Genomic DNA, 72,089 nt, shown 5'->3' with positions numbered 1-72,089 from the left:
TACAAGTTAATCTAAAGTACTGTAAGACTCTTCTTTAGTACATTATTGATTTCTGATTTTTCTGCTTAACTGTTTTCTTTTTTTCTTTCTGGTCAGATATTGTCCCAAGTTTCTATGAATGTAACATTCTGAATGTGATGGTGAATAAAAGCATATCTAGTTCTAAGAGATATCTTGCCATTTTTTTCCCCTTTATGCTTTCTATCAGTGTTTCTGACTTCCTCTAATTGTGTTCCCACAGCAAGTTATTTTTCCATATATCTAGGCTGATAGATCTTTCACGTCCAATCACATTTTTCTTATATCCAAAGTGACAGATTTTCAAAACTTCTGTAGCTTTGTAGTTTCAAAACTTCTGTAGTTTCTGAGCTAGTCCAGGGCTTATCTCCTTGGTTTCTTTTTTCATTTTCGTAAATACATGGGCCAATGTAATGGGAAATTCAGGATCTAATTCATTTAGTTCTTATTTTATTTTTGTTGCTTTTTGTGTTCAAAGAATCTTCTTCCAGTGTCCTCTTTCCCAGGCCAGTGGCATACTTGAGTTAGGTCTCTCCTTCCAGCAGAGAAGCTGAGCATCCTTCCTTATTGTTGAGACACTTCACGTAAGCAGAGATTTAAGTCTAATTTTACTCACATTTTCTTGTATAAATGCCAATCTGGAGAGTATCCTTCCTGACAGTGATTGTGTAATGTCATTTTTGGTTGTATTGCCTACACTATTGTCCACATTTTTGGCTTTGTCTGTGTGAAACGGTAGCTGAGAAGGCCCTACTACACACTGTACTTCATTAGTGTGTAGTGCCTAGTAGTGTGTAGTTGAGAATGACTGATTCTAGGATAACAAAAACACAGGCATCTGTTGAACTCATAGATTCTCAAGAAAATGTAATTCCACAAGTAAAATGACAGAAAATACCACACAGAGAAAATATCCTTGATGGAAAAGGAGATTTGTTAAAACTCCACTCATTACAAATTCTCTGAAGATATGTAGGGCACCAGAATAAGACTTAAATAGCACTTTCAGTAAGCAACTGCAAAAAATAGAAATCTTAGAATAAATACGTTAAGTGGTGGTGTTACTTCTTTTGGTAGGATGACAGTCACGATGTTTTCAGTTCTCACTTAAATCTGCTAAGAAAACTTGCTGTATTAGAGAAATTCAATGAGCATTCAATTCCATATAGATATAAGCCACATGCTTTTGCTGAGCATTTTCTAATCAAAGATGTAAGTCTAAAAGTGTTTGGGAGTTATTTAAAAACAAGCTTAAATATTGCATGCTTGGGGAGCTAATTGAGTGCTTTCCCTGGGACCCTAATAGGTCTGGGACCTTGGACAGAAGACTTTGGAAAGTTGCAGACTAATCCAAATTTTAATTCTTTAAATTTTATTTTCCTAAGTAAAACCAGGAAGATGCTCAGAGGAATGTAGGCAGTACCTTGATGCTGTGGGTACAGTAGAGAGTCTGCAGTGCTTCATAAAATACATTAGCAGAGCAGCATTTGCAGACAGAAGGAAGCACCACAATTGTAACATTCATAAAGATAAAAAGTACAGGAAAAGTCTCTGCTTTTTGAGAAAAAAATTGCATGAATGGAACTGCATAGATTTCAAGTTTGTAAATTTCAATATATTCAGGCTCTCACAGGACATCACAACCTGAGTGCTACCTCTGAGAACACCCTTCAGAGAATCAGTAGGGGGAAATGCAGTCAAAGATGACTAACTGTCAGCTGGGAAGAAGCAGGACATAGAGTGATTTATGTCTGAGCAAAAGCAGTAATGAGATTCTGTAACATTAACACTACAGGAAAAACTGAAATAGTAGAGAAGAGAGGCTGTGCTTTTTCATTCAAAGTGTATGCTGAATGTGTATTGTTCAATATAAAAAAATCTTTAATGTAATCTGGGAAGAAATCCCATGATAAATTCAGAGATTTCCCATGGGAAGAATTCCCATGATAAAGTCAGAGATTAATTTAAATAATTGCCAAAATTAAAATTTTGGCAATTATTTAAATTAATCTCTGACTTCAGTCTAGTCCTTGTAGAGGTAGGGATGTGATAGGAGAGACTTTGGAAACAATTGCTGGGAAGTAGTGAGATCTTCACAAACTCAGAGCACACTAACCTAACTTGATTTTTCAGTAGCCTTGCCTAGAGTGAAATATGGACTGAAATTGTTAGTCATGCACACTTTTTTGTAGAGACTAATGAAAATCAATACTATTGAGTACATTGACCCCATTCCTTGTACTCTCTGCTGTTGTTGAGGTGTCAGACCTGAATGGAACTATGTTTGTAGGCACTAGGATAGACCTGCTCAAATTATGAAAAAATCTGGTGATAAGAAGACAGAGATTAGAAGCAGAAAGTCCAAGGGAAAAATATAATATCATGGGTATCATGCAAAAAACCATGCTAGAGATATCTCTTTCATCCTGTTGCATATGTCAGAGATGTTGAAGATCAAGTTGAAAGAAAGATTCTTGTTGATACAACTTGTAAAGATTCTTCTGTGGGACCAAAGCTGGAATAGATTTGAAGCTAGTTCTGGGCTAAGACTCCCATTTCTGATAGTGCCCTTTGGAAGCTATTCTAGGTAAAACCCAGTCATAAATGTACATTTATTTTCTCTTAGCACAGTAAATTTAACATTGATAATCACCTATATTGTAGCAGGCATAGATTCAAACATATTTTTAGATTTAATGTTCTGATTATCACCTTGAAATACACACACTGATCTTATGTAGGGGTTTAACAAAGGGAACTAACTGTAATACACAGAGGATGCAAATCACAAAGGACCAGCTCTGTCACCTTTGTTTGCCCCTGAAGTGTTGAACTACCTGAGTATTTTATGCTTAGATGTGCTTCATGCTCAGATCTGGAGAACTACTATGTTCTATACTAACAGTAATTTTCAAAAGAAATGTGTTTACATGTAACAGTTCTGGATTAGATCTCTTTAATTTTCTCAAGAAATTATCATGTTTGACGAACATGCCTCAGCAGACACACTGAAGTATGGAAATGGAAAAATCCCCCAGTCCCCAAACCAAAAGCCACAGACTAGAAGGAAATATTTGTCAGAAGGGAGAAATTATCAGAAGTACTTAATTTCTTAGATTTTTGGTGAATCCTACAGAGTCATTTACAATTAAAATGAAGAAACGCTTAGAAGCTTTATCTTATGTTTGGTTGTGGGGAAAAAAAATTTCTTCATTTCTAAATGCTTAGAATCCATTTTTGATTGCCTAAACCAACAACTTTTCCAGCCTCAGATTGCTCAATAAAAAAATGCACAATCATTTTGATAATTATTTTAATTAAATATGGAAAATGAACTTTGAAATATCATAGCAAGTGAGGGCTTTATTGCAGGGATTTTATAAGTTTCACCTGTAAGAGCTGGGGCCAGGATTTGGAGGTGGGGCTGTGCACTGACAGTGTCGTGACCGCAGTGACAGCCAACCATACGTGCCCACTGTTTTGCATCATTAGCACTTTAGTGAATCTCAGGGAAAAAAAAAAAAAGAAAATGTCCAGTCTTTTTTATTACTTCACTTTTTTTTTTCTCTTTTTTATTTTTTCTTTATAAAGCACCTAATTTAGGCCACAGACAAAAAGAAAATGTATCTTGAATATGCATCACAGGTTCCAAAAATGAAAAGAAATTGGATTTGGATAGCACTTACTCAATAGACAGATATGATACATGGTAAGAAGGTGCACTGTCTGCCCTGTGATAGATTAAACTACTTTGTAGGAAAATTACTGTGAGCCAGTCACCACCACCACCGTGGCTAAATCTTTAATAAAATTCTCTTCCATATTCAAGAGCGAGGTATGAAGTACACAATAAGCAGAGAGGAGTAGAGTGCCATTTATCAAACCACAGCTAGGTCTGTAATCTCCTGCTTTATCCTTTTTTAGTACTTTATTTGTCTTTATTGTTGCAAGGAAGCACATTTACCCAGGGCAGTGGGCTTCTGGTGCTGATAAACCTTTTGCTTTAAATTCTACCTGTGGGGTTTTTTTCTTTTTTCATTTTTTTTGTCTTCTTTTTTTCCCCCTTTTTTGTTTTTTTCTTCTTGATCAGATATCCATCCGGTCACTCTATGGGAGTAATTAGTCTGTTTTGGTGGTCCCTGACTTGTTACATATTCTTTCACCCTTCCTTGCCTGACCTGACCCTACCTCTCTTGTCTCTATGCTACAAAAAGAAAGGGGGAAAAAAAGGTATTATAACATCTAAGACATTTTAAAAAGAATACTCATGCCTGTGCAGAAGAGGGTCTGGGGTGTATTGCATAATGCTTTTTTGAGGCTGTTTGGCAAGATGGCAGTGTTGAAGCATGTTGCAGTTGGCCCCTGGGTGGCACTACGTGGCAAGATCTGGGACCAACAAAAACAGTTTTGGATAAAGGCAGAAAACATAACTGAAGCACTTTACTTCTTAAAAATTAAAGACTTTAACTAAATTTGTTGTTATTTGCTAAATTCAACACAAACTCACAGTATTAATAAATTGTGTTCCTCTAATTGAATGACATTCCAAAATGTTCTCTGTATCTTGACTACCTGGTAATATCTGGATCATTTCTGGGAACACCCTGATATTAAGTACAGATTCAGTGGAAGGGTTCCTATGGGTAGAAGTATGTGACTAGAACTGCTTTGTGCTGCCTGAATATGCATACTACCAGTCTGTGCTGCAGCCCTGGGGGTGATTTTTTTAGTACTATTATAACCCTTTTTATTGTTTGAATAGCAGTTTTATGACAAAACATTTATATTCAGCCTGCCTTTGTACTTGACTGAAAGAGAGCAATCACTGAGAGTGATAAGGCAACAATGGTAATGATAACTGCATTTATGGAGGCTTACAGAATTTAAACGGGCATGCAAAAATAGACTTACAATAGTGCTCTACCTGTATTTGAACAGGCTTGGGTATATTTCTTGTGCCTGGCCCATGTTTGATTGTTGATGGATATGTTGCATTTTCTCCTGCTTTTCTCTCTCATGGCTTTTCTTCTGTGTGAGTCTTACCTGTGTGAACATCAGGTTTATCTTAGCAATGAAAGATGTCCTAGTAAGATGGGGGAACATAACCATTTTTCAAGATCCACATCCCTGAAATTATTGCTTAACTTACATATGAAGATTTCGGAGTTTGTAGGATTGTGATCTTGCATCAGAATGGTCATTACCTGTGTTTCAAGGTTCTACCTCTCAAGAAAATAGGCAATTCTTTCACTCTCCCTTGACAAAAAGAGAGAAATAATACTGGACATTGGAAAGCAATCCAAGAGTTTAAGATCAGTCCTTCTATTCCCAGATATTGTTAAGCCAAATAAATTCTACTTTTTTTCTTCCTTTGCTGAGAAGCTTTCTTTCCTTTAAGGTTCACTCAAACACATCCAGAAGGACACACATGCACATTTGTGCATTTCCTTAAAATTTCTTGCTTGTACAAGAACATAAGACAGCTATGAGAAGGTTCATTTTGTTCTGGGAGGAAACAAATAGTTCCTGGATCTCCAAATTTTGTGTGAGGGGAACAGAATTACCCCAAAGTCTACATATATTTTACTGTGGGTTAGGAAGAAAGGAAGTGTGTACTATACATTGTCCTAAAGATATTTTAAGGCTGCATCCAGCCATACTGCTCATGGTCTGCCAAGTAGACTTCTTGGTGCTAGAGGGTTTCTTAGCAAGGAAGAGACTGCTCTCATGGAGTTAGAACGACATGTTCAGCCTACTCACCTAGATTTATTTTTTTTCAATATTTTGAAATAATTTTTGGACGGAGCTATTTTATTTAAGGACCCCTTTCTGTAAACAAACCAATGTATATTTTTATAGAAGTGAATGACAGTTTTAAAGACCATTAAAATTTTGAGCCATACATTTAGGTTTTATTGTTTTTGAGAGATGGGAACCTCAGTACAGCCCAATTTCTTCCATACTGCTACTTTTCCTATTATATTATTTCTTTCTTCACCTGTAATTTAATTTTTCTGTACCTACCCATCCATTTGAAGTTTAAGGTATATAATATCTGGGTGGAAAAACATTGTGAAAAAAACAATTGTGAAAATTAAGTGAATAAAAATGTAAGAAAAAAAAATTAGTTGGTAAAACCAAAGATATATTTTATTTGTGTGTTATTTTTCTATTTCAGAAGCTCACTAACTACTCTCCATTTTTTAATGTCTGTATATGATCGTTGTATGTTAACCTCTTCATGTGCTTGTCTGCACTAGTTAGGCTTTAAATGTGCTTAAATTAATAATTCAAATTGTCTTTTGCAAACAAAATATAAGTAATGCAAACATTAATTCACTTTGCCTTATAATATTCTGGAATGCTGCATTCAAAGATATGTCATTTTCTACTAAATGTCTTTCTAATACTTCTGTGCAAATGATACCTTTTCCCCAGGCCCAGCTACTTAGTGGATATTATTGAACAAATGTCTTTTATAGGATCGAAAAAAGTGAGGCATTATGTGAAAGAAATTTTTGAAAATGTGCATGGACTATTTCAGAATATGCTTAGTGAATATTAAGCAAACACCTGAAGTTCCTGTGCTGCTGCCTAGAACCAGCACTTCATTACCTATTACGTGCAGTGACTTTGAATTTTTTATTAGGTACTGGTCTCTTAGCCTGTAAGGCTTGTGCATGATGTCTATGAGAGCAATTTCCAGCAGAGCAAAGCCTTATCACAGATTCACCAAAAAGGTAAGGATATTTTTTAATTTTTAGTTCACATGCTGAACAGCTGCCTGCTGAACACCTGCCCACGGAGCAGGAAAGAAATTTGGTTTAAGGGTTGATTATGCATGTCTTACTCATATACAGTAAGTCCAGAAATAGGCATGATGAACTTCAGATAAACCCAGAATATGCAAATGGAGAGTACAATACCAGAATATCTACCCTCTAATTTTGTGCTCCACTACATTTTTAGTGCTTTTTTTTTTTTTTTTTCAGGTTGGTGAGGACATAGGAGAAAGGCTTATATATAATTCTGATTTATTTAGTTTCTCCCAAACCTGCAGTGTTAATATTTTAAAAAAGCAAAGGTGAACTATGAATCTGGCAGGTAATGTAAAAGAATCATTGTGCTTGGCATTCCTCTTATTTGCTAAGGATGTTAACAAATATGAATAAGTATTAGGAAAAAAACAGCAAAGCTGGAGGAAATGATGAAAAATCAAGAAAGGTAACTAATAAGAATGAGAGGAGAAAAGACTCAACAGTAAACCTAGAGATCTTGAAGGAATGCTTTGGTTACTTTTTCACTGAAAATGGCTTAAATGAACTTTTGAGAACGAGGGACCTTATTACAACGGATCGTGAGTGATAAGTTTTAGACTATTAGTTTGAGGAATTCAAATCAAGTAACTTAGGGGTAAAAAAGTCTTAAGAAAGCAAGGGCTACATTCAGAATGTGGGGATAAACTCGTGGTTAAAAGTACAGACTTTGGTAAAAGAATAGAAGAAGTGACAAACTTTGAAACCCAAGACCAATAGGGACCTTCTTGGTCTCCAATTTTCTCATATTAGCATCATAAGTTTAGCAAAAATAACTTCCATAGCAGAAGTTTTTGCTTTTTCTGATAGAATTCTTCTCTTAGACTTTTTTTAGAAACTGATTTACTTTTCCAATTTTTTTTTTTTTCATTTCCAATTTATAGATAACTCTTGTGCCAAAAATTGCATCTGGATTGGTAACTGTCTTTCAGCCTGATGTTCTACGTTTCAGAGCAACTTATTGCTATTTCTTCTTTAGCCAATCCTTATCCACCTTTCAATTTCACTGCTTGACTAAGTGTTCTCAACTTGAACTAACCTTTTTACATGTGTTGTTTCATGAAATACCTTGCTGAAATCCAGATGGATATTTCCTCAAGCACATCAGTTATCTTAATAAAAGAAAGCTATTGCTTTAGTCTTCCTGCAATTAGTATATGCTATATCCTAAAGCTGGAAATGTCTCCTTTTCTTCATCGTATGAAAACAGAGATGTTACTGATAGTGCAATGAAACCATTGCTTGTGCAAAAGGAGAGCCTTGTCATCCACACTTTCTGAACAGAGAATTTGGGTCATGCCATTTAAAAAAAGGTTTTATTGGAAGCAGTCTCTTTTTGATACTAGGGCCTTAATCCATTCCCCAGTCAGACTGAGCATGCATATCATGACAAATCCTTCCTCCATTAAAATCGTTTGCTATCCTAAAATGAGTTAGCTGGATCAATACACTCTTCCCAAGGTTTCCCTGAGGAGACAGGAGCAGCTGCTGGAGCAGCAAGTGCTGCCTGACCAGTCAGATGCCAAGGCAATGGGGCCACCACTGGTGTCACCAGGGAGCAAGGAGCAGACCCTTGTAGGGACCTGGGGGAGAAGGTTACTCATGGGTACCATAGTTTTGCTGAGGCAAATCCAAGAACCAGCTATGACTGTCAGAACTGGCAAAGCTGTGCATTCCTGGAAATGTATTATAGTAACACGAACTCCAGGACAGCAAGGTAAGAAAGAATGCTGCTCTTTCTGATGTGTTACGCTCTTCTAACTGCTTGAACTTCTTGAACAGTTTGAGGTAAAGGCTAGTTTGAGGTAAAATTTCTTACTATTTTATTTCTTATGCTTGATACATATCACAATATGTAATAATGAATGTATTTAATAATGAGCATAAATATGCTCATTATTAAATACATTCATTATTACATATTGTGTAATAATACACAACATGTAATAATTACATATTGTAATTATTAAAATAATTAAAATATGTAATTATTGTAATATTGTAATTATTGTAGTATTTTCTGAAGGCTGTTTTCTTCTAAAGATCCGCAATGCTGCAGAGAATGGGAAGAAGCAAGGTAAAAAATGAAAGTCTGACATAAATATGTTGAAAAATTTGAGCTGGATGCTTTCAATTGGCTTAGTTTGCACAAATTTCTACAGAGATGGTAAATATACTGATTTTTTGGAATTTTTTTTTCCAAATTGAAGTAGGAAAAACCCAATGCCATGGAACAAGTATTTTTTCAATTGAAAAATATTGGTAGATTTTTATGGCTTAGTATTTTTATTCTTATTCTCTCAAAATGAATAATTTTCAAGGAAAGACTGTGTAAACACATTGAGCTTTACAATTAAAATTTGTTGTCAGCCTCAGAAGAGCCAATGGTAGAATTTGATTTGGAATTCTCCGTCAAAATTATTTTTCAATAGAAATAATTCATGCTTTGAAATTAAAAGTGGCACTAGTATGAGTTGACAGTAGAAGTTCCTTAATTTAGCTTGAAAATAAATTCTTGACATTTTTGCAATTGGATAGCCGAAAGTTTGAAAAGTGAATTTTTTTTTGAAATGTAGCTTTAAAAAAACCCTCTGGTCATAATAATTTTCTAATTTGTACTAAAAATTGCTAATCAATATAAGAATATTTTTGTGTTTTCAAATTACTGACTATATGTATATAAAATTTTCATAGGTTATAATTTTTTTTCTGATTATCGGATGGTATTTTGAAATTTAAAATTATGTTTTCCTGTCTACCCCATTTCCTTGCCATGTTTGCTTGATGTACACTACCAACTGGTCTTTCAACATGTCTCCTCAAGCAGTGTATTTTAGTGTTTACATGAGACTTTAGTTCAGTAAGCAGCTGAAGTAGTTTATGTTTGTATGGCACACACTTGTACAAGCTGCAGATTTGTGTCTGGTGAAATGACTGAATATGATTATGAAAATCTTGGTTATTTGACTTATGATGGTTACTTTCATCAGCAAATAATATAATTTTCAGTATATGACACTGATTCCTTATGCATTTTTTTCTCATTATTAAATTGACGGTGCATTTAAATATCAAGGCTCTATTTCCTTTCTTGGTAGTCATTTGAGCTGTTAGGATTGTTCTTTTTATAAGAATTGGGTCTTTTCTTAAAACCTCTTTCTTTGTTCAGCACAACTTTAATGTGTGGGATGTAGCTCCTTTCATCACAGCAGGGGACACTGTGTATTTGTGGGATAAACTCGTTCCATATTAGCAATGTGGGATTGTTTGAGCTTGTTTGCATATGTTGATAGTACCTTTTGTGATGGTAAGCGTTGGGGAATTCTGTCAGCAATAATATTTTTTTTTCTCAATAGTTAATTCATAGCTTGTAAATATACTGTTCCCATTAAGTCTAAATGCTATTTTTATTGTCTATGAATATAGGATATGTTGATAACAGCACAAAAATAAACTAATCTGAAATCATTGTTTAGTACTGATGACTGAATGCCAACACTATAACTCACATTTTGCTTCTTAAAAGACAATCTCCCATAGTTGCTGTGTTGAAAGCTTTTAGGGTTGTTTGGAATATGCGGGTGTAAGAGCTTATTCAGGGATCTGGAGCTGTGAAAGCACTGAGACCATGTGAGTCTCCACATTGCACACTAAAACCTGGATACATGGAGAACTTTGGTGGGAATCTCTCACAACAGGTCAGGTGCCAGGGTTCCTTGTGAAATGTCTACAAGGGAACTTGTGTGCTCCGGTGAAGAGGAGAACTTTTTAGTCTGGGAATTTAAGTCAGGTTTAGGTAACCAAGCACTCACCTTGGTTGGTCTGGTGTAGATTTAGACATGCATGGAAAAAGGAAACTGGGCAATTTAGGGGTTTTAGTGATAAAAGCATATGTATTTATGTATATATTTTTATGTCTTCACATTACACACCACTGTTTGATCCAAGTCTCACTTCAGATGCCTCACTTGACTTGTAAATCTTACTCTTTTCTTCTTATTTTATTTAAAGATGCATGTTGATATAAATGATCACTTTAAGTTACTTTTTTATGTATCATAAGAGCAATCTTGACTACTTTACTTGTGAGTTCTCTGCTGTGTCCATTAGAGGCTATAAAGAGGAGAGTGAACATTTTTTTATTTCTGTAGAAAAATTAATTTTCTAATTTGATTTTTTAAGTCTGCCTAAAGAAAGTTAAACTTCAATGTAGCTACACTATCAAATCCTCTTGATGGTATTTTTAAGGTTGATATTATTCTTATCTATTAAAAAAAAAATTATTTTGGACTTTATTTTGTCTGGGAAGGACAGGAGAGAATATGCAGTGAGGCTGTTTGGAGCCTACACTATTCTACATAAAATACCAGCAAAGAAATAATTTACCTAGGAAGGTCTTTATTTAAGAAGCCTGCCAGCGAGTTTTTTCCTTCCTGTAAGGTTCACATTTAAGCAGTTTCTAATGTTGACTTTTGGCCAACAATGTCTTTTTCTCCTTCTATGATGGAAAGAAACAGCTCAGTAATAAAAACTAATTTCTATGTCTTTCACACTCATGTCTGAGAAGACATGCAATTTATAGAAGAAAATTACAAATCACATTATGAACTGCTTAAGAATTTCAAGAAAAACAACAGCTTCTGGAAGAAACCATGAGAAAAGTATATAGGGACTAATATCTTTTCAGAAGCTTAGACATGATATTTCCTTTTTTTGAATATCTGTGATATCTCATAGAAGAAGTTTTAAAATTGAATTATCATTTCCATCATGAAAACAGAAGGAAGTTTTTGGTAAGGTTAAAAGAAAAAGTGAATATTTCTTACTTGGACTATTTGAAGGAAAGTATGTGACTGCATCCAAACTATTACTAACCTAAATACAAATTCACCTACACATTTGTCTCAAAAAGCATGTGATTTAATCCCATTAATAAAGTGTACTGGTGAGGAATTCTGAGGGAGTGGATATGAACTGGTCTTCCTTAAAGCAGTGACCATGTTGCAGACACCAGGCTTTAAAGTGGCAGTGCCTGATCTTTCTAAAGTATAGTTGGGAAATGCTAATTCAAAGCACCAAGTTCATAGAAAGGGAAAAATATTCAAGAGGTCAATTATTACTCCTGACTCACAGTGTGTTCAAGCTGTCTTTATGTCTTGTCTCTGAGACAATAATTTGATTTGACAGGCAGATTGGATGTTATTAAAAGTAAAGGATTTCAGTTACCTTAATGCACATGCAAGGTGTTACCAAGATCTTCTTGAAGAGAGCCAAGAGGACTGTGGCACTAGTGTGGTCTGCAGGTGAAGCAGCTGGAAAATTTCCCAGTTTTGTAATTGGGTGGTGAATTAATTGTATATAGTTGTCCACAGAGGGCATTAACTAACAAAATGCATCTCTCACATTAAACATTAAAGTTGATACGAGCACCTTTTTCAAGGAAAAGAGGAATTAACAGTTTAGACTGAGGGCTCTGTCGTGCTACTGGTGTTATTATATTATTTTTTATTATCTAGTATGAAAAATTCATTACCATCTGGATCCCATTTTACTAGATACTGTATACTCATATAAAATAAAAGAAACTTATATTGAATTATGAAAACAAAAGAGGAAAATATTGAAAACTAGATAGATGTAGGAGACTAAAAGAAGCAAATCGTGTGATTCCAGCATGCATTATAAACCCTTTATGAATGAGTAAAGCATAAGAAAATCTTATCTGGGATTCTCTGGAAATGTTCCTTGGGGAAAAAAAAAAAAACAAAACCAAAAAAAACACTTCATTATTATTTCACCAAAAAAGGCAAGTACTGATTTGATCATGAAAACAGTTAGAATTTAGTGATCCTCAACTGTACTCTGTTACTTCTGTTTCATTATTTTGCAACTGGTGAAATTGGTACAAACACATGATCTCTTTTTTAGGAAAGGTTGCTTCTTTTATATAAATCCCAATGAATTTAGGCATATCTAAAGAGGTTTTTTTCAAACTTTTGGTGAATTATGTATTATTTCTTACAACATAAATTTTTGAGGGACCATACACTCCACTAAGGGCCTGTGTGCTGGGAATTTTACAGCAGTCCAATTTTAAAATACTTATTTTCAGACATTTAAGAGCAAGAGTTTAGAAAATGTGTGACTCATGAAAGCCTTTCCATAAACATCCACTACCAGCTGGTAAACCATTTAAGCCTTTTAGGCTGCTCCTTTGAATTTTTAGAAATATTCATAATAGTAACAAGTACCCATTATTAGGGGGTTTTAATATGTTTTCTCTTTTCAAAGAATGTATTTCTATTGTGCTCTAATTCTAACCCTTACTGTGTTGATTTTTTTTAAGAAGAGCAAATATTAGTAAATGCATAGGTAAACTTCCCAATTAAGTCTTCTTGTAATTAAGTAAATGTAAATTGCCATATGCTCAGTAAATTTCATAACCATGAAGATAATTATTACCATACCTGTCTTATAATGGTCTGACTTTCAAAACAGGTGGGATATTCTATGTCTTTTTGTTTTTTATTAGTGGTTTTGGGATGAATACTAAAAGCAGTTACAAAATGTTATGAAGAGCAAAACTGTTCAAATTTACCAATGCAGACTTTAAAAACGATAAATTCCTATCATTGCAGGTGAGGGTAAACAAATAAATAATCTTCAATCTGTCACATGCAGCTACAAATCTAAAGGTGAGGCAATTTAAAAAAGTTTCTTCAACTTTTGAATTGCACTTATATGAATCTTTACCAAAAAAGGAAGAAAAATATTTAAGATATTGACACTGAAACTTCACTTTCTGAAATATGCCATTTTAGTCTGATTCCTTTAGACAATCCTACCATGTCTGAAGGGCAAGTATATAAAAATGTGGATGTCCTTAAATAATAGTATAAAAAGGAGAGCGAAAGGAATTTTTTTAGAATTTAACCAGTCATAAAGATGACTCATCAGACTGTGCATCCTAAAATACTTTCATCTATGTCTCTGACATGCCCTTAGTCATTCTATGATTTCCCTCAGTCTCTTCATCATTATTAAATACTGAGATATTGTCAAATATAGTGTATACTCTATATGTGTATTGATATTATTTTTTATTCTGTGTTATGGATACTGGGAATAGTCAGTTGTTTTGCTTGCTAAATTGGCACACACTAGTCCATAAGTAGTTACCCTCTCTGAGAAGTAAAAATACAAATGCATTAAGTACTGTCAAATATGAAAGGGCTTTCCAAACTGCATACCATTAGTGACACCAAAGTCCTTTCAAAATTCCATGAAACCTTCTACAGACCTCCTTCTGTTAATGGTAACTACTATGGTTCTTATCAATGCAATTGGTGGCACCAAGCAATTGGATTTTCCAAAAACTTGATCAAGGGAGAATTATGGATATGCAGTATGCATTTAAGACTATGGCAATTAAGCCTGAAGAAGAGCTGCCTTCCTTGGATTAGAAGCAGAGAGGAGGAAGCTGGAGCTGGTGATGTAGTTTTGTTTTATTTCACTTCTGAAGTGAAATGAAATAAAGAATAGCAGTTAAAAGGAATCGATTAGGGAAATTATTGAGATTTTCATTTCCACTAAAAATAATTTGGTAACTTCTGTAAAAATCTGCTTTAGAATATATTCTACAAACATTTTTTAAAAAGATGGAATATTCATGTGAAAGACATTTAATTCTTTGCCTTCATCCTTCCTTATTCTCTTCACTTACTCTTTCCCCAGTTTTTGGATGACAGTTTCTGCCAGTGTTGGTAATACAAAAACTAAACCAAACAAAAAACCCCAAAACACAACAACAAACCCAACGAGACAAACAAAAAAAAAACCAAACCCACAACAAACCCTGAATGTCAACAGAAGATTTACAGAGGAATGCAATCAAGAAGATGCTGCAAATCAAGCCTAGAATCAGACTATCAAGAATTCAAAAACTTTCAGCTGTTTGCAATTATGGTGGTAATTGCTATTTTAAAATGTTTTCCTTTTCCCAAAGAAATGCCGTGTTGTTAGCTGAAATTTTAGGGATTTTAAATCACAGCAAATCTCTGTGCAGCTGATGAAGGCTAAATATTATAGGCAATCAAAACAACATATTATCTACATATTTCAGCTGATTAAAAAAAATGTAGTTTTTGGAACTTCTTTAAGAAGTTATTTTACTATGTAGTTCTAGCTAATTACAGCATATTTTTCAGACCAAAACATTAGCATTAGATATTTTAAAGCAAAATGTGATGGTTTTTTAAGGAAATTGCACCTGAGGTCTTTGCTGTGTTATTTTACTCTAAAAAACGATTCCTTTTCTTTCTGTTGTGAATCAGTTTTGCAGTGAAATCTTGGTTGTAAACAACGTGTAATACACAAAATTAAAATTTCCCTAAAAATATTGTAATTTAAAGATTGATGTATCAACATTACCTAATATGAGTGGAAGGTGTCCCTGCCCATGGCATAGGGGTTGCAATTGGATGATCTTTAGAGTCCTCTCAAACCCAGGCCATTCAATGAATCTGTGATTCTGCTGGGTGTCTTCTTTTAGCAACACTTCATTAGGTAATGTCTTAGGAACAGATATAAAGGTAAAATTGTGAAATGTCTGTTTGATCAATGCTCAGCAAATTTACAGAACTTGTTTTGTGTTTGGGAAAAAAAGCAAATGAGCATTTTTATAACAGTTATTATACACCCTGTAAGTCTGCATGAAGCAAATGCAAAGGATTGGCAGGGCAGTGATGACACAGCACTGATGCCACTGCAGTAGGATCAATGTTGCTGGCAGAGCCCTGTGTGGAATTTTTTTGAAGCTGGAGGCAAATTTTTAGTGCAGGATGCTGACTTCCAGACCTTATTTACATAACAGTCAGAATGAGCAACTGTACTAAAGTAGTCAAGTTAAACTGTGTAAGTTTTGTGTTGTGATTGGGGTTTTGTTTGGTTGTTTGGTTTTGTTTGTTTGTTTTTTCCTTGAAGTGGGGCTGGAAGGTGTCTGTAAGTATAGGATAAAGGAAAGTTTTAGACACCAAAATAACTGCAACTAACTGTTGGTATAAAATTGAGACTTTGGTTAATCTGTTAAGTACCTAAGTTTGTACTCACTCATTCATACCATTGAGGCCAAGAGCTTCATAAATATATAGCATCTTTAGTAAGCTTGTGTGATACTTTCAGACAAAATAAAGCAGATAACCTTAAAAACAAAGCAAAAAGAGTTCACAGGTTGAAACCACATGAAACCACATAGTGTTGTTTAATCTGTAGTACTAAATTATTTAATCTTTCAAGGTAGAGAAATCTCATATAATTGAAAGAGTATTTGGGAAAATGACTTTTCAACATTAGAGTAAACCTGTTAAGTGTGAAAATATGATTTTAATCAGGGCATGTATATTGGGCGTTTTTGTACAAGTAAGTTAGTCTTGTGAATCATTGAAGAAAGTCACTTGAAACTTATTTCTATGATCTGCAAGATATAGGAAAGTTAGGGAGGAAAAAACCTATCATGACCTTTTGAGTTTTAAGTATATGTTGCTTTTCTGAGTTCATAAGTAGCTTACTTTTTTATAACTAAAAAGTGGGCTAGAAAAAAGCCAAAAATACATTTGCATCACATTTATATTATGGTTACATATTTAGAAACAGATCTCTCATACATTATCTTATGCATTAGCAATAAAGGGATTTCAGCAGAGGTCTTTGGTTTGTAGGACCTATAAACCTGAAATTAATAATGAAAGAGATACCATGGAGGTTTTTCCCTCTTATAAGGTGTCTCTAAGTCTGATATGACATGATACTATATGAATGAGAAAACAGTCATTATTTCAGATATAAAAAGCCTGAAAGAAAATCTGTAGTATTGCAACTGTGCTTGGGACAACACCACTCATTTTATTTTATGGAATTCCTGAGCCAGCTGATAGATTAATCACTTCTGACAGTAGCTCACTTTTTGACCTGTGTGGCAAGGAGAATGTCACAGCAGTAGGAGAGGTTCTGTGATAATTGGAAAGTGAAGGGGACTTGGTGGTGCAGTAGCTTAGTGCATTAGCCTTTCCCCTCTGGAGACCTGGGTTCACATTCTGCCTTAGGGTCACTAGTGAAAATTCATGCTTTGGTATCCTACCTCTATTTGTATATATGACACAAAAAGGCCCCTATTTGGAAAAATGTTGTCTTTCTTCACTATAAAATGCTGCATTGGCCAGGATCTTAGGGCCAATGTGCATTGGTAGAAAACTTAAAAAGCTTTTATTCTTTTATTTCTACAATATGTGTCTGCCAAAATCATCTCCCTAGAAGAGCATTCATTCAATATATTACTAAAAAGAAAAAAAAAAAAAAAGAAAATCTTCTAAGCTGATATGCATGAAAATAATGCAAATAATGAAGGAAACTCATCTGCAATATAAAAGCTGCAGTGATATTTTCCCCATTTCCATTTTGAATTAACTCCTGTGAATCTTTCTTGCACTGAAGTTATATTTATCTTAAACTGTTTTACTTGAAGCTCCTTCTGACTAAGATTTTCAAGTGCCAGAGAAGTGCTATTTCATATGCAGTGGAGTGGAGCAGTGATGACATGCAGTGATTAATTCAAAAAGTACATGTTCCCTAAAGGTATCCTGGGAACCACTTTCCAAGCCTCTTTAAAAGAAACATATTGCCTGCATTTACAGGTGGTAGTAAGCTGAGTATAGATTGGTTATCAGTGATGTACTGCCTTTTATTACATCTGAAGTGCTTACTCTTATTGCCTTGTAACAAGGGTGCTGCAACTAATTGTGCTTAATGATCCAATGCAAAGAGCCTGAATTTTGTATTATTAACTCCTCCTATGTTTATCTTTTCATCTCCTTCAAAATGTACAAGTTCCAAGTTACGTTAGGGATTTGAAGCAATGCGTGAACACCTTAACTTGAAAATCCCCACAAAAATGTTAGCTGTGTTTACAATTGTGTGAGAGATTCCCTCTCTAAGCATGAATTAAAGGTTCAGGATGGGTCCAGCCTGAGAACCTTGGTGACTAAAGCAGACTGTTTAAGGATGCAAGAAACATCAGGGAGGATCCACAATTTTATACCTTTCTTCCAGGCAAGAAGCAATAACAATTATGGCTCCATCTCTGGAGCAAATCAAGGGACTTTTCAGCTAACCACAGTATCCAGGCTCTATTCCATTTTGACAATAGTTTCCCAATTACTTTAGGGAAACATGGATTAGAGATTAAAATCCATTTTGGTTTTTTTCCTTCAATAATTACAAAAAATATAGAGAGACTTACAGAATAAGCAAAGGATTAAAGGAAAAAGACCAGACAGAGGATATTTGAACAGAAAGCAGAAGACAAAAACAGAGCTGTTTGACTGATAAATCTTTCTTTTCAACTGTGCTAGCCAAAGAAACCTGAATAAGCATCGACAAATTAAGAAACTTTAATTTAAATTTATACTTTTAAGGACAACCTTTTAAGTCACTTTTTAATCAGGTAATAGGAAACTTCATTTGAGATCTTTGCTTGCAGGAAATTCTTCCAGACTTTGAAAGCCTTTAAGTGGTTTCTATAGTAAGTAGACCCTAGATCTCTTTTAACTGTCCTAGATTTCTTTGAATAGTTAGGTTTCTTCAGTGGTTAGGTTTTTTTGCTGCTGGAGTTTTTCTGTGTGTTTTTTGATAATTTTGGGGTTTGAGTGGTTTTTTTTCCTAAACCAGATGGAGTTGATTGGAAGTCCTGAACAAGAAGGAGAAGCAAGAAAGGATTGAAGGGTGATCTTTCTATATATTGTAAAGTTCACATAAAGGAGTAAACTAAGATAGGCTTTCTTTTGGTACACCTGCATCTTGCCAGATCAGCAAATGAAGATCGATGAGTTGCAGGATGTTGGTAAATAAAAATCCCGAAATAGTCCTTTAACAGCTTAACAAAGTTGGTCCAGAACATTATTTTTAATTTTTTAATGTAACTGTATGGTTGATGCCTTAAACTAAAAAACTTATGAATAATTCTCCTCCTAAATCAAAATACTGCCTTGTATATAGCACATTTTCATCATTTGTTCAAAAATGAGGCTCTGAATGAAGTGAAAGATGTCTAGATTGATGAAGCCCTGCTTATGTTAAGGTTGTAGAAAAAGGAATAGGACTGTGTGCTTCTTCTGGAAGCCTGCATGAACATCCCAATGAATTTTTTAGGACTGTTGGTTTTGCTAAGCCCTCTCTTCTCAGAAGCCATAGTATTTTTACTCAAATTTAAGTCTTCAGTGGTCAACAGTGCTTCTCACTAAAAAGTGGCTATTCATCCTGAGACAGCTGAAATTCGTCTCTATTTTTTCCTATGGTCTCACAGATGTCTAGAATTTAAACATGCTCATTTTTAGAGGTTCTTTTAGCTTTTGTTTTTAATTATGAAAAATAGAAGGTAAAGGTAATGTAGCAGTTGCAATGAAGTGTTCAGATTTCTAGCTGTTAACAGAAGCGTGTATAGTTCTGGTTTTGATATTGAGTTGAGAAAATAATCTGACAACTTATTTTTACACCACTTAAATATTGGTGTGGGGTTTTTTAAGTTTCAGTGTTGTTAGGTATGATGCACAGAAGCAGGGTGAGAAAGTGATTTCATGCTCTATTTCTCCAGATGAAGTTTAGTGCTTTGTTGACGAATACTGACATGTAAACCCAAATTGCAACTTCCCAGGTCTAACAATGGTATATTAAAAAATTGTTTACAGAAGCCAGAGGCAGACTTTAATGGGCCACACAAAACTTTTGAAATGAGTTGATACCTTATCCTGAAACAGGTTACCTTAAAAAAAAATAGCTTTTATTGGTTTTAGTACTTCTAAGATGATGTCTGGTTTAATTGTTTTTTAAATAGGTTGTTTGGTGCCAAATTGTTAATAATATTAAACCAAAGAAAAGTTACAAAAATGGTGAACATGTTGGAATTTTATTTTCTTGATTGTCTATTGTCTATCAAATAAACTTACAGTACTTGGCAGGATATAAAACGACTAAGTTATCTAATCCATGAGTATCAGAATTCATCTGTAGGTTTACTTTTGAAATCTCTAGAGTAACTCTGTCTTTGCTATTACTTAACCCTGAATTTTACCACGTGACTATTTTTGGTTTTGTTTTATTGTTGGTGTGTTTATTGTAGTATTCATGGCTCTATCCATGGCTCATGATGTCTCTGAGAACAGAGAAGATAGGAATGAAAACTTCTCCAGCCAGCCATCAGTCAGTGGTAGCCCTGCCTCAGTCTTTAATCATTAGCTTACTGCAACTGGGCTCCTTATTGGCTTGATACATTTTCTACATGCAATTGAAGAAAACACAGTTTTAATTTGAAGCAAAATAAAGAAATAAATGCTGTATGTTTTTACTGGGAAAAGGCTTCTTTAAAAAAGTTTTATCCACCTCTACTCAAAGTCATTTATGGCTGTGATTCTTTTTCCTACTTCATAATCTCAAAAAAGATTGTCACCTAATATTATAGCAAAGTATTGTATTAGGCTGGTTATCTGGCCAGATATATATTTCTGAGCTATTTCTAGTGTTTTATATTTATCTTTTTTTCCTGAGGTGGCTCTATGAAGATAGAATTTGATTCCATTAGAAAAGTGAATACTGTGGGTTGTATATTGTTAACCCACAACTTTGGAGTATGAAAAAAAAATGGTGAAGAATGAGAAAAATTAGGTTATTGGTTTGATAATAGCAGCAAAACATTTAATAATGTATCTGATAACATTATCAAAAGGTTTATGCAGTTGCCTACATTCCTAATGAGAATGTCTGAATAACAGTCTGGAAACCACTAGTTTAGGATAATGTATCTGAGGCTTCAGATGGACAACAAGCACTTATATCATAATAGTGTGTAGGTAGGTTTACTAAATAGCTATAAATGTAATTATGCCACTCTGATATAAAATTGTTTCAGAGGCAAAGTTGTTTCAGTCCAAAATAATGGAGTACTTCTGGAGGAAGTAAAATGATGGCACTCTGTGTTCATTATAGAAACCAGCATACTGCTAATAAGAGTGTTATTTAACATGAAAATTAGTTTTATAGCCCCTTCTTCAGTCTCTGTTCTTTGTTGCTTGGCATGTGGAAATTAGGTAGCTGTGGGTGGGTAAGGCTTTGAGCTGACTTTTTCATCCTGCACCCTCGATAGACTTTGCTGCAGAAGGTTCCCAGTCATAACTCTACATGACATTAAGGTTTATACCCTGATTATGTGACTACAGCCAGGTGCTGCGCCTGGCTGTAGTCAGATTTCAAAACCTGACAGATTTCAAGAGATATAGAAATGGTGTTAAAGAAATGTTTCTGTTTTCCAAAGTCCATATCAGGGAGGAATTGGCTACCTCTGCAAGTATTTCTAACTCTGTTTTGCTCAAAACAAATCTTGAGTTTTGTCTTTCATGTACTTAGAACTCTTTAAAGGAATGATTCCTTCAAAATGACAGTGACTCCTGAAAGGATAAAAGCTTAAGAAAACACATAATATACTGAAATATGCACACATATTGTACCTCGTCCTGCCTAGTTCTCCATGAAATGTCAAAAGAACCTCCTACTGTGATATGTCTGTGAGCTCTGCAAGACTGATTAAATTTCTATATAATGTCAATCGTTGCATCCTGTGAACCATAAATTATAAAATTTGTTTCTATTTTATCACTCCATAAAATGCTTTAAAACTTTTTCTTTATCTGATATAAAGAATAAATGGTGACTCATTTTATTTGTGGCAATTTTATGCACATGGAGAAACAGAATGTAAGTGTAGAGTATACTCTTTATACGTGTGTGTGAAAGGAATAGATCAGGAAAGCATTTACTACAATAAAATACATAATATGATGATTTATTTCTCAATTTTGCAACATCCCAAAATAAGGGAGGAAAATTGGGGGCCCAAAGCCAGATATGTCAAGGTCCCTTGAGAGCAGAACAGAGAATATTCGGGCTGTAAGAGAATGCAGTTTCCTCCCTTACACTTTTAACTAGTGGAATAGAGAAGTATAATCAGGAGATTGGTGTTAGAGAAGATTTGCTTTGTGACAGAAACTAGTGTTAAAAGGGCTCGTGGTCATTTCTCACACCACTTCAGAATGTGTGGTTTCTCTTCAGAGTCTCAACTTACACATTTAAATCATATTCAACGTTTTTGACCTTTTGGCACCACACACCAAGAGGCTCATGTGAGGAATCTGTTCCTCTTGAATTGCTGACTGTAGTTTAAGACCATTGTTCAGAGAATTTCAGGATTAGGAATTTCAAACTGAGATGAATGTAATAAAAATGCCTTTATTCTCATTCTCATCTCTGTCTCACACTCTGTCACTCTCTCTCACAGGGTTTTGTACTGCAGCTCATCACCATTGCATCTGAGTGCATTCCAAATAAAATAAATAACAGTAGCAAAGCCTCTAGTGAACATCATGGGGAACATCAACATTGAGAGGCAGGGCTTATAAATCTGCATGCAACACTGTAGGAACGTGCTTAGATTGCTTCCAGACTGGAGCTGGCTTACATCCAACTCCTGAGTAAAGTGTACTTGAGTGACTCCAGGTCTATATTCTCTTTATGGATTTTTGTTTGTGTCGATGTCTCTTTCAGGGCAAGGATACAGTGGAAGAAAGGTGAAAGAGAGAGGACTGTTTGTAACAACTTTGTGTTCATGATAACTGTGCACAAAATTTTTATTCAGATTGTTAGTCTCACAGTTATGAATATCCCTGTTATGTCTTATGTTATTCTTCAATGAGAATAAGCATAATTTAAATAACTTTTTTAATTAAAAAAATTGCAATGGAATGAATTTGATTTTTTTCGTGTAAAAACACATGCTTCTATATTTTTTTATTTTTATAGTTTCTCTTATTTTTAGTATTGTAGTTATCCTTAACAATATGCCTTTCAACCAAGAGCAAATGTAACTTGAGTGGCTTTCAAAAATGTAATATTATTTTTGAGAATGAATCGTATAGCCTCTAGTAGAGTTTAGTAAGATATTGTCTGTGGTAAAAAGTATGAATGAAAGTGGCAATTGCAAGAATTTTGACATTTTAAGTGACCAGTATTCTAATAGGAAAATGTAAAGTAAACAGTTACAAAATTCCTAAAATCTGAGTCACATTAAACCAAGTGCAAGGGAAAAAAAGAGGAATTACACACCTTCTCTCAGTGAAAGCACAGTTAGATTTTAAGCATCATAGGGGAGATATTGTGGGTGATTTTCTGTATCACCTAGATGCTGCTAGCCTAGATTCCTAGATCTGCTGAAGGGATTTTATTCCAGTCTATTCAGAGGTTATCTTTATGAGACTTTCTTACAGCTGGCTACTTTGTCAAGAGCTGACAAAGAGATGGTTTGCTGAAAAGTGTGAGTATCATCAAAAAGACATGGTAACAGTGGTATTCAGTAATTACCATTTTTCTCCAACTGCTGATAAAACCTCTGGAGTTTGAATAACTTCTGAAAGGTTAGTGAGTGCAACCAGATTTTTGAGTGAAATCTGCAAGTGTAGGAATTGTGGCTCTAAAGTCAGAGGTATTGATACAGTACTGTACTTGGATTTTGGGCCATCTGCTAAGTTTCTGGGGGAATACACTTTGTCCTGCAGGGAGGAAACAAGGGTAGAGGATCATCTGTCATTAAGCAGTTCTTCCAAAGTTCTCTTATTTTGGTACATTGTCACTTGCTATATATTCTTTGCCATTTCTTGCCTAATTCATGCAGTCTACTTAAAACCGAAAATGTTATCAACCCTTGCAGAATGACTAGTCATTTACCAGCTATTTTTGAATCTGCAGAAAAAACCCAAAAAAAGCCCCCCCAAAATCTGGTATATTTGGAAAATGTTGATTTTGTAATACATTGGTATGATTTCCTCAAGAGTGATTCTGACACAAAGGCTTTCCTGGACAGGATCAGCATAATACACATACAACAAGTGAAAAACTGAGAGAAAGCTGTAGAGCTCCCAACCTTAGAGGAAAAGAGATGAACCTAAACCTCAGAACTCAAAGATTGCACGGATTTTTTGCTAAGTTTGGTTCTGTAATTTCCATTCTTAAAGGATGCTATATTTACTTAAGTAAGGAAGTATCCATTAGTGCTGTACATTTATTTGGTGACAATTTCGTAAGCTAAATGAGCATGGCATACAGTTTTCCAGTTCTCCTAGCGTTGAGACAAATATAAAGACAATATCTCTTAGTTTAAATTGTAAAGGAATTAATGACTTGTGTTCTCTTCAATACCCAGAGATGAAAATATCACTGTTAGAAACTAGAGAGTAATGGATCTGTTTTTATATGTACATCAGAAAGTGCAAGAGAGATTTCAGTGAGATCTTTAAAACATTTAAAAGTAATTTAATTGGAATACAGCAGATACCAAAATATCTATCTAAATATATATTTTTTTTCCTAAAGGATTGGAAAGTTGAATAAAATTCATTTCCTGAGTCCAATAAGCTGTTCCTATGTGTTCTATATAAGCCTTTGTAGAGAATAATTGGTGAGAGCATTTTAGAAGACATCAAGGAAAAGAACATTTCTCCTGTACAGCTTCTTTTTGATAATTAAAAATGATTTTGACATCACAGGTTGATTCTACATCTGATGAGGACTATGTAAGTTATGAAATTTGTTTGTAAATGTTTAGTTATATTATTATATTTTGAAAGTGATTTTTTCTAGGTATTAATCAAACTCCTATTTAATTTAATTTTATTTTTATTTTACCTGGCATATTAGAGCAAAGTGTCTGTAAAGCTAACTAAAGACAGCAAAAGGGGAACATGTGGACTTGAATCTCATGAGCTGCTTCTTTGATATTACTCAAGAGGCAGTGTGGGTCTAGACTGACAGCTGAAAGAATGCAAAGGCTGAAGATTTGTATCTTGGTCACCAAACAGCTTGCAATGACTTTCTGTCTGGATTTTGCAGAGGAGCAAGAAGGTGTGTGTGTGTGGGAAGGAAAGAAGAGATTTACAGCACTTTATCAGAGTTCCTGATGGAACTGAGCCTCTAGAATGTCAGCTAAAAGGGAGAACAGAGAGAATATATCAGTAAACTTACAAAAACTTTTTATCCTTTTTCAAGTGTAAGGATCTTTTCTAGAAGCCTAAAGTACGTATCAGAATTTTAGTTTTTGTTTGTTTGTTTTCTGCAGGGTGGTTCTGTTTTAAAACCTTCACATAGGTCCTTAGGTTTTAGGATTTGGAACAAAGGAATTTCAATTAATAGATGCTTCAAAGAGTTCCAGTCTGTATTTGAAATACATTGGTTTCTATAAGGAATAGGTATGCCACAATTTTACTGCTTTAAAATGTTCCTTTAAAAACCACCTCTTTAAATTCAGATTCACTAGAAAACATTAAGGCAATAGAAACCTTCATCTCCTTTTCTTCCATTGGGTCACAGATACAAAACCTAATTCAATTTGAGAAACAAAGGCGAATAAATAGAGAAGGGAACATCCCAGAGGTGCAGAAAATCACTCAGAAATGAGGAGGCCTCTAAGGTATTCCCTAGTTAAAGAAAATGTAGGAGGAATCAATAAATGAAGATGCCACTTATTTGAATTCTGGGAATACTGCTTATCCTAGCAGAAAGATAGCTCTTGTCAGCTCACTTTTAGGAAGACTTAGGAAGCAATTAATATTTTGAATCAGAAAAGATAGAAACATGTGGAAAGGTCATATATATAGGAAAATGGCAGGGATTTTTCTAAGGAAAATAACCAGTGCCCTGGATCTGTAGATGAGAGCTTGTAGACTAGCCTATGGAAGGGGCAGGAAAGAATGACTAGCCCATGGGAAGGGCAGTAAAGAAAGTGACAGCTAAAGGTTTTCAGCTTTTCATTGCAAATGTCTTTCATTGCAATGTCTCTTGTCTTTCATATTCTTCCTTTTTCAGGTAATTGACTTCCTGCAGAGTCCTTCCAATTTTGACATTAGTTGGAATAGAAGTCTGTTAGATGTTGGCCCACTAGCAACTGGGCTTCAGTAACTTCTGTGTATCACACAGGCTCTTAGCCACCTGCCAGGCAAAGATAAAGGTCCACAGTGTTCAGAAATAATCACAAAGGTAAAAATTTTAGTTGTCTTGTTTTATTTTTTACTCAGAAAACTTTTAACGTATCTTCATTTTCTCCAGTTATATTTCTTGGTGGCTCAACACAAGTCTTCTACAAAAAATGAAGAAGAATTTATGCCAGAACTTTGACCTAGAAACCCAAACAACAATTGAAATTTCAGCTCCCATTCTTGTTACCAGATGGTGATATTATATTTCAGTGAGTTATAATACAAGAATGAGTAGCATTTAGAAGGGCAAAGGCATGGAAGTAAGCAAAGTGCTTTCCACCTTTCTAAAGCTTTGTAGCATTTTGTTTTGTTATCTAGAATAACCAAAGTTATACAAAACATCATTATTGAGAACCTGTTAGTGTGTTTTGAGAAACACTGATGCTAATCTCATGTCATAGGAAAGATGTGCAAGAATTCATTTCCTCAAAAGCTTACTATGTAAATAGGCAAGGCCAGCAAAGAGAGGAGAAGAAATGAAACATGTGGACTTATAGGATAGGAGCAGTAACTTTATCATCCACGCATTCAATATCTATTACTAGTCCCTGAATAGGTCACAGAAGCATTCATATTGGGAGTGAGAGGTGATAATAGGCGAGACAATTACAAGAAGCAGCTGTTTACCTTGTCTATCTAACTGCTAACCACCTATAATTAAGCAGCCAATTTAGTGCTCAGTGACAGCTAGGTTAATGTAAATACTTTCAGCTAGTTGTTAGCAGCCTTTACTCTGCAGAAATTGAGCTGCTGCTGACTCAGAAAGTTTCATGGCGACTGGTGAGACAAAAGGAGGTCACAATTTACTAGAAAGTTTGAGAAATACTACATTAAACTGCACCTTTTCTCAAATATTCCAGTCGTCTTCTGATTTTACTTCACAAAGCTTGACATTTGTGGTTTGCTTTTACAGATCATAGGGTCTGTTCATACATTAACTCTGCCTATAATTAGGTGAGTATAGATAGCAAGCACAGCAAGAAATTCAGCTTTCTTCTCTGTGTCTGAAATTCAGTCACAGTCATGTTTTCCTGCATGGTAGCTCAGGTATTCACTGTTAGGTGGTTCAACAGCTTTATTTTTAATTCAGTCCTTAAAATCTGGTTTATAAAAGTTTTTGACAGTCATGTGAATACTGAAAATAAGTCTTACACTTCTATTCTTTATGTAGCATTTATCCTTCTCTCTCTGTCATGGTTTAACCCCAGCTGGCAACTAAGTACCACACAGCTGCTCGCTCACTGCCCCGCTTTGATGTATGGGGTGGAGAATCAGGGAAAAAAACAATGAAACTCATGGGTTGAGGTCAGAACACTTTTATAATCAAAACAAAGTAAAAAAAAAAAACTCAACCAAACAAAAACATAAGAACAACTAGAACAATTGTAAGAAAAAGGAGAGAGAACTAAAGCCCAATAAAAACAGCACAACTGCTCACCACCGGCCAACTGATGCCCAGCCCTTCCCCAAGGAGTGATTGGCCCCTCATGGGCCACTTCATCCAGTTTGCATACTCAGCAGGATGTTCTATGCTATGGAAGGTCCCTTTGACAGTTTGGGACAGCTGTCCTGGCCATATTCCCAACTAGGATTTTGTGCTGCTCCTCACTGGCAAAGCCTGAGAGACTGCAGGAACTAAAACATCAGTGTGTTACCAGCATTATTCTCTTACTTCATCCAAAACACATTCCTGTACCAGCTACTAAGAAGAAAATGAGCTCTCTCCCAGATGAAACCAAAAGAAAATCCAACATCTTATGTTCAATTCCTCTGGGCCACTATTCAAGGAAAGCTTTGACATGTAGTTAGAAAAGTATTGTTAGGAGGAAATCTTTTAGTGCTTTATTAGTACATCCCCCCTGTAGTCCCCTCCCTGGTTCCCTGCATTGTAAGTTTTTCTAGAAAATTTTGGCTTGCCTCACTGTCTGTGATTTTGTAAGATCTCCTGATGTGGAGTACAAGTGAAAGTTGTCTCTTCTCATGTGTTGGTATATAACCTCTAGGGAGCAAAAAGCCTGCAGTTGAGTTGAGCCTCTCTAGCAGTTGGCTCTCTTGTTCTCTATAGGGAGCTCCAGGATGGAAAAGGCAGCCAGTCATGCATGCTATAATTTACATCTGATTGATGAAAGGTTTAGATTCACAGGAACAATTTGCACTGGGGCTCCTGTGGGCATAAAACTGAAATATTTTTCCACGTCTATCCAGCATTAAGATTTCTCTTGATCAGTCTCATATCCTTCCATGTCAAGTTCATGGTTGAAATTAAGGCTTGAAGTTATATGTTTAGATGATGCAGTCTTTTTTCCTGCATTCAGCAACCGAGTAAGTTAAGTTGTAGCTGAAAACACTGCTGAATAAACAGAGAAATACATTTTCTTGGGAAAAAGCCCATCCTACAGTATTTGTTGTGCTTTCAAACCCAGTTTAAACTTCATGTATATAATAACCAAATATCTGCACATTAATCTGCTAAGTTCTTCAGAAAAAACACAGTTTCCAAGCAAAATGCCAGCATCAAACTAAAGCTTTTGGAAATCTCAAAGAGTACAGGAAACTAGTACTTGTTAAGGAAATAGAATCAGGCCAATGAGTTAATTATCAGTGGCTTCTCAAAAACACATACTAAATGAAATGCTGTTAAACTTACTATTTGTAGAAACTGTAGTTTATGTTATTATCATACCCCAAATATAGCTCCTGTTGCCCAATGAATAACTGCAACCACCACTAGGAAAATTTTGTTCTGGCCTGGCATGTGCCACATTGGAGCTACAGAACTAGAAAATCCTTGAAACTGAATGATTAAGGATAGTTGAGTTTGTTTGTACTGTTTCTGAAATATTAGGACACATTGAAGGGAAAAAGTTAGAATCTGCAATGTAAGAATAATCATATAGTGTTGTTTGCAAAGTCATAAAATATTTTTTTCACTTAAATATGCCTTCAAAATGAAACATCAGAAAATTATCATTCTTTATGTGAATTTCCAAACTAGCCAAATATGTAAATACATAAATTTTCTATAAAAATTATTAATGGGTATTTGTTTACATATTTTTATCTCAATTATCTATGCCCATAGGACCCATGTAATCAATTTTTCACTAAGTAGTTTTCAAAATATAATTACTCTTATGGGTAGGTCTATGAACAGCAGTATCATTTACACTATCGTTCACTAATTGCACTTCTAAGCCATTATAATGAATTATACTTGTACATTCTTTAGGAAGATCAGTTAATGCTAATCATTTCTATCACATATATCACTGAGAAGACTTCCATCTATAACAGCCTTTCCATTTACAGCCTCTTTCCCTTTTGATTTTCTTGCATTGTAAGAAAAGGCAGTAAATGAACAGCATGTGTTCACACATTGCAAGCCTTGTAATCTTAGCAATTAAAGTTGGGATTTTAAATTTAGAAGATGTGTTTTTCTATTTTTTAATAAACTTAGCATGGAAATTATTAGGTTTGTGATTATAAAATGTACAGTTCTGGGACACTAATTCAGGAATTACTAGCCATGGGAATAACAAATGAACAGTAATGGTATGAAACTTTAAGCCCTTTTTTTGTGCTTTCACAAGACAGAGCAGTATCTACTACACAGCAAGGTGCTGAGTGCTTTTGTGTAACCAATCTACAGACTGTATTCCTACATGCAGGCAGTAAAAAGATACCTTTGCAGGATGAGAGATGCTAAAATAATGATCTTGTACTTTCATGAAATCCTTCTGACTTGTTTGACAAGGAAGGTGTAATTTCTTAAGATGTGGGAAACTTTGACAGGGATTTAGGTACAAGAAGCCCTGAGTCCTTGAGTGTGAAAAAACAGCTGCCACCTCTTCTCTCCCTGTTATCTTCAGAGAATATTAAGACAATGTCTCACTATTGCCTTACTGGAATTTCAAGAAGTTGTGGCAACACTTATAACAAGGATCTTAAAAATGAAATATGTACAAAAAATGAATTCATGTTGGTATGTGTATCTAATATAAACAATAAGCACTAACTGTTATCACAATTTTTGTGGTTGGAATCCTCATAAAATTACCATGATACCTAAGCTACTGGTGTCTTTCTCACATTTGAATTTCTCAGTGATAATAGTGGAAACTATGTATGAAAATATCAGAAATATGAAAAAAGTGGTCTCTTTTGTTAGGTTTTAAATGTGAAAGAAAACACAGAAAAAAATAAAATTGGATTTTCAACACCAAAATATTTTACTATGAAAGAAAAATTAATGATTCATCCAAAAGACCTATGGTTTAAAAACACGCTTTGAAAGGGTGTGGGAAATTCTTTGTGAAAAAAGTACAATAGAAGAAAATGGAATACAACAGAGTTTTACAGTGTCTGAGTAGTGTACCTTCCTTGAGAGGAGTCACACTCCTCTCAACTCAGTAACCATCTTTTTTACAGATGGAGAGAAAAGGGACAATAGTATTTAAGAATTCTTTTATTTTGTATGTGCTTAATACCTCTAGTGGGTGTTTCCTCACAAACATTCCAAAGACAAGTTTTAAATGATGCAGTTTCATTAACCAGTTTACTACATCAATTTTATCTATAGCTGTTGACATGTATTCAGTAGATTTTGTAATTTTCATGTATGATTTTTGGAGTCTCTTAAGTAAAACTAGGGAATCATCATGCTGGCAAGGCCACATTCTCTCCAGTTCATGTGGACAACTATAAGTGAATAATTATTAAAAAAAGCTGATAACTGGTGAATTTCCTAGCCAAAAATAAGATAAAGTGATAAAGAGGAGGAAAATAAGAAAGATACCTTTGCACAATAAGGGAGGAAGTGGCTGTGAAAATGGACCATGAACAGTGCCTGGGAGATGAAGTAAAGAAGCTCTACAGCAGACTAATTGCTGGAGGGAACCTGGTTGAAAGAGCTACTGCAAATCCCCTCCAAAACCAGGAAAAGTCAGATTCTTGCAGTTGAAATCTGCTTGTCAACAAGAATACTGTACCCTGAAAAAAATCCCAAAGAAGAGCTTTTCCTTGAACTATCTGCCAGCTGCCAAACTATGAAATGTGGATCTTATTATATATTATAAATCAATTTTATGGGAGCAAGGAAAAAAATCCACCATTATTTTTTATATCAGGAGAAATCTATAAAACATTGAATTCTTAGGATTTATACTACAGTTTTGTCCTTGTACTTATGACTTTTTTTTTTAGGTATTAGGAACAGAGATTTTCCTCAATATTAACGTCTTGAAACAAGTATTCCCATAGAGAAATCTCAGCCAAACTATTCTGGTGTTTTGCGAGTTTAAACTGGATGGGACTGCATTCCCCTGGAAGGGGTGGCAGAACATTCTGTCATATGTGTACTGCATTTGCCTTTGTTTCTCTACCCCAGAGTCTGTAGCCACCAAACATGAAGTATTATCAGAATGGGTAAAAAAAGTATATGGAACATGCCTGGGGTCCTTTGGCATCTGAACCCACAAAGCACTCGAGCACATGAGTCCAAAACAAAACTAAGCTTTATTCTGCAGTTAGGTAATTGACAAAGTAGCTGAAAGTAAGGGGTGAGTGGAGAGATAATAGACAGTGCTTTAGCTACAGACATACATTTCCATAGAATCTGTTTTTTCTTCTGCTCTAGAGCCCTGCCCTATTTGGGGCAGATCCACGTCTGTGGAAGGTCCTCTCCTGTGCCCACCCCTCACCTGTTTCTGTAATCCACTGATAATCTGTACCAAGGATAGTGGGTCTGAAGGCCCTATTATCAGAGCAGCCAGTATTAGTTTCAGACTATACTTTCAGGCACACAATTGTGTGAAGGCAGACAATTTTATTCCATGGAACAGCCCTAAAAGCAGCCTTACTAAATAGTTATGGTCATTAACCCAGAGTTTCAGTACTGTAACTTTCATTTTCTTTGTAGTTCATAGGTCTAGTTAACAGGAAATGGTCAAAATATGTTTTATCAAAAGTACATCTGGTACTGCTTGTCTGTTACACAGATGGGTGGTGGATACTTAAGGAAGACAATAAGAACATACAGGATTGCTTTCACTGCAGCACTTCCAGCAATCAGCGCTTTAGGGCTTACAAAAGGGAGAGGAGGCAGTTGGACTGCTGTGTTTAATAACTGCTGATGTACCTATTCTCTGTCAGCTAGTCTAGTCATTCTCAGAAGTCATTTATGCTGCTAGAGATTCAGAAAGAAAATCTGCAGCTCCACAGCATATTATGTGCTATAAAAAGCAGTACTTTTATAAAAAAATCTATTGTTTGATGATGTCACTGAGTGTTTGTAATTTTAATTCTGTGATATATTATGACTTATTCCAACCTCCTCTTTTTCCCTTTGTTTATGACTTTGGATTTCTACTATATGGCCACTCAGTCATGCTGTCTGTGTCAGGTGCTATCTGCTAAGCTTTTTCCTCTTTTAAAGCACTTCCATGCTTCTGACTATTGTTGCCTTTTTCTACTTTGCTGCTATTTTATTTTTTCCTTAAAAAAAGGCAGATGAGAGTTATATGCTGTATTGATTAAGTAGAGGTATTTCTTGAATAGCTCACAGTAATGTCTTCTGTTTTACTGTAAATTTCTTTTATTTTTCTGCCTTCTCTATGACCACTGCCAATCTGTTCATGTCACTGCCTGACTGGCTTAGTGGATGAAGGGAGAACAGTTGGTGTTTATCTTCAGTAAGGCTTTTAAAACCGTCTGAAGGTGTCAAAGTGCAGGTCAGATTAGTTCAGAGACACAGAGAATTGTGATCAGTGGCAGAAAGCCCACCTGGAAGCAAGTCACTAATTATGAACCTTGTGGTGTTCACCTGGGGTAGCTGGTTCAACACTGCCAAACACTATTTTTAGTGACCTGGATGGTGGGGAAGAGCAAATTTCCTTCAGCAAATTTGCAGAGGATACGAAACTGAGTTGTGTGTAGAAGACAGGCTGAAGAAATGGAGCTGAGATTAATTTCATGAAGGCTTACAAAGGGAAATGCCAAATCCTGTTCCCCTGGGAACAGTAGTCCCAGTACACACTAGGGGCTGGCCTGCTGAAAACCTGCTCAGCAGAGACATCAGTGCCTTGGTGGACAGCAAGCTCATCAGGTACAAGAAATGCATTATCACAGCAAAGATGGCCAATGACAAAATCACAGAATCATTTAGGCTGCAAAAGACCTCCGAGATTGTAGAGTCCAGCCTTTGAGCAACCACCACCTTGTCAACTAAACCATAGCACAAAGAACACCCTGGGCTATCTTAGGGAGGCCATTAACAGAAAGCTGGGAAAGGTGTTCTTTGCTGTCTGCTTAACACTGGTGAGATACATCTGGACTGCTTGATCCATTTCTGGATGATTAAGGAGTTGGAGGTTAAGGTTAAAGGTTATTTTTTTGGCCTCAAGAAGAGAACATAAACAGTTTTATGATTCTCTGCAATGTTTTCAAAATCTTTCCTGACTGGCAACCAAGAAGTTATTTTGATTATTCAACCTGCATTCTTCATATCCAGTGATTTGAAATCCATCTGCTGCTTCATCATTTGGACACTCAATGAATCAATGGGTCATACCCTGTTGTCAGATGGCTGGGGATTGATAGGATAAAAAAGAAAAGTTGTAGGAAATAGCTTGGGGATCCTGGTGGATAGGTTGAATAGGAGTCACCATGGTACCCTCACAGCAATGCAGGCCTATTGCATAGTGCAAAGGTGGAGGGAAGTGGTTTTTTTTTTTTCTGTTCAGCACTTTTGCTGCTGCTCTGATTTTATGTTCTGCTAAAGGACATGTGACATGGAAGGTACAGCTGGGAGAGGTGAGTTTATTTGGCCTTAAGGAAAGAAGGCCTTGGGAGGACCTTGCCACTGGCTTGAACTACCAGTGGGACATTACCAGGTAGACAGAGCCAGAAACTTCTCAGAGGTACACAGTGAAAAGATCAGAGCTATGAAAAAAGAAATTCCAATTAGGCTGTGAAAAGCTGTTTTTTTTTTTTTTCCCATCAAGTGTAATCAAGTGCTGGAACAGGCTGCAAAGATGTTTTGTACCTGTCATTCCTGGAGATATTCAAAATTCAGCCATACAAGGCTATGGCCCACCTGATCTGACTTCAAAATAGTGCAGCTTTAAGTGGGAATAGATAAGCTCTCATTCTAAACTATTTTGAAATTCTATACTCTTTCTGTACCTATTTTTAGCCAGAAACAAATACAATATGTGGAATAATGTTGGGTCATCCCATTGCTTTTTCACCTCAATATTTACCCCATTTTTAAGATTAGTTTAAGAAAGCCTGTCTTTATTCAGAATATTGTTTGCTGTCTTTTAATCAATAATGAATTCTTAAAAGTATCTTCTACTTTATCCCCCAATTTTTGCAGTTTGATTTTAAATCCTTTGGTGAGGAACATCTATTCAAGAGATCAACCACATAATACATCTCAAAATCCTCTAAAAGATTTGTGAAGCACCCATTTACAAAAAGTTTGTTTTCTGGTGCTCCCTGTGCTTACTAACATATATATAATTATAATTTGTAACAATTTGTTTTATAAAGAAGTCAGAATTTCTAGTCCTTAGCTCCCAGATCACCTCTAGAGACATTTTAATGAATTGCCATTATTAAATGCCATCTCCCTTTCCCTTGTACAATAGCAGATTTAAACAGTCATTTAAAGACCACTGCTAATATACCAGCAATTTTATGTGTGAATTCTTTTAAAAAGATATGTGGTCATGGTGATTTCTCGCTACCCAACTGACCAATTTGTTCAAAATACCTCTTACTTTCTCTCAGTTTGAGGGATAGTAAGAGGTATCTTAGACTTTGAGATAGTATCTTAGACTTTTCCCTGTCAAAGAATTGCTATGATAAATAATTTTCTTCTTGATTCTCTAGTGAACATGAGATACTGTATTCATGGGGTAAATGCTGATCTTGCTGAAGTCTATCTGAGTTTTAGTTTTAGGAATATAGAGTTCAGCCTTGGTGTATATCCACTGACAAATACTGTGTATTTGTGCTTGGAATCCCTGATTGTTTACATTCAAGCCAGTTATGTCTGAAAAAGGATACAGCAAACCAGGAGGCTTTTTTTTCCCCAAATATATTGTTTAAGATATGTGAGTAAAATCCAATAAGTACAAAAATGCTGTTAAGTATTTAAATGCTGATGATTTATGTTAAAGGTCTGTCCCTGATGTAAACTGACTGCGTGAGGAGTCAAAGGTACTCCAGAAATCAGTGAGGACTGGGATTTCCTGCATATATTCTATTCTTTAAGACCACTCAAACTGTTGAAAAAGCAAAGCCAGTTTACTGAGTGCCTGAAGTATTTAGAAAAGATAGAATAATATAGTCAGAATCTAAATTAAGCCTAAATTTTGCATTGTGCCCTTTATGCACAGTTATTATCAAGCAGCAAGCTGTGTAAAATATGGAAACAAGTTAGTAATATACCAGCAAATAGCCTACAAAATAAAACAAGTAATTATAGCATGTACTTCAAAACAGAAAATAGGGTTATTTTAAAGTAATACTTGACACTGAATATTTGTAAGACCATGCAAAATAGAAGATTAGTCAAGAGAAATTCTAGTAAATCAGCTTATTATAAAAGACAAAGGAGTTTGCTTGGAAATAAGGAAGAAATATTCATACATGTAAGGATTCTACTGCAAGAAAGCACAGGAATCAGGAGATCTGTATAATCTGTGCATCATTCAGCATGGAGGCTAGTACAGAAAGAAAGGATCATTAATTCAAGCATTTAGGGAAAATGTTAGGGTTTGTATTAGGTTTTGCCTTGTCTTTCTCAATCCTGTACTCCACCATCTCCTTCCCAAACTGCATACAATTAGCAGTTCTGTATTCTAATCTCTCCCTTGCTGCTTAAAATTATCACTCCTTTATTTCAAATATGGCTTCTTATCCTCTGCTCTGCTAACTGGCTTTATTACCCTCGACCCCTTTCTTGCCTCCACTGCAGGCAGCTTGACATTTTTACATCAGCTAACCCTCATTCTTCGCACCCTTCCCTTCTCCTCCCCCAACCTGTATTTTCTTCCCTTTCCTCTTTCGGTGTATTCAGAGCTGCAGAGAGCTTTTCAGCAGATATTCAAACCCCTGGAGAAATTCCAAGAGATTGAAACACAGCACAAGAGCTAGGGGTGTTTTCTTCTGGACTGCCAAAAGCATAAGGTGACATTCCGAATGAGGTCACTGTACCATGATCTCATTTTGAATTGGATTTGCTTATGGGGCATAGGAAGCCTGATAGGGAGAGCATATTGTTTTGCTAGTTAATATTACAGCAACAAACTGTGAAAAAAATTTAAGCATTTACTTTCACGTCCTAATTCAAAAATTCATGTGTCAGGAGTTTAGAAGAATTATGAGAAGATAATAAAACAATGGCTTAAATTAGGCACGAGCATGGCTTAAGCTAGGCATGGACTGAACTCGCAGCAGTCAAGTGTACAAGGCACACGTGTGCAGAGGTGCCAAAACAAAATGAAAGGTTGACAAAAGTATTTTGCAGGATAACTGAAAAGAATAGCAATGCTTTTTGTGCTAAGCAAAGCAAGAGAGGAGTGGCAGGAGAAAGCATGGCATGAGTGGGTACCTCAGAAACTTCCCTGTGTGTAAGGTGCTGCCAACAGGCTGTTTTGGAAGAATGAATGTATTCTTTCCCCTGAAAAAGACAGAAATAGATATTCTATGTCACAAAGAGCCTATATAATGTAAGGAACAGGAAAACAAGATGCACTGGAAAGCTCTACCTGCTGTCAATTAAATATGAAAATATCATCAGTAATTCTGCCCATCAGTAGCATTCTGACATAGGGTCCTTCACAGGACTTTGCAGTGGTTTGAAGGAGAACTTAAATAGCCATTGTATTAACTTTGAAACTGGTAGTGCAAAACAAGGCAGGTTGTGAAATAAAATGTGTGTAGGAGCAACAGAAGTAATAGCAGAATGTGGATGCACTTTGTTGGTAACCTAACTAGTGAGTGGAAAGAATTAAAAATCACAGAGAGAGAGAATGAACTGCAAGTGTAGAGAGAAAAAGCACCCTGCTGTGCTTTAGACATAGAGCAAAATTTGCAATAAACCTTCAGAGTAGCTGAGTAATCCTCAGCTTCACCATGAGCAGAAAGAAACCCTGGTGGAAGGAAGACATTTGACCATAAAACTATTTGTTCCTGTGATTAAACATCATAATCACAAACCCAGAGCAAGTGGCAGAGATAGGGTTAGATTTATGGCTTTTTTGTGAGAACACTTTTGCAAATCTCTTACCATTATTTTTCAAGTGAATATATAATTTCTCTTGACTTCAAGGGTTCTAAGCATGCTAAGTTTTGGAATGTTTATTTTTGAAGCTTCATTAGAAAAGCTAATAAATAAATTTTGGTTTTTATTTTATTACATTAGAATTATATTTTAAATACACATTTTAAACTAGATATTTTTGTGTCATAAATTATATTTCACTCTTAAGAAAAAGATATTTTATGAAAATTTTCATTTGTGATTAAAAGCAGTGTTACTGCTGTGAAGAAAAATATTCTATGTTAGCCATGCAGGCTGCAAAAAAAGATCCAGCAAAACTCCTTTCTGCCTGAAATCAATAATAAAATAAGTTCATTTCATACAAACACACATCTAAAGCTTTCATGACAGTCTAAAAAATCTAAAAATGCCTGCAGAGGATATGAGTTTATTGAATTTTCTTACTTTACTGTTTCATAGACTCTACCTTAACCAGATAGTATAATCTGATTGTATCAACCTAGAAGTATATAGGATTTTATTTTAATGTTAAAAAGGTCAATAGCTTTGGAACTTAAATTCTTTCTGTCTTCTATACTGCACTAGAATCTCAGCAGTGAAGTATTACCTGATAACTTTAATAAAAAGAGGTTGGATTTTATAAACTAAAATTTACTTATTCATTTCCTATATATACAGTTAAATTCTTTAGATGAATGCTTTCTAAGTATGTGGCAAAGCAATATATACTTTATTGAATGATGAAGGAAATTTATATTAATGTGGTTGATATAGAAATAAAATTTCTTCCAAAGCATTTTTGCTGTAAAACTGTTATTGAATATTACATCTTTTTATTACCTCAGATGATATTCCAACATTTTAGTGCTTTATTCCAGCTCTGAAAATGTTTTACTCTTACCAAAGGCACATTCTGCTAGGTTCTGCATTGAAGCACTTTTGGTTTGGAATTTGAGTTTTATTTTAAAATTTGGTAACAGATCTACCATTTGCTGAGCTGTGCCAAGGCTTTCAGTTGGTCTGCAGAGTAGATTAATTTTCAAAGATTTTTTTTAGACTTCCGTGAAGCTTCTGAAAATCTGGATCACATTAGACGTAAAGGCTTAGGCATTTTCAGCACCATAGAAGAAGTTTGCAATCATTTTCTATAGTACAAATGGGCTTATTTAGCACTCCTGTTATGGAAAAGATTCTACAATAATAATACTACTATTATAATACCATTTCTGTAATAATAGCACTTCTGTTATAAAACACCATTATTATAGAAATGCTATTATAAGACAAGCTCTGTTATTTAGAATTGCTTCTGCAATAAAAGTGCTAAAAAGTCTCCTTGTATTACAGAAAATTATTGCAAATTTTTCTTGCCTGGCAGTGAAATTTTTCATTCTGAATCTTGTCTGTCGCTGTTGGAAAGCCATTCTCATACATACTCTGAAGCCTCTGTGAGTTACTCAACAGTGTGTATTTAAAATAGGGAATTACTGAATAGGCAAATGGAAAAAAGGCCAGTAGTCGTTTATGCCATCTTCCATGTTCCTGATGTGCTGCTCACTTTTTGTCATAGACCACAACTCTTATGTGCAAAGTGTATGCAGACTCATAGAGTAGGTTTTACCACTTTGCATTAGGTAGAGGAGATGACATAAAAAACATATATGGACAAAGGGAGCAAACTGTTCTGTTTCATCCTGTTAATTTTTCCAATTTTGAGCACAGTTCACAAGAAACAGCCTCCAGTTTTTCCACTTGATTTTGTACCATACTCTTATGCTCATAATATTCAACAGGAGGTAGATTTAATAGAAGTAAAATTCAGTCCATGGAGAAGGACTCCTATTAAACACTGTGAACCAATTAAACCATTAGGGTCAGAGGTCCTTAATGAATGCTCATCCTAAGGACCAGCCTGCTCTGATCATCATCTTCCATTCACAACCCACCACCAGTGGGTGCATTCCAAAGCCATAACAAATATCTGTCTTTTGGGAGGAAGGGAACAAAAGGAAGAGCAAAAGGAATAAAAGGAATCCTCTAATTCTACCCCTGATTCCCCTACATCCTGTGTTTTCTTTAAAAAATTTCTTTTCCACTACTATAGCTGTTCTAATGAACTCTGCTCTTCCTCCATGTGCAACCACCAATCCACCAGTGTTCCTGCACACAGAGCAGAAATTCTCATGGGCAAGGCATTTTAGTAAAAGATTAGGACAAATTTCTGAGTTTAGGCCTCAGTCAGTCTTTGCCTAATCCATTAATTTTAGTGTGAATGAGTTACCTATAATTATTTTGGAAATGTTCGGGTCACAGTGTGAACTTTTTTAAGGACACTAAAGAGTTGGTTCCCAGAAATTTCTTTTATCTTCACATACACTCTGGCACAAGAAGTCTCTTGTTTGTCTTTGCCATGCCTGTGCAAAATTCCAAAGACATCATATTTGTTTCATGTCCTGGACAAGGGTCATCTAGAAGACAGAAATTCATCATGAAGCTTATGAAACTGCATCAGTCATATGCCAGAAGAAGATCCGTCTTCTAGGTTTCTACTTTTTGTCATAGCTATTTTCTGCTGAAAACAATGAGTCTCAAAGCTTGAATTAATCCTAATTTGTTTTTCCTTTTTTTTTTTTTTCCAGTTTACAATTCCTCTACCAAGGAAATGTCATTACAGTAATTTTTCCTCTACCCATAATTTCAATGTAATAGTACTTCTTAAGAACATGCAAATCTAATCTTGAATTTTGCCTTGCAGTTCTCCAAGAGTGTAATTTGGGCATGAATTGGAGCCATTAGATAGCAACAATATGACTATTACTGTGCTCAAACTTTTCAAGTAGCATAGGGAGAATATTAAGTCTTTCTCATTTAAAAAATTTAAAATTTTTCCTCACCCTCCATCACCAATTAAATATTTTTGAATTGCACCATGACTGTCATCAGACTAAAATTTCCTTTTTAATTATTTTAAAATAAGTTTTGTTATTTAGTGGAAGGAAAAAGGAGCTAGTGAGTTTTGATGCTCTTTTGTACTCCCATAAGTTGCTAAAGGCTTTGTTTTTACACTGCTAAATACATTACTGAGTCCACAGAGTTTATTAGTGCCTTTGGGTACCATATTTTCTTGAAAATAGCATACACTTTTGTGCTTATTTGTATCTCCTAATGCTTAAGTGCTTGTGCTCTCTTTTGTGTGTTATTTTTCAGTTGATACTTACCAGTACTTGCATTGGGTAACATCTGCTGTTTTGGTTCTTCATTGCAATAGCTCCCTTAAGACTTTTAGTACAAAAAGTGAGCTTATTGTTAGCAGCTACAGTACTACAAAGGCAATCTTGTGGTAGCAGTGGAATGGTCTCTTCTTCTTGGTAGATCCAAGAAAAAGGCTCATTCAAATAATAATTTGCTCAAAAAGTTGAGTTTTTGGTAAGGTAAATGGTTTCTGTTTTAAAAGGAAGAATATGTTGCATAGCCTCAGGTGAAAAAAAAAGCCAAACACGATCAGTTAAAAAAAAAATCAGGTATTTATTTTTAAAATCTGTGCAGTGGAAATGTTGGCTACTTTTGGTATTTAAAAACAAAGCATTTCTATTTTCTATTTCAAGCATACACTTTTCATTTAAAATGAAGTCTAAAAAAAAAGAGCTAGACAGCCCCAGAGTAAAATACTTATTTTTAGCCTTAAGAAAATTAGAATATTTCAAGTTTTCTGTTTTTCTGGAAAAAGAAGATAGGCCTGTGTAAGGACTTAAAGAATGCAGTTGCATATCTCAAAACACTGTCCCCATGAGATAAGCCACCGCAACAGCACTTGAGATCAGACAGCAACAGGAGGATGCTCATTCCAGGCCTGGTGAGGCAGACCTGAGTCTTTGGTATCCGGACAAGAATTCCCTCCATGGCAAACTGTGGGACCAGCAGTGAGTGCTTATGCACAGCCAATCTCACACTATGGGAACAGCACCCACACCCTGTGGATAGCCAGGACTGGACAGTATAGAAGTGGGACCTCCAGAAGAGCCTCTCTGGGACCTCACCCCACTGAAGGCCAGGGTGAAGAAGGACCAGTGGGACACTGCAGGAATCCACATGGGATAATATCTGTTGCTATCTGTTGCTTCATTTCTCTCACTCTCTTTCTTCCACCCCTCTTCTCTCCTCCTGTTTCCTTCTATCTCTCTACCTCTCATTTACTGCTAAATAAAATCTGTGCTATTGACATCAGCACATGGTCTTGTTTGCACGTCAGCTCAGGGAGAAGCATCCATTATAAGTGGATCAAACCAACTGGTCAGAATAACATTTTCTATTATTGCTTGTTTACCTATCAATTCAAATCCAAATTAAAGAAGCCCTTTTATTCTCCCTACGCTTAGTGAAGCCCTGACTATGGCTGTGTCTTGGATATGGCATCTATATGGCACTCTGATCATGTCCTTGTGGTTCTCAAGTATAAAAATTAAGGTGTTTTGTTTTCATCCTTCATTCATTTTCTAAGTTGTTGTACCAAACCCAAGAGGTTCAGGCACTTCTGTACTAGAGGGTGCACTCTTCCAACACCCAGGCCTCAGAACAGCTAAACTCTGGAAGTGCCTGCATTCAACCAGTCAGGCTGTGCCTCCTTGAGGTTTAATAACTTCTCATGATAACTTTGGCAGGTCAAACACATGACATAAGTTTCCAGATTCTCTATTTTCCCACGAATAGAAAGGTAGATAGCTATTTCTTTTAGTTAAGTGTATGAAAACTCATTACTAAATCTGCAAGGTATCTGCTGGGTTAGATCTTGTAGGTACATCCAAAGCACAGACTTGAAGAGGGAGCAACAATTGTCTGCTTCTACTAAAAAAAACAGTGGTAGTAGCCATCCACCTTTTTCATAACAGCCCAGTAACTTCAACTTACACACATGAAGTAGATGTATTTTTTTTCCTTTTCTGCTGACAGGTTTAAAACTGAAACATTTTACCTCACAGGAGGGTGTCCAGCTTAACAGGCTACTTGGCAGGTTGGGGGATATAATGCTCTACCCTCACACAGTATTTGAAACTTGAGCACAAGTGATGCACTAACACCACCATGGACTTCTAAACTGAGGTTTGTCTGTTGCCTGTCCCATTTGGTCTCCTTTTTAAGCAACCAAGAAACCAGAAGCTTTTGATAAATATTTCACCAACCCACCTACCTTTATGGGTTCTGACACCTTAGTTTGGTGTGCAAATAGGTGAATAAAGTGAAAAGAAACATGGAGGGTTTGAAAAAAGAGATATATAAGACTTCTTTTTTGAAAAGCAAGATTTTAGGGAAGCTTAGCTAGTACAGACAACTTTGGTAGATGACAGAATGCATAATTATATCTTGCCTCTGTTGTGTTAAAGGGGAGCTAAGCCTTTACATAGGATAAGCATAAAAATAAGACTATATCTTGTTTTCAAAAGAAGCCAGTCAGTTATTTGGTGCTAATGATCATGGAGCATTGACCGGATCAGGTATCCAAAATTCAGCCTGCCCACTGTTTTAGAGAGGTTGTGTAGGTCAGCATCTAGTTTAAAAGTGGAACAATTATTAACCTTGTGCCAGAATAGCTAGATGCTCAGAGGGGTAAAATCAAGCAAGCCAGAAAGAGATCAAGCAGGTAACTGCCCTGATAACCATGACACAGGGGAATTTCATTAATGAATCCACCTTTTCACTATGTCATCCCCATCATTCTGCTGGTTCTATAGGGGCCCTGATAATTAATGGCAGCTTCTTAACCAGTGCTCTGCACAAGAAGAACTGTGTATTCTCTTGCCATACCCAGGGTACAGGGGTGATTCTTTGGCTCCTATACAAGCCAAAGGAGTTACTGCTGACTTTTCCACAAGAAAGTACATTCTGTCTAGGGATGCTTAACTCTTTTAAGAAACCATAATTTTCTTGTTATTGTTAAGATAACAGAATCTGAAAGGAATGGGTGGACTTAACAAGGCTTAAAATAAGGGTGTTCATGTTCCTTAGACCCAGATTGTTCTACCATAGCCTTTTAAAGATCATTACTCTGGTCATATACTTCACTGCAAATTGTTGTGAGTCCTCCCTAGTAAATTGTGGCCCAGTGTTAAACACTGTGTCAGATATTCTATGTCTAGCAAAAAATACATTCTCATAATCACCAGTTCAACTGCAATGGAGTCTAGTAATGCGATCTCAGGAAAATTTAAATCATAGTTAAGAATTGATACATACATTTCCCTAGTCAGTTTAAGTAAATAAAGGACTACTTTACTCCAGGGGACAATTTATTCTGTCCCACCATGTAGGTTTCTTTGGACTGCCAGAGCCTGTATTTTTGCACATGTGACACAGCCTAGATAAATTCTCCAATGGCACTGTTCAGGAGCAATATCAAATGTGTCTAGTCTGTCTCTGGGATTTTTCAGTCCTTTGATTTTTCTTTCAGTTATCTGTTTTAAAATATTTTTTCAGTGACTTTGGCAACTCCTCATTTGGATAATTTAAAGTTCCTGTATTATTTCAGGCCTTGATTTTGTTTTGTGGCTTGGAAAGTGCTCTTCTGGCTAGTCTGTGCTACTAATAATCATATTGTTATCCTGAACTGCTGCAACCTACACTTTTTCTGTAGTGGGACAGCTTTAAAAAATAGTTTGATAGTAACTCAGGGTTTGAATTTCATTCAAAGGAAGTTTTATCAAATGCTCTAGAAAATATTCATGCAGCAACCAAGTTTCCCTCAGCTTGTAATTAGCTTGCAAATCATTAGTTTTTAATTTAAAAATAATAGCCATACTTTCAGGGTGGTGCTTTGCTAAGCTGACCTTGGTTCTGTGCCGCATTGTTTACAGTTGAAACTGGTCTTCTGTAAATAAAGACATGAACCTTTTTTGTCATGGGCTAAACACAAACCCAATTTCTTTGCACTGGACTAAGCTTTTGTCAGTGTCCAGAGTGAGTAAAATGCTGATTTACAATTCTGACTATATTGATTTATGAGAATTTTGCCAGTTCACTCCTTTGACCAATCTGTAATCAGCTTATTTTGCACTTGATACTGTTTCCTTGTGTCTGCACCTCTGCACAGCAGTGAGTTTAAGATTTTAGTTCCATAACCTGATCTTCTATCAAAAAAATAGAGTAAATGAAATGAAACAATAATGCCTGGGGGCTTTTAGTCTGAGAGCAGACATTTTACTATTTCATGTATTTAAATTTAAGGAAAAAAAGCAGCCTCCTTTGTTTTCCCAAAGAGTGCTTGCAGCCTGTTCTTTGAGTTAATTTGGTTCCTTCTGCCTAAGTCAAGCTCTTGTAGGAACCTGAACAGTGGATTTGTTACATTTTCACCTGCTCTCTGTTCTTCAGAGCTTCTCAATACATTGCTGAGAAGTCTTCAAACCTCCTTGTGTTTGTTTTGACACCTTGACCTGTCAATAATGTCGTACTTTTCATGAAGAGAAGGCTTTGTATCTGCAAATTACTGCTGCAATTTTTTCCTCTAGCAGTTTACTGTCTACCTTCACCTCTGTTTTGCAGATATTTTTAATTATATTATATTACCTCATTCTTTTCTTTTAATGCTGGTAACACTGTCTTTGACATCCCACTGACTCACTGCTCTAATGCTCAGCTTAAAGTTAATAAATGTCCCATTTACTTTCAGGTTGACAGTCTATTTATCTTCTGATGATGGGCAATACTGCCAGAAAAAAACCATCCAAGGAAGTCATGCTGCAGTTAGCCTCTCTGGCTGTGCTGTGCATACTTGACTGGTGTCTGCAAACTTTCATGCACTGATATTAATGAGTGCATGTCTTTAATCTTTTTTCATCTGACAGATATTGTGCTATTTTTCATAGACTGTGTAAGTCTGTGGTCTCTACCCAAGTGGCTTTGATTTTGTGCTATTATGCCTTAGGTATCTCTTCTGTAGTCTGGATTTTCAGTCTTATTTATACTTTAAGATACTGTCCATTTCCATAAGCATTATTCTTGAGGGAATGTGATTCCTGCTGCTTAGCACATTCTGCTTATGATATCAGGTTAATCCGTGTCTCCCATCTATCCTGGTAAGACACACAGGGTTGGGGCACGGACCTGAGAGCTCCCCTTTGCTCGTTCCTAGAGTTAAATGGTGAGCATGGTCTCTGTCAGAGCTTAACCCCACATGTAGAAGGGTGAGTAGCCCGAGTCAGGCTCTGTTCTCAGTAGGCAGCCTGCATGTGGCCAGTCTGGTTTTAGAGATAAAGCAGAGAAGCTGTATGGATGCAAGTCACACTGCGCCATTTGACCATAGGACCAGAAAATGGTCCCTGGTCCCTGTAATTCCTAGCTTAAAACTAGCCTTTGAGGTCCTGCTCCATAATTTCTTCCCCTGGACAAATTTTATTAACAATCTGGTTTTATCACAGACTACACAAGTTAAGACTGACAACATCTAAATAAGGTAAAAATTCTTTACGCTTCCTTTAGGTAACTTTCTATTTAACATATTCCCCTCAGAAGACAGAACAGTACTCAAATTTTTGCAATGTAATTTCATAGTTGGCATCTTTTATCTGAGCTAGCTGAAAATTACTGAGCACATGAAATGCATTAAAATCTGCTGTTGTCAGTAATAGGGTTATTTTTTGATGTTATTCTCTGACATGGGCAATTGACATTGATTGCAAATGCAGAATGAGACAATCTGATTCTCTTTGTCAGTTGTTTTCATTCGGTGACCTGTCAAAAACTGGACCTTCTTGACACAGTTTTAACTCAGTAATAAGTATTCTCTTCTCTGGAACTATTTCAAATTGTGTGCCAGAGATTTTCAATTCTCCAGTTTTGTGCTCTTCCACTAGCATTTACTTTTGTTTTGCAATTTCTATTTATAATATGGTGCTCGACAAGGGTCTCCCAGCACTGGGCATTATAGTACTCAGTTATTGCAAATTATCTGCACAACAAAACTGTTCCCAAAGCTGAACCACTTAAAAGAACAGATCCCACATCATGCTACCTGTCTGAAACGTTCTTTTTGTGGAGGATCATATTTCAATCTGTAACTGATAAAATAATGAGGAGTGTGCTGCATTGCATTAAGTCATATTTCAGTTCAGGAAGGCTGGAAAAAAAAATGAATGCTTTCCACATCACTGCATCTGAACTGCAAATGGATCATCAATTTTAATTCCTTATAAAATAAAATAGGAAAAATTGATTTAACAGAGATATATCTTTTATGAGTTCTCTTTCAGCAGTTACATTTGAGAAGTGAAATGTTCTACTGAACCAAAATTTGCTTTGATTTGGAAATCTGTAAATACAGAATACTTTGATGTTTCTAGGGTAGGAGCCCAGCTTTCCTGAGTTCACTCTATTGCCAACAGAGGGAGGCAGGCATTTCCTAAGGGGAATTATTTAAGTACTCTAGCTAATAATGCCATTTGGATTCACCATCCCAAACCAAGATGAGTATTATTTAACTCAAGCATTGCTTGCTGCCTGTAAGGAAATATAAGATAATCCAGCCTTCCCAAACAGAAGATTTTACAGACTCATCCACTTCCTTGGTGCTTCCTTTCGGATTAGTTTGTTTTTAGATATTTAGATGTCAAGATTGCATAGACATTGATATGCTGGCTAAACATTATTTAGGGTCCACATAGGCATTTCTATACTGACAGGCAAATCTATATTGATTTAATTTTGTAGAGTGGGAGAATTTATTCCTTACTTTTGTGACATATCATATTAATGATTGGGAGAAGCTAATGTTTTTGCGTATTCTGTGAGTCTATCACAGCTCCCTGTGAAAATTTATGTTGTATTGGTCATTGAATGACTTGTTTTATGGATGTTTTAATTCACCTATGTGAGGAAGCACTTGTTAAAAAACACACAAACAAAAACCCTCAAGCCCCCTCCCCCTTTATTATAGCAGAAGTGTCAGGAAATGCATTAGAATATAATTGTTATTGAGGCATGATCTAAAGATGTGTGACCAGACCATAATTTCACTTCCCTGGAGAGGGTTGGTCAGTTCACTGAAGTATGGAGGATATGAGTGATTCATCACTCCTTGCCTCCATGCATGTGTTGTTATCAAAGCAAATAAAGTTGTATTGCTATCTGGGGAACAGAAGTTAGGAAGTGTAGTTGATAAGAGTTTCATATTTGGTTATTGCTATGTGATTTATCTATAATTGTAAATATTTTATTGCTTTTCACCTCTTTTTAACTACAAATGAAGTATTGTGAAATAACAAAACTGGTCTAGTCAATGACTCTATTTTATAATAAATTACTTCCTGTGTTTTATTTCATGGTAGTACAGATAGATGTATGTACTTTTTGTTGGTAGCTAGCTTATCATACATGTTGTGATCCTGTTGCTTTTGCAAATGCTGCAGCATCATCTGGTGGTATGGTGAAAGCTGATCAAGTGAAGGCTTCCCAACTTCTTAATTTCAATAAGTTTTTGAAATGTCATCCTGCATCTCAGAAATGGACTCTGCAGGGAGTTATGCAAAAGTTTTTCATTTTGCTCGTGCTGCACTGCCATAGTCTAAAGTCATGTCAAAAGAAATAAATTTGTGCTATGCTTTTTGACTTGAAACAGCTCATCTGTTTAGAGATGCTTGCAGGGGTGGTTTTACAAACTATGGTTAGCCCTGATCTCTTTTTCTCCCCCAATGAACAAGTCATGCAAATCTTCGAGAAGTTCAAATTAGTAAAATGAAGAACCACTTAAAGAAACACATACCCATGTTCTCTTCCTTGACAATTTACATGATCTTACGAGTCTGACAAATCTGTGTGTAACCTCAGAGGCCATTGTGACTCATCTTTTATGGTTAGTAAATAATTGAAAAATGATCAAAGATAATTACATCCCAAAGTTCCCTTATGATAAATCTACATTGTTTAAATATTTCTTTTAAATGCCTTTCTTCTAGAAGAGCTAGAAATTATTAAAATTATTTTAATAATAATGAAAGATTTTTGAAATGGAATATCTAGACCAGTGCTGATTCTGGAGATATATATTTCTTTAATTCAAAACTTGTTTGATTAAAATACTTGTATAGATTATTCAAGTAGTAAATGGAACATTATGAATACACCAGAGAGTATAAAATCCTGCCATGAAATATTTTCATGATGAGTTCCTATTTTGAATTCAGGTTTACTTATCATCATGAAAATTCACACATAAAACTATTTTGAATTCATTACATAACTGCCTCCAGTTTTTATACCAAAAAATTCCCTGATTTCAGGGTAATTACTACAGGTTTATAATGGTTTAATTGAAGGGAGAATAAGTCTTCTAGACTCACAGAAGTAAAAAAAAAATAAAAATGAGGCACTAAATTGCATCTAGTAATTAAAAGAATAAATGGAAATGTTTTTAGTGTATTGTAAACAGTGCTGAGCATACTCAAGGTTCATAACGTTTTCAAGAGAAAAATCCAATGAAGCCACTAAAAGTTAATGTGTACCTCTTAACTTGTCTTGATTACTGAGGACTTACATATAAAAGAACTTTCATGAGATCTGAAGGAAATCAACCAACAATGTGAGACAAACAAGAGATGTACAAGCCATTGGCTGCACTTTTGCAAGCAGCTAAGCAAGGCTAAAAGCTCTCAGCAGAAGAATTTCGTTCCTCCACTTCCACAGCTTTTCCTTGTGGCAAGGTGGCCTCTGCCTCCTTTTGTTGTTGAAAGCACTGGTGCTTGCTGAAACTTGAATTGAGAATTCAATTTAGAGAACCATCAGGTTTGTTTTGCTTCTGGTTTAATTTTAATGATGTTAGTGTTAGTTCCCCGAGAAGTCCAGTAGCCAGATGATCAGTGATGCTATCTCACTTCTGTGCAAAAATGATTTCCAGTTCAGCAGGAGATGGTACTGGAATATGTTGCCCTGTATAGAGCAACTTGGATTGCTGTCTTTTGTGAAGTGACAGCTTTTGCTGAGTTTTGGCTGGCAGTAACTTGCTGCTGTCCAGTGATGAGACGATATCAGCAAAAGTGAGGAGGTTTTGTCTCTCAGAACAAAAGTACCACTGACCAGCTGACTTGCCTCTCTTTGTACTATATTAGCTACTTATTCTTTAGCCATAAATGCAGATTTAAGCTAGTTTTCCTGATTTCTTATTGTAAATAAATAATTTTTAATAATAAGTAGGTAAGTGGAGTGACAGTTGAGAAGTAAAAGCAGAGGGATCCCAGACTTTTAGTAGCCAGAAGACATGTGCTTACCTGTGCCCAGTGAGTCCAGACCTTCACACGTTGTCCAGAAACACTTGCAATCCATCTCTAGCACTTTTCTTGGGCCTTGGGAGGGCCACAGGTCTGCCACTGATTTCTCACTTTTCCTCTCACACTCTTCAGAAAATTAAAAGGCCAAGTTAATAATCACCTGTCTGCATTGTATGTCCTGGAATTGTTATTTCTAAAAGTGTGGAGTTGGCACCTGGGATGGTTTTTCCTAAACTGGCAGAGTTTCCTTGCCCAGGCTGCATGCTGTATCTTATTTGTGCAGCCCTTCACTTCAGAACCCAGTGCACAAGTAGAACCAAGAGATATTTTGTGGTTTAAGTGTGTCCAGTGGTTCAGGTTCAAGAGGCAAGTAGCACCATGACTTGTACACCTGGGGATGGAATTATGAGAATCAGAGAGGTTTAAATGTTTTTAATGTTACACAATGACATAGTTTATTATGTATCCATGTGGTGCTACTTTGTTGTTCCTTGTTTTTCATATATTTCAGCACTTATTGACAGGTCTGAGTATTCTCAATGCCTTCTATGACATAAAATGTATCATCAGAAGGTTACTGAGGTTCAGACCATCAAAAACCTGAAATCTCAATCCTGTTGGTACTGCAGACTTGGTGTATGACCATGAGCAAGTTATTCACTGTATGCCTCAGTTCTCCTTTCTGAAAGGAACATAACAGTTGTAGCAGAAATGTGGTATTTTTTAGTCCTATGAAGTGTGTTTTTTCCCCCAGGGATATTAAGAATAGTCATAATAATGATTAATTATCAAATTAATGGAAATGGAAAGCACCTTCAGACTTCTAAGGAAGTTCATATGAACTTAATACATACAGAAATATCTTACAAAACTACATCTTTTGCATCTTATTGCAAAACTGCAGTAAAAAATTTTTACTAATTTATATTAGACAGAGGTCTGTAATTGAAATTCTTGGAGTCGTCAAAGAGACATTAGCTATTAGCTAGAATGTGAAATAGAGAAGCTGTACTAGAAAACCTGATGTACTTGAAGGTGGTCCCAGAAACACACTACTGTAAGACGAATCATAGAATTGTGGGATAGTTTGGGTTGGAAGGGCCCTTAAAGATAATCTAGTTCCAAATCCCTGCCCCTCCCACTAGACCAGGTTGCTCACAGTTCCATCCACCCTGGCCTTGAACACTTCCAGAGATGGGGTATCCACAGCTTCTTTGGGAAACCTCTTCCAGTGTCTCACCACTCTGACAGAGAAGAATTTTTTCCTAGTATCTAATCTAGACCTACTATTTTTCACTTTGAAGCCATTCTCCCTTGTCCTGTCAGCACATGTCCTTGCAAAATGTCCCTCTCCATTTTCCTTATGGGCTCCCTTCAGGTACTGGAAGGTTGCCATGAGGTCACTCCAAAGCCTCTTTCCTGGGCTGAACAGACCCAATTCTCTCAGCCTTTCCTCATAGGATATGTGCTCCATCCTTCTAATCATCATCATGGCTCTCCTTTGGACTCACTCCAACAGGCTGATTTCCTTGCTGTGCTGGAGAGCCCAGAGCTGGATGCAGCACTCCAGGTGAAGTCTCAGAGCGGAGCAGAGGGGCAGAACCCCCTCCCTCTCCCTGCTGGCTACGCTGCTCTGGATGCAGCCCAGGACATGCTTGGCTTTCCAGGCTGTGAGTTCACATTGCTGGGTCATGTCCAGCCTCTCATCACCTTCAAGTCCTTCTCAGGAGGGTTGCTCTGACCTGTCCATCCCCCAGCCTGTCTCAATACCAGGGGTTGCCCTGACCCAGGTGCAGCACCTGTGCTTGGTCTTGTTAAACCTCATGAGATTCACCTGGACCTGTTTCTCGACCTTGTTCAGGTCCCTCTGTTTTGCATCCCACCTTTCAGGTGTGTCAGACACACCACTGAATTGGTGTCATCAGCACCTTTGTGGAAGGTGCACTTGATCTTCTATGTCATTAATGAAGATATAAAGTATCGCTTGTCCCAGTAGGGACTCTTGAGGGTCACCACTTCCCAATGATTCCATTGAGTCTCTCAATGATTCCACTGATCAATGATCCCACTGATCACAACCCCATGAATGTGACTGTCCAACCACTTTCTTATACATCTCACAGTTCACTCATCAAATCCATCTGTCACCAGTTTAGAGAAAAGGATATTGTGGAGGACCATATCAGAGGGTTCTTTCTCTCCATCCTCCTTCAAATAGTTGTGTTGGGAAACACGGTGTTGAGGGAAAGGGATTCTAGCCAAAAATAATAATTAAAAAACTGGATTATAATTCATATTTTATAAATAGAACTTTGTGATACAGAGGAAGTTGCTGTGATTTTTAAAGATTAAATTGTTGATGCACTCACACTGTACTCTCTATTCTGTAGCAGATATTTTCTTTTTATTGTTTTTTTTCTGAATAATTCTAATATATTGTAATTATTTATAATTTTTTCATGGTCTCACATATTCTAGCTGATTTTTATGTAGCTGTTAAAAGGGAGCATGTGCCCTGGCTACATGGAATTGCACTAGTGAGCTTTTTCAGGAACAATTGGGTTCAGTGTACAATTTTGAGAAACTCAATCAGTTGGCAGTTTGAAAATGTACCTCATGCATGGTAACTCCTGTATGCTCCTATCAAAATGTGGCTTTTGTAGTAGTATCAAACTCCTAAAATAGATCAGCTAAAGAACAATTTAATATTTTATAGAATGTCATGTTTCAAAAAAATTGTTTAATCATTAAGCTTGGGCTTAGTTCCTTTCTTTAGCTGAGCAGGTTCAAGTTTACACTGTTCAAAATTTGTCTTTTACATTGGTAGGTGCAAGGCTACTCTAGATGGAAATTGTGCTCTCCACTCTTGCTGTTGGAACTGCCAAAACTGAGATTTGCTGTGTCAAAGACAGATGCCTCCAGTCTCAGGAATAAGAACACAGCAATAAATTTCAAGGTTCTGGTCTCTTACAGGCAGAGGTACTGCTTGAGTTCCTGAATAAGGAGGGTGGAGAATATAGTTAAAGGGCTGGTCTTTTCTCCCTAAATGCATTGTAGGTGACTGCTTGTGGTATATAATAATTTTAGGTAGCTCACAACCAGGGCCTCACTGGATTCTTCTAAAATACCCCATTTTCCCCATGTACTACTTAAGGAACATGGGAACTGAAAAACAGATTTTTGATTTCATTCCAAGAATCAGAAACATAAAAATTATCTCAGTTTGGCAGCTAACTTTTAAAGACTGACATTTCCTCCTGGTCATGCTCTTGTTGCTTGCTGATGGATGGCATCAAACTTAAAAATGCCAGAGTGACAGATATTTTCTGAGGATTTAATTTTTTTCTTGGATAGTGACAGAATCTGCTGAAAACGAACAACAAAGACCCCGAGTTTTAAATCCTGACCTGAATATTTTTGAAGGCCCATCTTTAAATTAGCATGGTTGTTGAATACAACATTACTGTTTTGTTTGGACAACACTTTACACAACATCTGTAACTTGGTGGTGCTTGCAGGTCACACAAATATCCACAAAGTACTGTAGTACAATATACCTATGCCACTTATCCATGAATTATTTAACCTGCAGCTCTTTAGTACAGTCCTTGGCTTGTATTATCTGTGGCCTTTCCTGGGCAGAGGCTATTAGTAACATTGAATGCAGCCCAACAGTATTCTAGCACTCAGATGTTGGTTGCTCCTTTCTGAGATATTTTATTATAGATTTAGTGATTTTATTTTAATTAATTTAATAATTGTTAGTTTATGGTGTTTTAATAAACTGTGAATTCTCAGAATGTATTCTATTAACTCAATAGAAGGTATTGTTTAGGTTTTTTGGAGTGCTATACATGCACTGTGTATTTTTGCACAGTTTTTACTTTTCTTTTTCCTTTTGTTGGCTCTGAAAATGGTGTGTGTTGGTTCTGATCCTGCACAGTTTGCTGTTTGTTACCTGTCTGCAAGGGAAGGGGTGAATGGTGTCACTTGCTTGTGGACATGACTTGAGTAAATGCCATAAGATATTACAGAAAGATCTGGAACACTTAAATGTTGCATTATTTACAGTGTGGTATTTTTACAACCATGTCTCAGTTATAATACTCTTTTCTGTTTCCATCTGTAAATAGGAATGAGAAGTAGTAATTAGTAAAGAGGCCTTTAATAAAAGGGGAAAAACAAAATCAGAAGTGGCTTTCACAAATAATACATGCTTTTTCTCCTTCAATTTAAAATAATTTCCAAGGAGATTGCTTTCTTTAGGCATCCTGCATCAAGAAATAATGGCTGAGAAAAGAAGAGATGGAGAAAATGAAAAGCCTCCAAGTCAAAAAGATCCTTCAAAGCAAAGTTTTAACCACCACCACCTACACAACACACGCACACCTTAACTCCTACAAACTATCTCACCAATTCAGTATTATCTGGGAAACTGTGGCTTGTGAGAAATGGTCAGCTAAGAGAAGGCAAGAATTCGGTGCTGCAAACCCCATATTTTACGTGGCTTTACTAGAGAGGTAAATTAATTTATAGATTGCTAAAAATCTCTCTTGTGAAGACTACTACAGTGCTATTAAAACATTGCAGCATTTGAAAAGACAAAAGCTCCTTCTAGAGTACAAGGAAGGAGACCTTGTGAGTATGATTTGGAGACAAGCAGTCATAGAGCATCAGACCATTAATATCAATATTTTGCATTTAAGGCTTCATGAGAAAAAAGCCATAGTTCCACACAACTATAAGCCTTCAGCCACTACATTATGCATTTGAAAAATTAGTGTTCAATAAAGGCAGCAAAGTTGCATGGTCTATGAGGAGAGTTTATATAGTTTTAAGTAGTAATGTGAGGATGCAGTACTTCCCTCTGCTTTTTCAGACTTGCCAGTGTGGCTATTGTTACTGACAGCTTGACATGATGTTAGTTATTTAAAGTGTCAGATGAGAGTGGCTGATGCCATGGTACTGCAGTGCTCACATTTGTTGGAAAATTAGATGGTGATTTTTTTTGAAAAAAAGGCCTAAAACCCCCCAACAACCCAGCTGCTTAAGCCTCTGACTGCTTAGCTTTTTTTTCTGTGCTGGGTGTATAATTTGAGTGAGCAGTAGTGAACATGCCTGAGGTGTTAAGAGAATGATGCGTTTTCTGTAGGCATGAATACGCTTAAATAAAACAGGAACACCTTCCTGTCATTTGTTGTCTTCCAGAAAGAATTTTTAAAAGGAAATGGAAGCCAATTAGCCCGGAAGTTTAACCTCTTTTAGCTTAGCTTCTTTTATGGAAGCTTTTTAACCTTTTAAATAAATCATTTTCTTTCTTTTCTCCCCTCCCCTCTGAATCTGTTAGCAGCATTTCTCATGCTGGGCCCAAGGAGCAGGCTGCTTAAATTCAAGAATGATTTTGAGGGGATAAAGTGTACAAGATTTTGAATTCTTGCCATAAGTCCCTGGCAGACAGCCAGGAAACCTCAGAGGAATAGGACTAATGAAGGGAGGGTAAAGGAGATCTGGAGTGTGTGGCTGGTAATGCAGTATTCATTTAATTGGGAGCAGGTATCGGTGCAAACTTCTCCATTTTAATTGGAAAGAGAAGGAGGGTGTTAAGGAAGACGGAGAAAAATAAGAATGCATAAAGTTTTCAAGCTCAGGAGCCAAAGGCAGGCCTGTATATGGCAGAGAAAGAACTCAATTTAGGGCAATTTGCTTTGCAAGCTGGGCTGCAATCTCCCCTGGGGATAGGGATGAGGAAGAAAATGAAACCAAAAGAGAACTTGATAAAATCACCTAGCACAGACAATCTCAGTAGAATAGGTTTTACTGAGTTAAATCTGCCCCAATCAATGTGATTCTTTTCATATAAGTTACAAATAAAAAGCCACAAGATTACAATAAAAATCGAGGATGTACTGCTGCTGATGTAGCACATGGGAGTCTTAAGGACTTGTTGTGGAATGCAGGTTTTTTGCAACCATCGTGTTTGGTTTTTGCTTTGTTTCCTAGCTAGGAGGGAAAAGCCCCTCATCTCTGCCTCCTCCCTAACCTTTTATTATCTTTAAACTAAGGTTAGTGGTAATGTGTGAGCCTTACAGAGCATAATTTTCAATGCTCTGCAAAGCTGAACATGCTCTAGTCCTGACTACTCCTAAACCGGCAGATTTTACAGATACTCCTTTTTGCCTATATACATGATGGAAGTTAAAATAAGGAAAAGAGACTTCTCACTCATTCCACCTTTCTCCAACCATTCTCACAGCTGGGCATACAGAAAAATGAGAGCAAGTGCCTGCATTTTCACAATGCAGAGGAAAGGTGTAATCTTGTATTTTCTATACTGTATGTATGCAGGGTCTTTCTCAGTACAGATACTTGGTGTATCAAGTGCTCAACAACTATTCATTCTACTGAGGACTAGCCTGAGTGGATTTTCCTTTTATTCTCAGTTGAGTGTTAACCTAAATATTTGGTGTTTAACGACCTCCTGGGAAATGGCACTGTTATAATTGGTAGGTACCTGAGGTGGACAGCTGCTCTTTTGTTTGCACTGTCACACAGCTGAGAAAGATGAGGTGGTTCCTGCAGGGTCTTCAGTTGTGTGGGGAGGTTTGTACCAGAAGAGAGATAATGTGAAAAATGCAGCTCTGAGGGTCTGGAGGAATGAGCAAAAATTAGGGTAGGGAAAATGCAGAACTAGGCACCAAGATGATGACTTGTAGTTGCAAAGGATCAGCTGTGATCTGTAGCTGTAATTAAGTGCTTTTCTTTGTAATGCTGCTGCAGCACTAATTTTGCCTCATTAACTCTCCACTGGCAAAGGGAAAGGTAGGAAGAGTATAAACAGGAATAACATTGCTGCCTGAAGTGCACACAGTTCCTGCAATATGTGGGTATTGCTGGTTTTAGCTTTGTTTCCTAAGGATGATTTCCATTAACCTGCTGGTAAATAGTTGGTCCAGCCACTGGACATTCTGATGAAAATCTGGAAACCTTAAAAGTATGAGGTTCCTACAAGTTTTGTGAAAACAGTTGGCTAAGTAGAGAAGAAAGACTCAACCTGAACATCTCTGTAGAAATGATTACAGCTCTCTCTTACTCCTGGAGGCAGTGGTCAGTGAGAGCCAGTCCACAGAAGCCAAGTTCTACACAGGCTAAAGCCACGGGCAGCAGGACAGCACAAAGACAAGGAGCTGATAGCAAAGAGATGGCACCAGGCAGAAAAGGCTGGGCTGGGAACTTACCTCTGCCTTGAGAACAGGGATGTTGAGGAGAAGCTGGATGCTCCAGTGTAACTCCTGAAGCTTCTTCAGCGTCATCAGTGTGGAACTTCATAGGCAACATGCTTGGCTGTGCTTGCTCTGAGATGCCTTATGCACTGATTTCCAAAGCCATCTTATGCCTAACTGTGTTTCTGTATCTGTATGAACGAGAGCATTCAATTTTGAGCTGTGGCTGAATAGGATAAGGAGATTTTGTCATAACAATGGAGAATGACAATGGAATTAGGGGTATTTTCTAAAGAAGAAACGAAGCATTTTTGTATCTAGTATATGTATATGGTTATGAAAGCTGAAAAGATCAAATGGAAACAAAGCATTTGGGTTCCTTATGTATGAATTTCACATAGGTCCATCCAAATGTATGCAGAGAACTTATATGTAGAAATTTATATGATGGAGCAGATGTGTGTCCACAAGTGCATGTGGTGCACCCACATATATATATAACACACACTGTGGGTGTGTTTATATATATATATATGTGTGTGTGTGTGTATATTTTTTAATAAATAAATTTTATATTGCATTCAAATGTTATTTCCTTTCCATTTAAAAGAAATAAGACAATTAGAGCACTAAATTTTACATATGACTCTCAGCCCCTGCATTATCCTGTGACATTTTCAGGGACATTTAAGAGAATTAATACATCATATGTAGCAAAAAAAGACTTTTTAAAGTTACATTAGAAAGATGGGAGAAAAACCCTGTATTCTGTTAGTGATGATAGAAGTAATGGTGGAAGCGGATTTATTCCTTTCTGATCATATTACTTAAAAATTCACAATCATCTGTGATAGTAAGCTAGATTCTGATTTTTTGTAATGACTGCAGCACTGTCAGGCACAGCTATGTTTATATGATCTGACATGGTGTCTTTTATTTTAAACACAGCACTTAATGAAAAAAGACCGGGAGCGAAATTCTTGTCTTGGAGACAGCAAAGGAACTTAGCTCAAGTCTCATTTCACTGGTGTAAGTGAAAAGAAAATTTGACCCAAGGCTTCCTAAGTAGTAATTATGGGAAATTATTTTGACACAAGGTAAAAGATAGTCATACAGTTGCATTTTCCAGTATATGTGGAAGGTTTTAAACTGATTGGAATTTATTGAGAGACAAATCCTGAAATTCCTTCAATGCTTTTCCTTTACATTAACAGACTCTAAAATTCACTAACTGCAAGCTTCCATCACAGATATTAAACAGAGTAAAATATTTTATATCTGGAAAGAGCATCAACACCTTTAGTTCTGTGAACCCAAGAGTGACTTTGAAGATTAATTTGGTGTCTGCTTAGTTATGAGAAGAGATACTATACTTATAGTATCTTTTATAGAAAACAATAACTTTTTTTGGTTTTACTCAGATTTCAATCATTTGGTCCTGTTTGGTTTTGCCTCGCACATGTGCAGTTTCGTTTAATAGCACAAAATATTACCCATAATTACAGAAAGACCTTTCCTACTCTTTTCTCTTATATTGACATCTCTCTCAGCTTTAAAATCTCCCTCTAATTTGTTGTGCTGTTTATTGGCCATTCTCTTCTTCCAAATGAGGGAACCTAAAGGATTCCTTCTTTATTTGAGCAGCACATATTCTTTCTGATTTCTTAAGTCAGTCTCTGAATTAGTAGAAATTGTCTCCTGCTGAGTATAAGGTGATTTATCAACTCACATATCATTCCTGTAGGTGATAGGAATGATGCCAATTTAGTCTTAGCACTACTATCATCCAGCGTAGGATTTGTTAGCTATATTTACAGGTTTAAAAAAATTTGCTTTTTATATAACTGTACATATGATTGCATTGACATTCAAATGATTGCCTTTCCTGTGGGTGACTTTCCATATGTATTTTCCTGTGGTGGGTGTAAATGAGCCCGTTTGCTTTGGCATTACCCATCTGGTGTATTTGTGTCCATGCCTGTGCAATGGACAGAACACATAGCAAAACAAGGCTACATAGTAAATGCACCTTGGGTTTAAACCATGTCCTACTCAGTCTTGCACTTATAATGTAAAGCTTTTTCTGGATTGCTCTGAATCTTCTTTTGTCTGTGACTCTTTTGTTATTATTTTTTAAACTTTTTATTCTGTTCATGATTTCCTTGGTAGATTTCTTAAACTGCTTCATAAGTGGTGGCAGGTTATACCTTTATCAAATGGTCATACTAGAAGTCTTTATTGTCTCAAAGATAAGCCTCTCAGAAGATGCCTGGGCATCTGAATTCTGTTAAAAGAGGCAGTGTCACTCGTGCACCGGGGTAGGGGCAGGAACAGACGAGAGGCAGGATCGTAGCAAAGGTGAAGAAGAGACTTTATTCAAAACAACCGCGCGGTTTTTATAGAGCGGTACAATAGATTCTGTTCTATTGGCTGACTAACAGAAACATCTTTCTCATGCACTGTCCTTGAGAGGAACAGAAAAACAAGGTAGAAAAACAGCACCTGCAAATTGTTTATAGTCAACAGGTTATCACATCTTTCCAGGTCCCTAAAACTTCTTCCAAGCCGCTGTGAGAAACGCTCGCCATTTCTCTCTCCCTATCCCATGGCATCCACAAGGCAGAAGAGGAAAATCTGTGAGATCTATCTCAGATCTGAGCAGCTTTGAGCATCTGGGTGGTGATCCAACCAAGATGCTCAAGGCATCCAACCCAGCCTTTTCTTCCAGCCAGAAAAAGGCTGTCTTACAGCTCAGTGACTGTGTCAAGAGATCAAGCCCCTCTGCACAGCCTGGTGAAAACTGCTTCTCCAATGTAGTACTATTCTTTGCATTCTTTGAACTTCCATTCTCAAGGGGATGGAAAGTACAGAGAGCCTCATGAAACCTGCTTTTGAATTTCCTTCTGTGATGAGAAGGCAGAGGACAAAAAAAGCCTGGGCCTCTTTACTTCACCAAATAAATGTTTAGTTGCTTTGAATTTTCAAAATACAGATTTTTTTTTGTGTTGTGTTGTCTTCCATTTCTAGAATATCCTATGGTTCCTGTTAGGAACTGCTTATGTTGCATGAAGCCCAGATATTTCATCTGATTTGCCACCAATTTTATCAGTGCCTTCACTCACAGTTAGCTGGCAGTGGGAAGTGACTCTGACAGCTTTGCCCACACCTTTATTATTTCTGTTAAGATGTGTAAGTCTATATTTCACCTCTCTCCCAGTGTCCTATTAGGCAGTTTTCCTTTTTTTCACTTGAAATTTATTCCTTCAGCTACTTAGGCAACTTACTAGCTGCTGGCAAATGATGTATCAGAGCTCATACAAATTGCAATTTTCCTTTGATTGGTAACAAGATGAGTAGCACAGACTGCTGTTCTTCCTCCTTCATACTTTGATCTGGCACTTCAGGCAGGATGCTTATCCATATACATCCAGGTCACAAAGCAGCCAGTCTCCTAAAGACACATCATTTGACATCTTCAGTTGCTCTTAGCAGACTAAAACTCAGCAGGTCCCTCCAAATTTTGAAGCAAGTCTTCAGGGTTCTTTTTGGCTTGTCAGGTTCTGTTCTTGCTCTGACTCTCAAATGCCCAGACAGAAAGTACAGTCATTGTGCAAATGGAATGGTGCAACCCTAATAAGTATCTCTGAAGGTGTGCCAAAACCTGTGACTCTGCCTTTACTGATTCTGTCCTCTCTGCCCAAATGTGGGAGTTATTTAGCAAAGCAAATAAGACATAGTCAGGATTCTGGATACTCTGTGCCCTGAGGCTTTGTAATTGCTGACTTCTCACCATCTTAACCAGGGAAATGTAATATTATGTCATAAGTATCTGCTGCACTGGTGTGGCTTTGCTTTTTTATCAGAGAGAGCTTTTGGTCAGAGAGACCTCTCCATATTTTGGAAGGAAAAAGGTTTTATGAAAGCTAGAAAAATGGTAAAAGCAAAAGGACAGAAGCTCTTCTGGGCCTTATGAAAACTAAAAGTCTTAATTTACTTTTTTGCCCATCTTGCATCATGAGACAGTGAGTCTTCAGAAATGGTTTGACTGGCACTAAATTAGCTTATCAATGTTTATCTGCTAGAAGATCCACTCCAATGGATGGCTTAAACCATTCCAGCCAATTAGATCATGATTGGGAAATCCAGGACCACATTCTTGAGACATTTTTCTGCAATATTAGATCATTCAGTATTGTTCTTGCAAGTTTAGCAGGGGAGTTGAAAAGGTGAAGAATACCTTGAGAAATGTTACCTTCCAAAGCCAATCTATGTCTGGATCTTTACTCTGGAAGAGTCTTATGAGACAAATTCTTGTATTAGGGCCTGGGGTTGTCAGAGCCAAGATAAAAACACCACCTATAGTTTGGTCAAGCTCACAAGGATTATCTGAACAGCCTCTTTGAGGCAAGTTCTCATTTGGTTCCCCTAATGTTGTTATATGTAATCAATTGTGCTTCACAATAATTGGACGTTCTTTGGGATATACTGCCCCAAGATGCAGCAAAACCTACTCCCCTTGCCCACTTCATTTGAGTCCTGCTATTATTTTAACTGAAAGAAACAGAGACACCCCACTCCTTTATGCCTCATGTACAGAGGGGAAAGAAATTCCCTTACATGGTAATGCTGGGAATTAGGAATTAGTTTATTATTATTATTTCAGCCACATGCATGCAGATTACAGATGTCTCAAAGTACCTCTTACTGCTAAATAACCTGTCTAAACATTATCTGCACAAACAGTAAGCTGTTAGATCTTAGCCTTACTCTGCTTTCAGAAGGCTTCTCCTAATCAAAGGGACTTCTGGAATCATAATCCATACTGCTGCTCTTAGGAGCAATGAGGATATTGAATCCCTTCTGAAAGACTGGCCTTATTGAGAAATTGCTCGCAGAACTTCATTCTACATGATTTTTTTCCCCAGCTTCCAACTTACTCACGGTCATAGTATTTTCCTTTGCTCTTCTACCTTTATCTTAGGGATGCTTCGTTTTCCCAGGTGAATATCTTTTAAAATAAGGCCAGTTATTGCCCTTCCAACTCCATTGTGCTACTGAAAAAAAGTCAGCTTTTAGTTTTCTCTTACAAGATCCAGACTATTCTGGTCAAGATATTAGCTCTTCTCAGTAGCTCTGTTAATAGTTCCATCTTGTTTTAATAAACATATCAAGAAACAAATGCTCTGTTTGAGAACACAGTCCAGTTAGCACACCAGTGCCCTTTGGATATCAGGGTAGTGTTTGGGGCTTTTTTCTGGAGTTGTTTGGTTTGGGTTTTTGTGGGGTTTTTTTTTGGTTTTTTTTTTTTTTTTTACTTTTTTGCTGTTGTTTTTTAAATGTTCCTCATTAATAAATTAATTGTTCAAAAGATGAAAATTTATTTTTTCCCATGCTGTTTCCATCTGATGAGCTCCAAATTTAATGCAAAAATTCTTACTACACTGTTAGTGATTGACCTTGCACTCTGTACAGTTAAATGTCACTCATTTCCATTATTCCAGTCCTAGGGATCTTCTATTTCTTTTCTTGCATGATATGATAATTCTTTGTATTGAAAAATACCTTCAACGTTGTCATCTGCATATTTCATCAGGCAGTTCTGATTTCTTTTCTGATTAAATAAGGTGGGCCTCAAGAATGAGCCATGAAAAATTTTAGCAGTCCCAGACAAGGGACAAATCTGTAACTATAACCTGTTTCTGTCTTGTATAATTAGTTCCCTTCCCCCTGTACACCTTTCCTTCTAATTCCCATCTTCTTCAACTCCTCTAATAATTTGCTGTGGTGCTCTGCCAGTTCCTTCTCTTGTCTGAATGAGAGAGAGCTACTTTTTCTTTTTTCTCCTAAAAAAGCAGATTTCTTAACAAAGATAGCTGTCGATTTAAGACTGCATCAGCCACCCTTGGGAGCAGGGTGGTTTTTATTCTATATTCAATTTTCAAAATTTGTTCTGCTTCTTGTGTAATATAGAGGTTACCTTAAACATGAGAGGGGAGGTGGAGGGGGAAACAATCCCAGCTGTGACCCAGGTACTTTCAGGCCTCTTAGATGGTTATTTTACAATGTGAGTGTACTGGGGAATGGGGATCCCAACTACACAGACTTCACTGTAATGTCAGAGTTGGAGGTCCAGTCAATCTAGACACATTTCAGGCAGGGAACAGAAAATAGGTGTCTGTGGCCCATGATTTCAGTCTTGAAGGAATTAGGGCTCCATGAAGACAACAGCCTGCTACAGTGAATTTGTATAAACTTGGTCATATGTGATTTCTCAGTGGCCTTCTAAAGAGTGATTTTCCAGCACAAACTCAGTTTCAGATTCATCAGTTCCAGATGCTTTCCATAATCTCCTGGAATGTTCTGCAGCATTTTGCCTTCATAACACACCTGTAAGACATCTATCAGTGATCAATCAGGAGGAATGTGGAGAGTTTTGATCTTTAATGTTGGCATTAGATGATGCATGGCCATTTTCTGTAAATGGTTGAAAAGGACTCTAGTTCTGTAGGTTTATGCCCTAAAATTTTTGACATTTTGGGTAAAGTAATTGTTGAGAGAGGATGGTTCAATTCATTAGCTTAAGCCTGGATAATATTTCTTTAGGGAATTGCTGTTGACTGTATGGCAACCCTGAAAAACACCTTACATTAAATATGATTCTCAGGCCTAAGTTTGTTGGGGTAATTCTTGGCACATGAGTTCATAACTTCATTTTTGATAAATCATTATTATTTAATCATTCATATCATAGAGTCACTGCAAAGACTCTGGAAACTCTCAACTGCAGATGAACTCACTTCAGTTGAGTCACTCCTAGAATGTCCCAAACATGGCATTTCAATCCTTACTGATTTCTATTTGTTTCTTTTTGGGGGATTTTGTTTGGTTCCTTTGTTCCACTATATAAAATTTTAAAAATTGTTGGTTTTAATTTTTATTTTTGAAAAATGATATTGCCAAGAGATGTGTTCTATTGCAAAGAATTAATTGTTCTACTGCTTCCCTCCATCCCCCTATATATTATCAGACCATTTTTTTTAGGGAAGTGTGTATTTATTTGTATTCTTCACAAAAGCATAATATATAGAAATAATTTAAATGTTGTTATAATCACATTTATCACATATATAGCAAACAATAAGAATTTAACACAGTTTTCCCTATGTTTCAGTTAACGTTTAAAATAATTTTAGATATTTCAGATCTCTTTGAGACTGAAGAAACTGTTTCTACATTAAAGGAGTAAATAATCTGTGATTAAATCTCTGATTTATCTCTGCATTTAAATGAAGTTTCTTACAAATCATTCTGAATATGAGATTGAAAATCACTCCATTCTACCATTGTTAACACATTTTATTCTAGAGAAAAATTCAGCTAAGCTGTTCTTAGATTCTCTTTAGTTTTCTTTTTAGTTTTCCAGAAAATGCCATATCAAATTCAAAATTGGGAAGCAAATATTTTGTCAGACTGGGGAAAAAACATTTTACCACCAACTCTGGGATTTAGGTAAAACTCATAAAAATGTTGCACCTATCCATTTTAATTTAGCAAAATTTTCCTATAATAAACTTTGCCCATATGTTGGCTGATATTAAGCCCAGAACTTTAGCAGTCTCTTCAAAAGAATTCTTAAAAAAGATAAAAGCAATAAGTCCTTGCTTGAGGAAGTAAAGTTGATTATGAAGAAATAGTTCAGAATCCTGCAACTTTTCCAAGGTGAGGGAGAGACTGGGGGTGGGAAGGTGCAATGGATATTTGCTCCTCACTACTAGGACCACATGGTAGCCAAGAATCCAGGCAGATGATCAACCTTTGTGTCTCAAAAATGTGTCTCATGCATTCCTGTGATAGCTTCTCATTAGTGAAGGGTATGTGTGATGGGTGGGTGAGTGTGTGTTTTAAAATTTTCAGTATGGAATTATGTGTATCAAATTCACTCCTTTAGCAAAAACACAATTGAAAGCATGCTAGCATTCAAAATCCAGTCCCACTTGTGGTTCCAAGCTGAGGATAGGCAATCCTGCCCAATTCAAAGCATTTCCTGAGTAATGTGGTAGGATCAACAGGCAGAAAAAAACCCTGAAATGTAGTGAGAAGTGTTCTGTGAAGAAAATAATTTGATTTCCACAAGTTCTAATAGACAATGACTGGACTTGTTAAGCACAGCAAAATAGTTGGGGTCTTTGGGTTACTATGCTGTAATCTTGAGAAGTTATGGCTTTTTTTTACCCTGGGTCAGTGTCATCAGTAGAAGACAGATGTCAGTAACTTTAGGCAAAATCAAACCATTATGGTCATTCACCATTTCTAATCATTCTGTGATTGGTTATATGAATCTTACTAAGAAAATTTTTTCTCCATTCACAGAGAAAAGTATGGATTTTAAGGCTGGTTGAAGCATTATAAGTACCAAAAATTTCAAAGCCAAGAGGAGAACTTCTTTTTATTAAATTTTTTTTTTCCTATATCAAAAGGATTCACTTAAAATTTTCTCATACTGCTATAATTGCTTAAATATGTTTCTGGTAAAAAGGCCTAAGCATTTGTCTCATTCAGATTGTATTAAAATGCTCCTGCTGTCACTTGAGAGTATTGCTAAACTTCTACAAGTCTGAAGTCCTCAAAAATGTTCTATTGGAAAAAACAGGACATGACAGCTATTATTTCTCTCTAAAATATCACTATAGATTTAGCACACTTAATATATAGAATACAGCACAACATTAATAAATTACCCAGAAGAAGAAAACAAGATACTGCCAGGTCAGTGAAGTGTAAACAGAAAGAGGACTGAAAGAGAGGCAAAAGAGGACTGAAAATAAAAATCCCAAAGAAATCAGTCTCTATCTATGCCTCTCTAGAAATCCTCTATAACATTTTAATCAAAAAGGGGGAAGTTCAAAGTACATTTGAGTTAGTCTTGGAGATGCTGTGGAAGCTAAGGCTGCACAGAAAGACAATACATATCTGGGAAATTATTAATTCTTATAAAAGTAGTGTTCTGTCCTTTGGTGCTGTGCAAACCCATACAAGAGATGCACAACCCACCTTTCCTTATCCAGCTCCATAAATGCATTGTGTATTTTTGTTGCAAATCCTCAGCTGAATACACGTGGGACAAGTAACTGCAGAGTGGCAAATTGTTCAGAGAAACAGCACTGAGGATCTGTGTCTGGTAATTGCTCCAAATTCATTGTTACCCACTTGATTTTATGCACTCATGGCCAAGTCTTCCATCTGTCTCTCTATAACAATGATTTCAGGACACTTCGAGCTGAAACCAAGCTGTGTTGGGATTTTTTTGTTTCTTTGTTTTGGTTTTTTTTTTTTTTTTTTTTTTTTTTTTTTTTTTGGTGTTTGGTTTTATTTTGTTGGTAGTGTCTGGGCTCTTACCATCGCAGCCCTTGACTAAATGACAGCTTTTTGTTTTCATTGTCTTACCTTCTTTTCCCATTCAGTTCTTGACAGCCTTCCCTCTCAGCTGAATACTGTTATCACTTCTTCATTCTAATCCTCTCTCTAGCTGCCTATATTATCACCCCTCTGTTTCAGAACTTGGATACTTACCCTTTAATCCATTAATTGGCTTTTTACCCTCAGATCTCTTTGCCTCCTCTGAGTGCAACCTGACTCTCTCAGCCACCACACACCCACTTTGTTCTCTCTCTGTCCCTCCCTTGCACCTCCTGGCTCTAACTACATTTTGGTGCTACTTTCTCTTCCTGGATAATCTTGTTCTTTATTTCCTTTCACAAAGGAGGGCTCTCTGGTTCAATATCACTTTCACCATTGCCTCTGTTTCCTCCCTGTGTTTATGTATTGCCTTTCCACATTGCATTTAAACAAGGGTAGATGTACATAACAGGAATAATCTCTGCAGCAAATATCTATGCTGCCCTCAGAATAGGTCCATTTCCTTATCAGGGTTCAAAAGTGTTGGGCAACTTAATAAAATATGGGTTGTTACACAGCAAACATATTCACTTCAAGGAGATTATCTTTTGATTGTGTCAGGTTTCTGTTACTGTTTGCATGCAGGGGAAGTGTACATTTCTGAATGTTTTTTTAAATCCTGTGCTCTTTGTGTGTAAAATCTGTTTGTATTAAAAGGAAATACTTTGTCTGGTGGCACTGTTTAGTCCACAAATAATATTGCTTTATTTTAAGAAAGCCTGCCTGCCTTTTTTTTTTCCTTAGTCAAAAATGTTAGTCAACATTTGAAAATATAGACTATATTGCAAAGAGGCTTGCTAGTCATTTTGTTTTGTTCTCTTTGATGTTTTCTATATATAGTGTGTATGAATACACACATTTGATATTTAGAAAAATAGGGAAAATTATCCTGGTGCTAATGTACACAAAGCTATTACACCCAGTCATGGTTAATAGCACTAAATGGATTTAGAGTGAAGAGTCTAGACTGCAATCCTGTCAGCATCTGCCCCTTCCCCAGTAATTTATTTGGGGTTTGCACCTGCAGGTGCTGAATTGGGACTGAATTCATACAGAAATTTTTACTTGGATAGCAGACACTGAAATAGTAACATTTAAGAAGAGGATTAAATAAAAGTGACTGTGTTACCATTAACTTTCCCTCCTTCGTTGTCAATATTAAAACAATAGAATCCTGATTATCCAGGCTCTTCCCAAGAGGATCTACTTCTCTAATTAACTCCCTAATCTATTGGCACCCTGATTATTAGACATATCTTGTGCTGCCTTGTGTGTTTCATTGTTAAAAAGGTTTCATAAAATATTTCAGTTTTAGCTCATTCATTGGCTAGTGAACCTTGAGTATTTCACACAAAGGTAGAGACACACCTTTCTCCTTTCCCCTTTCCCCTTTCTCCTTTCCCTTTTCCTTTTTCCGTTTTCCCTTCTCTTTTTTCCTTTTCCTTTTTCTTTCCCCTTTGGAGCATTAATCCTTTCTGAAAAGGCAGCAGGTGTGCAAACTCTGTGAGAATAGCAGAACTGTGACAGAGAACAGGTAACTGTGTAGAGATGAGAAGAAGTCCCCAGTTTGCCTTCCTCTCTGTTCCTGTGTCCCATGCATGCACTAAGTTGCAGCTGGGAATTACCTTCTCCTTCTGTTTGAAGGATATGCATTTGTATCTAGAGGCATCTCCAAAGGTGGAAGGTTCTAACTCATTATAGCACACAGCCATGGAAATAGGAGTTTGGTTAGTACTTTAAAAAAAAAGTTTTTTCTTCAGAGTCTTGAATATTCAGCCTTGTTTATATAAGACAGAGGTGTGTCTTAAACTCTTCCATCTCTACTAAAAGAAAAATAAATTGCCCTTTCCCCATAATATTTTTTTTTTTAATCAGAATACACTTGACTCAGGGAATCAAACCAGCATACCCAGGCAGATCTTCTGCTTCTTCTTACTTTGAAGAGCTCAAATTCTGTGGGAAACAGGGAAAGAAAACCAGTTTAAAGATTTTTTTTAAATCAAAAATTCTGTACCTAAGTCTTGGCTATATAGATTTTAAGTCTCAAACATCCCCCACTGGTTATTTGAGTAATGTTTTGATTTTGTTAAATGATAGACCCCTTATTCTTTGGGGTTTTTTTAGCATTGTGCTATTCCCTTTTTATTTCATTCCGTGGAATATCAGCATGTGCAGCTTTCCTATGAGAGGATGATTTTAGTTGTTCAAATTGAAGTCTGTCATCAATACATAGCCTTGTAAAGACCTGTGATGTGCCTCTTGTCCTAGACCTAGAAATGTGCCTTGGTGAGGGAGCTTTCAAGCAGATGCACATCAGTGTGTAGACCCTTTTCAACATGTTCAGCCTGGATCTGTCATTCACGTGTGTGCAGTTCACAGATGGATCTGGTGGCCTTTTTGTGGTCTCTGAAGTCTGTTTTGTATGCATGGAGCCTTGCACTAATCCTGCTCATGTGTGGAGATAAAGGCATGGAAGCTGTTGTTATAAATCTCTCCAGTATTGACAGCAGCACATACATTTCTAACATTAGCAGGAAGAGCATCCTAAAAACTGTGTACCAATGATGCAGTGAGAAAGAGACAGCAAAAGACAGAAGGGTAAGAGAGATCAAAGCTGCAAATATGTACTCTAGGAAACCTTTATCCACTGCATGCAATATATTAATTCAGTTCTTAGTAACCTTAAGGTACCATTGGGGATGCTAAAAAGCTTTGTAAAGAGACAAGAGCTTTTCATGAAATGAATTGATAATCTTGGAAATATATAGCCCTTCCTCCCCACCCACCTCTGGCTGATGTCTATAACAGCTTGTATAATTCAAGACTGATTTGTAACTTAGTAATTCATAATGCTATTTATTTCTTATTCATTCTTTCCTTCTTTTATAACTATTTCTGAATTTGATGGACTCCTCATAAAACACTGTAATTTTAATGCTAAGGGTAATTTTTTAAAGGTGCTTCAAAAATATCGATGTTTAATATGCAGCTGCTCTCTTAAGGGGCAAAAGGTTTCTTCCTGACACTTCTTTCACATTCTGTATTAAAAAATCTTTTATTTTTCCTTCAACTGTCAATATTTAAGGAAGCACCCTTTCATGTTTTCTATAATCCTGTTAAAAATAGTAGGCATCTTCTGTATCTGTGGATAGACATACAGCATAGTGCAAAATAATCTAAACACTCAAGGTTTGTTTGCAGATTTTCTCTAATGAAAAAGGCTCAAGATATATAATGAGACAGCCCCTCTGATGCAGTTAATCAGTATCCACACAAGTTGATCCCTTGAATGCATTACATGATTCATAAGAAATTGCTTAGTGCAGAAGAAATTAAGATTGAGTAATATTTGCTGATGTCTAATTTTTCAACTAAGAAATCTAATACTTTTAAGGAAGAAGAGGGGTTAGAAGTCCTCACTTATGTTCCTCTGCTCTCTGCAAAACAGGATCATTTAAGACACAGCTATATTGCAAAAAGATTTCCAAATACCAGGAGAAAGGATTCTTTCATTCAGTTGAACATCACCATGCCTAAATTGTAAAAATATTTTGATTTCAAAATGTGTTTAATAAGTCATACTTTTACAATCAGAGCTTAGAGTTAATTGCTATTGTTTAGTCTCAAAACAGGTCTATGGTAATAAGTGTCTCACTAAATCATTGTCTTCACTGCATCCAAACTGTCAGGGTGGGGATTTTTAGAGGTGCCTAACCAATACATAAATACAAATCCTGTCAAACCTCTCCATGGTGCTGGTGAGCAGTTATTTGCTTTAGAAATCAGTTGTGCCCAGGTCCTGTTTTATTCTGCATGGGAGTAGTTGAAAGGAAAGAAAGAACACCACGTCCTCAAGCAGACTTGCAGAACATTAGGTCAGGACACCTGGCTAGCAGGGAGAAAAGGTGCTCAGACCTGCAGGGAACAGCTCAGGAAATCCTTTTTCAGGGCTGTGGGTGTTTTGTCATACAGGATGTGCTGCTTTGAGCACCTATCCTGACAGAGTGGCTGTGGCAAGAGTGTGCAGCCAGAAATCATTCCATCGCTCCATCATTGTGGCAAAGGTCTAAAGCAAAACAAAAGTGGAGGTGTGGGGGAGGCATTGCTGAACTTGGTTTTTTGAAGGAATGAAGTTTGGAAAAGGAAGAATTAAAGTTGCTGCTGCTGTAATACACATACCAGCCTCTTTTGGTCTTTTAAATCTTCACAGACCTCTTCTCTCTCAACAGGTTCTCTTCATGTCTAGAAAATGCAAATCTCTGGGCTCTGAGGAGCAGCTGAATAGGGAGATGTATTTCATCTTAAAACAAAGAGGGAAGAGGAAAGAAAAAAAAGGAAAAAGTTATTCAAAGGATTTTGAAAACAGGTGTTCTAAATGAACATTAATTGGACTTCAGTTAATTATTTCTTATACTTTAGGGATTATAGGAAAGGAATATAGGGGGAAAAGCAAGAACAACTTCTCTGACACACTAATTGCTCTGATATTATTTAAGCCAAGCAGCCCCTCCTGCCTTTCACACACAGCCCACAAAAATTGGTCTCCAGATGACTCTTACAGAGGCTAAGGAATAAGGATGAAGTAAAAAAGAAAGACACAATCTTTGGAAGCCACCTTTACCTGGGAGGGTGGTCACAAATTTAGTCTGTTATGCATAACATCCTCTACCTGTAATTCCTAGGATAGAGACAACTGCTAAAAAGATACTGTATCTTGACCTCAGACACCCCATTTCTAGTACAAATATTATGGGATTATCCTGATACTTTATCCCTGGCAGTGTATGATCTATGCACACAGTTTAGAAGGGCTGACAGAGAAAGACTGCATGGATTGACAGGATTTTGACTTTCTGTTTTGACTTTCTGATGGCTTTCTGTTCCTATTCCTCATGGGAATGAGGAGTCTACTTCTCTCCCAGCATTGGCACTGGTATAAAAATTGACATGAAAAATTGTATATGGAAAGTTTTAGCTCACCTCTGAGAGCCAAATAATCACAAAATTGAAAGAAGTGGGAGACAAGATAAAATGAGATTTTCTAAATTATAAATTGGAGCAGTTTAATGAAGTTTTAAAATTTAATTGCAAGTAAGGTGCAGGTGGTTTTATTTTTTTGTTTGGTTTTTAGTTGTTGTTTGTTTTGTTTGTTTGTTTGCTTGTTTGTTTTATTTGGGTTTAAACTTTAACTTTCTGCAAAATTTTGGCTGATCCCTCTTAATTTTATATTGATGAGGGTAGGAGCAGGTGTGACTCCTGCTAGTCTCCTCTCCCTGTTCAGCCTGAGAGATGTGAATGCACTTGTGACAAAAGTAACAGATTTTCAAAGTTATTTTTAAACTTTTATATGATACAATAATCAGAGCTTCTAGTAACAACTAAGATAATGTTTTAGGTGTTTCTTGCCTTAACTATGTATCTTTGAAGAACTCCCCACCCCACATGTTTGAAGTGTACATGAAACTTGTCACTTCTGAACAGGAGATGTAGTCAAGTTACATGTGAAAATATTTACACAGCAAATTTTAAAAGGTTTTGGAAAGCCTAATGAAACTTGCCTGAGGGCAGTTAGAATTTGCATTCCAGCTTCTTGCATGTGTGACAAGTTGCTAAGCATCTCAGTTTAAAAAAAAATGGAAAGGGATTTCCTACCTTCAGTAGTTCCTATCTCTAACTGAGGTATATTACTGAGGAGATTTACCAATGCCCACTTTATGTGTCAGCATATTTCCCACCCCTACAAACAGATGGGAACATAATTGCATCACATCTACAGTCACTCATTTTTCTGGCTTCTGTACATATTTGCATAACGTCCTGACAGGAACTTTCAAGAGCTGAGATTTTTAAAGAGTTTATGAAAATATTATTTTTAAATTAAAATGATTTGTTTTAACCCAAATTTCTACCACACCTTCATGAAA

This window comes from Serinus canaria, chromosome 3 (assembly GCF_022539315.1).
Source record: "Serinus canaria isolate serCan28SL12 chromosome 3, serCan2020, whole genome shotgun sequence".
In the NCBI taxonomy this organism is placed as follows: Eukaryota; Metazoa; Chordata; class Aves; order Passeriformes; family Fringillidae; genus Serinus; species Serinus canaria.
This window is presented reverse-complemented; position numbering follows the sequence as displayed.